This window comes from Ahaetulla prasina, chromosome 7 (assembly GCF_028640845.1).
Source record: "Ahaetulla prasina isolate Xishuangbanna chromosome 7, ASM2864084v1, whole genome shotgun sequence".
In the NCBI taxonomy this organism is placed as follows: domain Eukaryota; kingdom Metazoa; phylum Chordata; class Lepidosauria; order Squamata; family Colubridae; genus Ahaetulla; species Ahaetulla prasina.
The window spans coordinates 48,495,519-48,567,607 of NC_080545.1; the positions used below are offsets into that span (position 1 = coordinate 48,495,519).

At 42.8% G+C, this 72,089-nt stretch overlaps 1 protein-coding gene across 1 annotated transcript; it reads left to right on the forward strand.

The window, feature by feature from the left end:
* Positions 1 to 18,413: 18,413 nt before the first annotated feature.
* On the forward strand, positions 18,414 to 51,702 carry LOC131201661 (dual specificity tyrosine-phosphorylation-regulated kinase 2). The gene is made up of 3 exons (XM_058189708.1): positions 18,414 to 18,896; positions 19,653 to 19,801; positions 49,905 to 51,702. The coding sequence occupies exons 1-3, from the start codon at positions 18,815 to 18,817 to the stop codon at positions 51,498 to 51,500; spliced, it is 1,827 nt and encodes a 608-aa protein (XP_058045691.1). The 5' UTR covers positions 18,414 to 18,814; the 3' UTR covers positions 51,501 to 51,702.
* The last annotated feature ends 20,387 nt before the right edge of the window (positions 51,703 to 72,089 follow it).

A 72,089-nucleotide genomic window follows, 5' to 3' on the forward strand; every position in this document is an offset into this window, starting at 1 on the left:
AACTTGTTAATTATTCTCATTAGGTCATTTCCTAGATAACTAGGTGGATTCTGTGTCAATCTTCTGGTAGAGAAACATCCTAAAATACACAAAAGGTTGCTAATAAATGGCAAATAAATTTTGGATTGATTTGGAATTATAGTTTATAGAGTTGAGTGTTCCATCATTTTTATCTGATTTCCCTGCATCTTTGTTTATTCTTCCTGCTTACTTTTTTATCTCATTTTACCATATTCTATTTTGCTTTTATTTTGATATGGTTTCTGGGTTTATAACCTTGAATACACCATTTTGATTTGATATTAGGGAATGACATTTTCTAGCACTTCCTAAAATTATTTTCCTAACTGCTGCTCATAGATAAGCAATGATCCAAGTCATTGAATATATTTCCATATGAAAAAATAATTTCTATTTCATGATAGAATGAAGCTGCCATTACAACTTTTTAATTCCTAGCTTTATTAAAATGTCACCTGCTATGGTCATATTTTTTTTCTAAGCATATTATAGTAATAACATTACTTCTGCCAATTTTCTTGGTTCATAACTCAAGTTAATACTCATTTAAAGGGGGCAGTGCATAAAAAGTTCCTAGATCATGCGTTCAAATATTCAAAGGCAAACTTCATAGTATCATTCATTTGAAAATACTTTATTGTAGCAAATGAAAGATTTTAAGTGGCAGAGGCCAGCAGTTTATCACTTAGATCAATGTTTCTCAACCTCAGCAACTTTAAGGTGTATGGACTTCAATTTCCAGAATTCCTCAGTCTGTATAATAAAACTGTATAGTTTATAATAATATAAATACAATACTATAAAATCAACATAGCTAAAAAGAATTGAAGTCCACAAATCTTAACATTTCGGAGGTTAAGACTTAAGATGTATTAGATTGATGTGGAGATTCAAACACATACTAAGGAAAACATATGAGGCTTTATAGGTCTCCAAGTTCTCAGTTCATAGCCCTGGTAAATCCTATCGGTCTTTTCTCTTTGGAAAGGATGAACAAGACTAAGGAATGTTAGAATGGGAATGTGAGAGAAAGAGGGACAGCAAACAACCTGAAAAGAGTTATCCCATCCAACACGTATTGTATGATGTGCTGTAAAATGCTCAGAGTCATATGAATGAAGTAGGATAGAAACATTTGTAATAAATGAACAGAGGTTCCAGATGCATTCACTATTGAAATGCAAAAACTGCCTATCATTGAATGAAGAGTGGGGAAGGAGATTTCTACTCTTACATACTCTCCAGAGGCTAAAATGCTCTCACATTACAATCGATCTATTTTATAATGTAACTATCCAAATATTGCAGCATGCATCATCTCTTAGACATTTTCATTCAAGTAGAAATAATTAAAACTAATAAAAATGAAATTATCAGTCTATAATACAATAATGCTAACTAAAATAAAGCGAATTAACAAAGACTTCAATCGTTCATGGTCATACTTAGCCAGACATTTATGGAACTATTTTGTGTAAATATCACTTGGATCGTGACATGAATATGACAAAAAAAACCCTGTCTTTTTTAATGAACGCTATAGACTAATTTTTTTACTTGATATTTTTAACTAGACAATATATCCTCTCTGCAGCAACTAACGTAGCTTCAGCTGCACAAATCAAAACACTCAAAATGAAGCTCCTGAGCACTGAAACATTTTTGCAAAAGTTGTTGAGGCATACCAACTATATCAGCCAGTCTAGCTGTTCAGAACCTGGTGAATAAAAATGAAAAAAGGATCCTGGTTTGGATTTGGTTTTTATTCAATGACATATAAGAATGACCAAAGAAGTGTAATTTTGAAGTTCAATCCCTCAGCTTCAATTCAGTGTAAGATCCCGATTATTCTGGCATCTCCCTTTCAAGGACAGAGGCATTATGAGAACCAGTTACAGATCTCTCAAAACTACATCGGAAATAGGAGTCAATAAAGGAAAAATACCCTGCAAGTAAGAAAAGCCAAATCCTTCTGTACTGTTTCCGAGTCAATTGCATGGATGTGCCCATGCAAATACTACATCAAGAAACAGGGTCCACCGAGGGCTGTTTTTACCTTTCATATATGAAATGGGGGAATCCCCAAAGAGAGGGTATTTCTTAATGAGCCCCATAGCTACCATGAATAGCAAATGCTGCACCCAATTTCTCTTTGACTGAGTTTTCAGCCATTCTCATTTGATGAAAAGGGAGCTGCTTTCTGAGAAGAACCCTTTGGTGGGTGAGGGGTTCTTGTACTTATATTTGTGATGAGATGGCTGAGGGGTATGGAGGAACATCTTTTCTTTGACTACCTAATCATGTATTCAACAAATTGCAGCCTCCCTTGCTATTCACCCTTAATTAAGTCCCAAGAGGAGACATCATAAGGAGATCCTCAGGGATGCTGTAAGGGGACAGAGAGATATGTGACAGAAAATAACAATAGCCTCTGCCCCCTCATAGCAACAAATAAGCCTTAAAAAAATCCACTGAAAGAAATTCAAAGCTCAGTAAGAATAAGGAAGAAAAACAGAGGAAATTGATTTTTAAGGAATTAGAGGATATATTTCAGAAGAGTATAAGGAAAACCCTCTACACTTCTGAACATCATTAGTGGAACCGGAGCATTATAAAGCATTTTGATTGTAAAGCAAGATATATTACTGCTGTCAAAGACACAGCCTTTCTTTAGTGTTATACCTTACTGCTTTCTGACCTGAGCCGATGAACTGTGAAATAAGAAACAGAGTAATCACAAATATTTTCTTAATCCAACACAAATCCATTCTGTATAAATGATTCGTACAAAAACAAGAAGGAAATAATTTCTGGAAAGCAGGCAGACTTACACAGATTGCTAAAATATAGTGTGACAGTAGCTGAAGAAAAGGAAATGAAGCAGTGTTCAAAGGCTTTTAAAAACAGAGAGAGAGAGAGAGAGAGAGAGAGAGAGAGAGAGAGAGAGAAAGCTGCAAGCGAAACTTAAACTTTCATCCCTTGTGTCAATTTCTTACTCTCCTTCCTAGCTGAACTTGATAAGTGTTTGGCTTTTTATTGCACCTGCCCTTCCTTAGCTTTATCTGTAAACAAGAATTGTGGAATTACTTTGCACAGGCTTTGTGCCAATTCCAATTGGCACAAGGCCATTTTGATCTAATAGGCAGGGCACTGGACCAGAAACCAGGAAACTCTGAACAGTCCCACCTTAGGCATCAAAGCCAGCTGAGTGACTTTGGGCCAGTCTGTCTCTTTCAGCCCAACTCACCTCACAGGATTGTTGTTGTAGGGAAAACAGAAGAAGGAAGGAGTATCAGATATATTTGCCACCTTGAATTATTTATAAAACTGTAAAGTTAGGATCAAAAATCTAAAAAAATAATCTTCCTTTAAAATTGGAATTTTGGGGGAACGTTAGATGCCCAAATTCCCCTTTCTAAAATCCCAAAGGCTGAGGAACAGCAGTTGGCAGATGTGCATAGAAAGACTTTTCATCTCTCTCCAATATCTCTTACAAGAGGAAGAAAAAAACTCTAGAGCCAAGATGCTCAGAATGATTAATTGCTCTAGCATGACTTTGGGGATGAATATGAGTGTAAAGATCTTTGTTGCTAGCCTGCATTCTGACATCTATTTGTTCAAAGAACAATGACAACCATCCAACAACCTGGATTCACAGATTAATTCACAAGTTTGAAAATGAATTCTTAGTTATGGTTTAAAAAAAGCTTAAGATCTATGCAGCTCCATTAGTTTATATGAAGAAATGAAACCAATTGGGAAAAAAATGTAGATTTTCATCTTTTCTCCAGAAGCAAGTACTTCCTGATTAGATACAAGGAGTAATAAAGGTTACAGGAGTTACAATTAGAGGGGATCAACTTCACTAGATTGAACAGGTGGCATTGAAACAACCTAATAAATATAAAGACACAGCTGTTCCAGACCAGAGGAGTTTAGAAAGGATAGAGAACCATGATTTAGAAGTGCATATCTACACGTATGTTTAAAATGTGTATGATTGCAATTGGATGCAACTGAGAATAAAAAAAGTGAAAATGGATAAACCTTCCCCAAAGAGTGTTTTTAAATAATATTCCAGGGGATACATCAGATAAAATGGTTTTTTCAGGTTGATGCTCTCCAGATAAGTCAGAAATACAATTCACAGAGTTACAATATTTCTTCTTGAGTAACTTATACCTTACCCAATACACTATAACTTTTTGGGATAAGTAACATTATGCAGAACACAAAAAAGAACAGAAAAGCATGGGGATGGATATAATAGTATTAATATAAACTAGATTTATTTGCTTTCTTTTTCTCAAGCCTTACTAGCTCTTATTCCCATTCTTCACTTTCTGTGCATTCTTTACCCCAAAATTAATGGCACGTTTTTATATAATATACAGTAGTGACAATAATAATACATGATTAGATACTTGGATAAGGCTGACCAACCCTGGCAACTACTGGAATTGGAATAAAAATAATATAATTCCCCCGGGTTCTTTATATGTTGCTTGTATAAGTAAATTAATTACTGAGGCTGTTTATCATCCATTACTATCCTTTCAGCCTAATCTTTTCTAAACTCCTATAAAATATCATGGGAGCCTGACTCCTACAATTCTCAGCCACTAGTTGTTCTCCAAGATGGGAATTCTGAGAAGTATATCTCTAACTTATCTGAAAGGTATCAAACTAGGGGAAACTATTTTACTGGTATATTTTTCTGAATATTCTATAAAAACACTCTTTGGGGAAGGTTTATCTATTTCTTATGTGTATTCCTAAATGGATGTTCTATGAGGAGAGTTTCTCAATTCCTAGTTCTTTAGATCTTGAATGCATATTTATTTTGGAAATAAGCAAAAACCAATACTGCTGGCTGGAGAATGCTGGGAATTGAAGTCCACATATCTTAAAAGTACCAAAATTGACAAACACTGATACAGAGGTAAAGTTATGTAACATAATTATCTGAAGTTAAATACAATAATCCTTTGCTATTAGACAGCATGTATTGTTGAACTCAGGCAATTTTTAGTTTGTTTACACTTGGGTTAGAACAATGACATTGAGATGGGAATTATGAAGTACTATTATGAGAATAATATTAAATACTTTTTCCAACTGCTCACTTTAAAGATTACCCAAAAAAAGTATTCTTGCATTAAAATACAGGGCTGAAATAAATATGAACCTATAAAAGTGAATATTTTAAAGTAATTCAAAAGCTTAGGTACTTAGAACAAGCATTATCATAGACAGGGGAATATTTTCATACAGTTGTGTCCTCACAGGTTGGTAAAGTAATTATTAGGACGAGAAGGGATGGCAAGTGTTAAGTTCGGGCAATGAAGAGGCAGGAGACCAGTGAGTGACAACAGCTCTTTAGTTTATTGTGACCCCAGCAAAAACAACCGGCAAAAACCCCTCTTTAAATACTCTTTTGGTTGAGGCTTCAACCAATCAGCAACGTGCAATTTTCCCGCCCAAAATTCCCTCTCAAAGTTCAAAATACATTACACTCCTTCCCTCCCAGAATGCTTTGTACCTCTATTTACATAATATTTGCATGCTATTTCTCTACGTAGTCACGCAGGTAGACAGGGCGTCTCCTAACTCTTTCTGACCTGCGCAGTTCATTCTCTGGGAGAGAGTCGAGCTGGTCGGAGGGACTGTTTGTTCCTCCCAGCTCCTCCTCTGGGCTGTCCGGCCCTGGATTATTGGCTGAGTCATTCCTGTTGCCTTCAGGAGGAAGCGGTTGGCGTCGCTGGACTTCATCGGAATCAGATAAGTCCTCCGCTCGCCTCGGGTTTGAGTCAGCTGCAGATTCAAACAATTGGTAGTCAGGGCCTGGTTGTTTGGTTTCTAGTTTGTTTGGTATACGTTTTCTTAACTGGTCTATGTGGCTTTTCCATACCCGGCCGTCCTCCATGTCTACTACGTATGATTTGGGTCCGGTTATGCCCAGAATTTCCCCCTTTAACCATGTTGGGCCCTCGCTATAGTTGTGTGCCCATACTGGGTCACCCACTGTCATTTCCCTGGTTTTCCCTTGAATACCCTTGTACCCGTCTGGGGTATAAGTTGGGTTTAGTCGGTCTAGTGGGCACCTGAGTTTCCTGCCCATTAAGAGTTCTGCTGGGCTGCGGCCAGTTATTACACAAGGGGTCCTATGTTGGACGGCCAGGAAAGTGTCTATTTTCGTTTGCCAGTCGCCTGGACTTATCCTAGATAGCGCTTCCTTGGTGCTCCGAACGAAACGTTCTGCAAGTCCGTTCATCGCCGGGTGGAAAGGCGCCGAGAGGACATGTCTGATGCCCTCTCCCGCTAAATACCCCTCAAACTGGTTTGCCGTGAATTGCGGGCCGTTGTCAGAGACTAGGGTGTCGGGCAGGCCGTGTGTTACGAATAGATGCCTTAGGACTGTGATTACTGCTTCGGCCGTTGTGCTTTTCATGAGGATGATTTCTAACCATTTTGAGTAGGCATCTACTACAATTAAAAAGGTCTGCCCATGGAACGGCCCCGCAAAATCTATGTGAATCCTGGACCATGGCCCCTGGGGTTTCTCCCACTCTCTAACTGGGGCTGTAGGGGGTAGCGACCTCGACTCTTGGCAGGATTGGCATTTCCCTACCCTGTCGCTGATGTCCTTATCCATTAAGGGCCACCATACATAACTCCTCGCTAAACTCTTCATCCTCACAATCCCTGGGTGGCCCACATGCAACAGTTCCAACACATTTTCGCGTAATTTTTCTGGGATAACTACCCTATCCCCCCATAACAGACACCCCCCTTGAACCGACAGTTCTGATCGTTTTTTCGCAAAGTCTTTGAAACGCTCGCCCGGCGCAGCGGGCCAACCCCTTTGCACCCAACCGATTACAGTCCATATTGTAATGTCCCTGTAAGATGCCCTAGCCACCTGCTTGGATGTGACTGGGCCAGAGTCCAAAGAGTCAATTAGCAAGACGGGTGTCCCCGGGGTGGGGTCTTCAATTGTCTCTGGTAAAGGGCATCTGCTCAGAGCGTCCGCATGCCCTAAGTCTTTTCCTGGGCGGTGGAGCAATTTGTAGGAGTATGCCGCTAGGAAAATAGTCCATCGGGTCAGCCTGGGAGAAAGTGCCACGGGTGTTGGGCGGTCACCCGCTAAGAGTCCTAGAAGGGGTCTGTGGTCCGTGACTATCTCGAAATCTCGCCCGAACAAGTATTCGTGGAATTTCTTAACCCCGGAGACTATGGCCAACGCTTCCCTATCTAGCTGGCTGTAGTTCCTTTCCGCAGAGGACATCGTCCGGGAATAATACGCTATAGGGGCTTCTGTTCCATTCGTTAACCTATGGCTGAGCACCGCCCCCACCCCATATGGTGAAGCATCGCAAACTAGCACTAGTGGCAACGTGCCATTGTACTGGATGAGGAGGCTATCACTGGACAAAAGGTTTTTTATCCCCTCAAATGCCCTAGCCTCTTCTCTGCCCCAGGACCACACAGCTTTCTTTGCTAGCAACTTATGTAGCGGTTCGGCTACTGTTGCTTTATTCTTCAAGAATACCGCATAGAAATTAACAAGCCCCAAGAATGCCTGTAATTCTGTTTTATTTTTGGGGGCTGGGGCCTATCTAATGGCCCGTACCGTGGGGTGGATCCCTTCCCTGTCTATTCGGTATCCTAGGAATTCTACAGATTTCACCTCAATGTGGCATTTGTTGAGCTTAACTTTAAGCCCAGCAGACCTAAAAATGCCCAACACCTTCCTTAGTTTTACCCCGAGTTCCTCTAAGTTTTCAGCTGATACCAATACATCGTCAAAGTATGGTACCACTCCTGGTAGGCCCTGTAATAATCGCTCCATTAGATTCTGGAAGAGCCCTGGGGCCACGCTAACTCCGAACTGGAGTCGTGTACATTTGAAAGCCCCGCGGTGCATGACAATTGTCTGCGCCTCAGCTGTGCTGCTATCTACAGGTAGCTGCTGGTAGGCTTGGGCCAAATCGAGTTTGGCGAAGACCTGCCCTTGCCCTAATGAGTGCAGCAAATGTTGCACCACTGGAACGGGGTATGCACTTTTCTGCAATGCTTTGTTAAGCGTTGCTTTGTAGTCAGCGCAAATCCGGACCGATCTGTCCGGTTTGACTGGGGTTACTATGGGTGTCTCCCATTTTGCATGATCGACGGGGACTAGTATTCCCTGGCTTACTAGCTTGTCTAATTCTCGGTCAATTTTGGGCTTTAGGGCGAATGGAACCCTCCTAGCCTTTAACCGGATGGGGGTGACTTGGGGGTCAAGGTTGAAAGAAATAGGGGTCCCCACGTACCTGCCCAGGCAATCCTTGAAAACGTCCTCGAACTCCTTCAGTAGTTCGTCTCTGACGATGACGTTGCTCCTGTGGACCCCGGTCATTCCCATGCCCAAAGCTCGGAACCAGTCCAGCCCTAGCAAGCTCGGTAGAGTTCCGTTTACTATGGTGATTGGCAGGGTCTTTTTGAATTGTCCATATTTGACTTGGACGGATGTGACTCCTCGAACAGGGATCCGATTCCCTTGGTAGTCCTGCACTCTCAGCTTCTAGGTTTGTAGCTGACGTTTTGCGATGGCTGGCAAGTCTCTCACGATGGTGTCCCAGGACATAATTGTGATTGACAACCCAGTGTCTACTTCCATTGGGCACTGCACCCCTTCAATGTAGACTTGGGTAAATATTTTCTTCTCTAGTCGTGTCGATGCGTGGCCCACTCTCACAGTGGTCTGGTTTAACTTCGCGCCCTTTTTAAATGGACCAATCCGGGCCGCTTGATGCTCCAGCTCTGATTGGTCGGTTTGAATTTTTGGCGGGAAGGTTGGGGGGCTCGGCAGGCCCGAGCTATGTGTCCTTTTTTTTCACACCGCCGACAAACCGCGTCCTTGAATCTGCAGTTTTGCCGTTGGTGTTGCCCCCCACAACTCACACATTCGTCCCGGTCACCTCTCTCCAGCCTCCCAGTGTGGAACACCTCTTCCTCTTCCTCACCTTCCGATTCGGCCTGGACTTCCTCGCTGTGGACCGGTGTAGTCTTTGTCCCAGCACCCTGCGCGTTTGGCTTTTGCAAGGTCTCCGCCACCTTGGTGGACATCTCGTGAGCTCTGGCTTCGTCCAGGGCTATCACTAAAGTCAGGTTGCTTTTAGACAGCAGCCGCCTTTGTAGTCGGATGTCCCTGACCCCACAAATGAGTTGTTCGAGTAAGGAATCCTCCAAATCTCTGTACTCACAGTGGTTTGCAGCTTTCCTCAATGCGGCCATGTACACGCTTATTGATTCGCCCTCTCGCTGTACCCGTTGCCTCAACTCGAACCGTTGGACGAACTTTGAGGGTACCGGTGCGTAGTGCGCTCGAAGTGTTGTTTGTAGTGTCTGCCACGGTACCGATTGTACCGACGTTGGCTCTGAGAGTGACTCCGCCGTATTGAAGACCTCTGGACCGCAGTGGCTCAGGAAGTATGCTCGCTTCCGATTATCCGAGACTCCCTGTAGTTCGTTTGCTTCGAGGAAACACTCGAAACGAGCCATGTACGACCCCCATTTCTCCTTTGCTGGGTCAAATGGCGCTGGCGGCGTGTAGCTGGACATCGCTATTTTCCGCCTTCGATAACTGGCTGGGTTCGCGAATTCCTGGTTCCTTTAGCTCTTCCATGATCTCACTGCCTCAACATCCCATCCTCGTCACCAATGTTAAGTTCGGGCAATGAAGAGGCAGGAGACCAGTGAGTGACAACAGCTCTTTAGTTTATTGTGACCCCAGCAAACACAACCGGCAAAAACCCCTCTTTAAATACTCTTTTGGTTGAGGCTTCAACCAATCAGCAACGTGCAATTTTCCCGCCCAAAATTCCCTCTCAAAGTTCAAAATACATTACAGCAAGAGTCCTACCAAACTAGTTACAGTAATACCAAAGTGTGCCTTTCTGATCAGGCAATTGCTTCTTCATGTCTGAGCACCACCTCAGAAACTGCCTGGAAGGGTCAATAGCGAGCCTTAGATTCATACATAATGGTTTCTAGAAAGTGTCCTCATGGACTAGTTAAATACCTATTTAGCTCAACTGTGCTATAAAAATGACAGCTTCTCTAAAATGTCGAGACAGTCAGTTTTCAAATAAGCTTGAAATGTGAGAAAATGCACTTTGGGTCTCAACCGCTCTGCCACTAAAACAGTGAATGATTGCCCTGCAGAAAGTTATATTTCGCTCCTATTTGGTGTATTTCATCCCTTCAGGATTAGTAAAGTTTTCAATGTTTAGGAGCAATGCCTCATAAGATTCCTGATACAATAACAGATTATAGGTTTTTGCTCTTCAACCAGTATAGAGTAAACTATTTCAGATTTGTTTTTATGTGTTTTGTGAAAAGGGGGAAATGGGACAGAAGCAAGATTAAATGCAACAATATCTCAAACATCATTTGGTATTGATCTGTAGATTTGGTATTTGGTATTTTCTGTAGGTTTAAGCAGAATCAGTAATTCTGCTTAATTATTGAAGCAAGCTATGCATAGAGTTTAACTTCCACCTCAGTAGTAACTTGGAGTCTATAAACTCAGTTGCATAATGGGGCTCCTTCTCCAGCTAACACAGGGATGGGCTGCTGGGGGTTCGCAAGGGTTCGGGAGAACCTCTAGCTAAGATTCTTTGCAGTTCAGACAATCTTCAAATCCCACTCCTGGCTAGCCCTACCCACCCCACCCCATCCCTCCCAGGAGTTCCCACATAGCCTGTTTGGATGCAGGTAAGTGCAGGGCACACGTGGAGACTCAGGGAGGGCAAAAAACGGGCATACCAGAAGTTTGTGAAACAGAAACGGAAACAGGCCTGTTTCCAGCCTCCAGAGGGTTTTTGCCCTCACCAAGGCTCAATGAAAGCCTCCAGAGCCCAGGAAGGGCAAAAATGCACACACACCCCCGCTGAGGTGCAGGAGGCCGACTAGGCCATGCCCATCGTGGGCATGCCCACCCAGCAACCAGGCAGAGAACATCTTGCTAAAAATTTTGAAGCCCACCCCTGAGCTAACAAACGTATTTCGTTCCATTTTCTTTTAAACAAAGGTGCAGAAGCCTTGCATGGGATCTCTACAAGTCCTTCAAAAGATACTAAATTATAATTTTTGCTATGACGGAAGGGGAACATTTTTAACATTTTAAATAATGGGAGAATATTAACAGTTGAATAATTAAAGATTATTAATAATTAATATTCTCCCTGCCTATTTCATTATCCTAACCATGCCAATATTTTGGAATGTGGCTATTAGTATGATGGTCAGTTGTTATATGCAACTATTAGTCCAAAGTTTCACATTCTTGGTTTATAATATGCTAGCCTGGCATATTGGCTTCTTTCTGAGTGAGGCTTTGGACATCTGTCTCCAGATCCTAACTTGATGGCATAGCAATTCATCCATTAGTATTTATATTTCAGTTCTCAGAAAAAGATGCCTAGAATTAAAACATGCCAGCAAAATACTTTTTTTTTTTTTTGCAAAAATTCGTTGTCCTCAATTTGGTGTCTTCCAGATCTGTTGAATTGTTGTCATCTCCAACTCATTTAACCATTCTCGTGAGAGCCCAGGGCACTTGCAGAGCACTAACTTGTACAGGATTGAATTAGAGTGTAGTTTCTAAAATGAAATTAATGAAGAACACAGAGTTTATACTGATGAAAATAACAATGTGTTTTTCAGCACATAAAATATTGTACAAGCACATTTATTTTGACATTGTAATTCCCTTTTGGTAAAACTGCTGAGTGTTTGTGTGTGAAAGAACTTAGTCTATTTCTGTTATATAAACACACCCCATTTATTTCATTTATTTATCAGCGGCAGGTTGGGTGTGCACTTCCGCAGCTGGCGCATGGAACAAAGTGGCAATGGTGGTGGCATATTCAAGAAGGAGAGCGGCTTTGGTAATTTTCGGACACTTGCCTTTCCTGGCAGCCAGCTGCTAGAGGAAGGGAAGTATACGCCACATGGCGAAGGAAGAGCAGGTGGCAGCTCCGGAGCAAGGCTGAGGCAGGCGGTGAGCAGGTGGTGTCTCCACGGCCTCAGGAAATGGGACGTCCCTGGTCCCCGGCCCCTGACCGAAGGTGAAGGGCAAGCGGGCGGCGAGCGGGCAGAGAGTGGGCAGCAGCTCTGGGGAAAGGCCGGAGTCGGGGAATGGTGCATTCCCCGACCCGGTTGAGGCAGGCAGTGGCTCCGGGGCCTCGAGGAATGGCGCATCCCTGGGCCCCGACCCAAGACGAAGGGGGAACAGGTGGCAAGCGGGTGGCAAGCGGGCAGAGAGGCTACAGGTGCAGGCATCTCGCAAAAAGAGAAAAGGCAGAATAGAAATTTTAAAAATTTCCTACTGGGTTCTTTGGGCGTGGCTTGGTGGGGGGGTTGTGACTGAGTGGGCATGGCTGTGAGTGTCATTGAGTTGGCCATGCCCACTCAGTCACAGGACACACCCACCCACCAAGCCACACCCTCAAAACCAGTAGGGAAATTTTTTAGATTTCACCCCTGACCAATGGGTTATCCTGTCAACAAGCTGCAAGAGATACAAGTGCCCTGTGACAAAGTCTCATGAGAAGCATGAAATGTTTCATTCAAAGTATATTATTTGCTGTTTTATTTTTATTAAAATATTTGCTATTTTATTTTTTTGCTGGAGTTGCACTAATTATTCACCCATTACAGTTGTACTTTGTAAACAATGAGTTCCTGGTTTAGGAATTTATGGGATAATACTTATAACTTTAATAACCAATTATTGCAATCTATTACATCATGCCTTGATCATTTTAAAAACTAATGCATCAAGTAGTTTTAATTTCCAACCTGTTCCTTATCTCTGTAATAACTTTATAGTTTGATTTTAGTTTCAATTGACATTATGCTTCATTCTTGGTCAAATTCCATCCATTATTGTTTGGTGAAACATTTGTTGACAGATAAGATTACTGGGTGTTACCACACAACTTGTGTGATTTCCTCTTTTTTTTTCTCTCTGAAGACCAAATCACTATGGATAGTTGTTGTAGTTTGAATTTGCTAGCACTCCAGTGCTTTAAATTAATTGATGTACATCAGCTTGAAAGCATCATCACGAAGCAATGATGAATATATTAAAAATATATTCTGTGAAATTACTACTATTCAAAAGATTCAGACTGAATTTATTTCAAGTTCAGATCCTGATTCAAGCAAATGGAGCAAGATTATTTAAATGATTAATGTATTATGCAATTATCCTTTCCAAATCACAGAATGTTTATATGGCTGGTGGTTCCAAATGACACCTTCTGTGTTTTTACACATTTTATTTTTCCTTCCAGCAAAAAATCATTAAAGATTAAAAGATGAAATATCTGCACAATGATGTTTTTTTTAATTTGTTCATTATTATATTTATCTACCCACTAAGGCAGATTCTTTTCCTCAGACCTCTTTTGAGTGGGGACTGCTGGGGGGAAAAAAACCTTCAACAACTGGTTATATCTCAGGAATATAACATTTTCCTAGTGGGGATTGTTAGGATGGTGCAGTTCTTGCCCATCTATCAAAGTTATTGCTATGCGCTTCCTGGAATATCACATTCTGTACTGCAAATGCCACAAAATGTCATTTGGTAGATACTGCATGTGATATCCTCAATAAGAACATTTACAGTTCTAGCTATCCACTCTTTTTGTGCTTTTTGCTTTTTAGGGGCTCATAGTAGGGGCCGTGATAGCTCAGGCTGGTAAGAAGCCTGTTATTAGAACACAGTAGCCTGCAATTACTGCAGGTTCAAGCCCGGCCCAAGGTTGACTCAGCCTTCCATCCTTTATAAGGTAGGTAAAATGAGGACCCAGATTGTTGGGGGGGCAATAAGTTGACTTTGTAAAAATATACAAATAGAATGAGACTGTTGCCTTATACACTGTAAGCCGCCCTGAGTCTTCGGAGAAGGGCGGGATATAAATGTAAATAAAAAAAAAATTCCGTATATCAGTGGAAGCTTAAAGCCTCACATAATCCTTTATGAAGGAAACGAGTCACAAACAAGTTTCCTCTTGATAAGATGGGAAGCACATATCAGATAGATAGACAGACAGACAGACAGACAGTCAATATCATATGCACATGTGTCTCAATATTTTTATCTTTCATTTCTTACTTTATTTGTCTTTTTCTGTCGACTGCACATTGTCCATGAATCTTTTTTTGAAATCTGCCTATAGGCAAAAGCTATTTAAGAAAGCCTCTCACTTTTCATGTGGATATGATTTTGCAGAGTGTAAGATTTATATAAGATTTATATAGAGAGCAAACCCCCAAAATGTAGTTCTTTTTTTAAAAGCAGCATATTCTGAGACAGCATAGCTGGTTTAATGGTTATCAGAAAGCAGTTCCTGCTGGTCTACCATTAAAGTTGTTAGTCACTTGTGAATGTCTCCCAGGACTGCATATCTGGCACACTGAGAAGTATCTCAGCAAAGCTGAGAAGTATTAAATAGGGATAGCTGGGACCTAGTAGAGGAGAGGGGTTAGAGAAGGGGTTTCTGATAGTGCACCACAAAGGCAGTTGGAGATCACTGCTGGGAAAAAGGAAAAAGAGATTAGAAGTCATAAAGCCCATAGAAAGTAATCACTTCAAGACTCAGAAGACATTTCAGATGAATGAAGATGAACTGCTGAGCTGTAGGACAGTGTTGTTGGAGGTGTGTGCATCTGCAGATGAAAATAGGAGCAGAGAAGTTGTAACCAGTAACCCAGCAGATCAAAAGTGTCAGGAGTCCCAGGCAAAAGATGACTTGAAGAATAGAGATTCAAAGGAAAGGATGGTGACAATGGGATAAACAAAAAAGGGCCATTAAATAGCTGTGCAAAATCTTATAATGGGCTAGAACTACAGCAAGGGTGAAAGTTCCCACAGATGCCTTTAAGACAGGGGTGTCCAAACTTGGCAACTTTAAGACTTGTGGATTTCAACTCCCAGAATTCCTCAGCCAGTTTGTTGAAGTCCACAAGTCTTAAAGTTGCCAAGTTTGGACACCCCTGCTTTAAGAGAATGATGAAGGCTGAGGAACAGCAGAATACAGAAATCATTCCTCTTGTAAGAACTAAACCCAAACCCAGAAGCTTGAAGGAAGAAGTAGAGCAAGTAACTTTGGGAAGAGAAAGATATACAAGATATAACAAAAGTAATAAAAATCCAAGGTATCTGTGAAAGTGTTAAGAAAATGGTAATAGAGGTCAAAAACAATCAAAGAGTAAGGAACAAGAAGGATGAAGTGAAGAAATGTTCCAGCAGCGTAAACTTGTTATGTAGAAAAAGTTTCAAGGTTAAAAACTAAAAGGAACTAAAAGGAATTGAGTTAAAATAAGATTGAAAAACAGGAAATCCTTAGAAATAAATAGGTAAGGTTTTAAAGGTTGCAAAAATTAGAAATTTCAGTATTCAACATTAGTGCATCTGAAGTATTTTGCATACATTTGCACAATAAAGCCTTTTTGTGGAAAACCTGATGCTTGCTTGATTGGCATCATTCCTTATATAAAGAAAGAAACTACAGCAGGTCTCCTCATGTCAAATTTTACACTCTAAAATTTAAACCATCAGCATTAACAACTATTTGTTGTTTGTAAAATTTATTGGCTGCCCTTCTTACCCTGGGTTAACTCTGATACTATTAACTATTAATGAGTGTCCAATTATTATTAAACTTACATATTTCAGAAGACATTAAAAGCATGGTGGGTTCTAACCAGTGTTACCACCGGTTAACCACCGGTTCGCTTTGCGCACTTGCTTCGCTCACTCGCACCACTTGCGCTTTGCGCAAGCGCATAGACTAGCTAACCAGCTGAGGCATTGCAATCCGCTCTGTCGTGCCTTTCAGCTGGGCTAAAACGGAGACATAAAGGTAGGTATAGCACAGGGGTGGGTGGGAGGGCCCAGAGTGAACCCGTTCACTGTCACTTCAACATCTCCGCTACCAGCTCTCCTGAACCGGGGAGAACCAGTAGCAACCAACCACTGATTAAAAACTATCTTAGACTTTGAAATGTTTTGTTCCAGGTTTCTCGATTTTTTTGACCAATAGCTGTGTAAATTGGAAGGGGGGAAAACCTTTGGAACAGTTTCAGTTAATGCTGTGCCAAAATTGATCTCAAAATCTACTTTCATTTCCCAAAAGTCTTCTTTGGCGAGAGTTTTCGTCTTCTTTTCTTACAACTTTGTCTTCGTTGTATTTTTAATTTAGGTCATCACTGAAAGTTCATGTTTTTATTTCCTATTATGTTTTAGATTTGTTAAAGTATAAATGTTTTAAATAAAAATAAAATCATATTAAAACCTTCCTGGCTGCCCCCATTTCTCAGGCTGAGAATGCCCGTTGGAGAACTTTCCTCACAATGCCTTCCTGAGCTTGGTATTCAGCTGCACTGTGGGAAGCCAGGGAAGCTGCAGGCCACTGTACTGACAATTGTATAATGAAATTGTGTATGAAAATATTCATAGACATTTTTTGTCCAACTGAGTAAATACAAGAATCACAAGACTATCTTTTGTTTTGAAAGATATTCTGAAAGCATATTGTCTAATAAACATATTCAGTAAGAACTGTTTTTATGCATGATATGCATTTTTTGACAAATTATATAGTGGTAAAAAGATAAAGTTGGATTTTTTTATTTCTTCGAGAATCCTATTCATGTATTGGCCTCACACCCTACATATCTGGGTAAGACAGCTGTTTCTCTCATTTGAAAAGTTAATTCAGCACATATTTGTTACCCTCTGATACTGGAATCCTGGCCCTACATTGACTACTACTCCCACAGCTGTTATCTATTGGCTTAACACACACACACACACACACACACACACACACACACACACACACTCCCTCCTTATTTGGTAGCATAGATCACTGCCTGCACATTTATTTTTGTACTGTAGAAATTGGATTTTGCTATAGAAACAAAACTTCTATGTTGACACTCTCGTTTTCTTCTTCAAGAGAAAACCTCTCATTAAAAACTGTACTATAACTAAATTCTAATGTACTCTTCCTTCCCCTGCCAGCTGTTTACCAGCTTCATCTGATCTTTTTCTGCTCTGAACTCTGCTCTGCACAGAAATGTGTTTCCATATACACAAATATCTGCAGTCAGCAAAGCACAGAAGCCACAAGTCAAAAGGAGTGTTTTGCTTCTTGCTTTCTAAGGAGGAGGAGGAGTTTGTTTTAACCATAGAGATATAAATTCATAAGCGCCAAAAGATGTTTGCTTTCATCACTGTTACGTTTTCTTTCTTCTTCTTTTTTTTTTAAGAAACATTAAGGACATACAATAGTGAGATTAGTGATTTTGGAAGAGAAGTTCCATTCTTTTCTAAGAATTTATTACTGAAAAACTGCAGTACAAAGCATTGTCTTTCAAATACGTTCTCCTCTTCAGTGTTTCTTAACCTTTACTTAAAAGCACTTGCAGTTGTTTCTCCTTAAATGGGGGTTGTTGGTTTAATGTTTTCCGTATGTCTTCAGCTATAACTCCCATATTTCTTAAGTACAATGGCACAATAGGGTTTATGGCTATAACCTGAGAGCATTCCATTTATTTCTTCCCTTCCTCCCGGTCTTTACTGTCATCTGTATTATCTTTCAATACTTTCCTATTCTCTTCTTTTCCTGGGTTTTCTCTTCTCTCTCTAAAAGGAAGGTTTACCTTTGCAAGAATGCCAAGGTGGAGGGAATTTCTGAGAGAAGCTGGATGGGGTGGAAATTTTTATGTCCCACCAATAGAGAATATAGCAGGTGACAATGATCTATTTGCACTAAAGGCCATGAAACAAGAGTAGAGACAGAAAAGGCTGAGATTTCCGACATATTGGCTCTAGGCGAGAGTAGCCTCTACTTGTGCATTAAACATGAGGAGGGAGCTGGCCATCTGAACTCCTCTGTCCGGGAGGGCTGGTGGTAGAAGGACCACCAAACACCGCCATTGCAGTGCCTGCGCTCCTTCTCTCTTCCTCGCTCCCCTCCCGCTTTTCAGAGGATGAGGAGGGCACGGTCACTTCTGCTCCTCATCCAGGCGGAAGACAGCTGCAGTCCTCGGTGGGAAGGAGGAGGGCCCAGACAGGCTCCCGGGAGACAGCGCTGTGGGGTGGAGACTAGAGGAGCCTCGATCCCGTTTTTTGTTTTTTATTTTTTGAAAGCGAAAGTGTCGTGGGCGCGCAGAGGCGTCTGAAAGGGCTTGCGCGACTGCGTGGGAGGAGAGGGCAAAAGGAGACCGAGGAGGGGGAGGGGAGAGGCCGGCGGTCTCTGTAGCCGCCTCTCCGAACGGAGGGGAGGAAGAGGGGCGGGTAGGTGGGTGGGTGCGTGAGCGCGGGGTGGGTGGGGGTGTTTTCCGTTCCTCCACCGCTGTTGTTTAACGTGAGGGACCGGGGATCCTGGAAACTGGCGAGGTGATGTGTTTCGGGCGGGGGACGGCGGCGGCGTTCCTGCTGCTGCCGCCGTTTCTGGAACCGCTGGAGAAGGAAGACGAGGAAGAGGCGGCGGCGGCGGGGGCTGGGATCAAGGATAGCTGCTGCCCGGCGGGCCCGGGCTCGGCGGCGACGGATGCCGCCGAGGGACGTGCGGCTGCCCGGTGTAGCTGCTCTTTTCTGGAAGACGGCTGCCTTGGGAAAGACGGTGGGGACCGGCGATCACGGAGGCCGAACCACAGAGGCGGCGACGATCCGGAGAAGCCACGGCAGCCCTGAAATGTATTCCCCTTTTCCTCCCCGTCAGCGGCCATGTTAACCACCAGGAAACCGTCTGCCAGTGTCGCTGGTGCTAGTGCCGGTGGGGCTGCCTCGGCCGCCGCTTGCCCAGCCGGTAAGTAGGGAAACAGCTAGCCGCAGCCGAAGCGGATTCGCCTCCTTGCTGCCCGGGATCCCCGGTCGCCTCCTCCCATCCCAAGGCCGGAGAGGGAGAGGCAGAGTCCGAGGGGGTGTGAGAGCGCGCGGGCGTTTGGGTGAAAGATAAACCGGCCCCCTCCCCGCCTGAAGCCCCTCTTGCCAAAGCGGGCAGCCTCGAACGGCCTCGCTTTTAACCCCCCTTCTAAAATCTCCCGGAGGGTTCCTTGAGCTTCTAGTGATTGACAAGCTTTTCGGCGTGAGAACAGGCAAGTTTAGGCAAGCGAGAGAAGCGCTTCTTGCACTGGTTTTGTTTAGAAATGGTCTAGCAGGGGGGTCGTGGCTGGGGGAGCGGAGCCGACTTTTCGCGCTCCTTCGCAAGAGGCAGAGGCCAGGCTAGATTGGATGAGTACTGCAAAACTCTTACATTTATGGCCAGACTGGATTCCCCTTTAAGCTCTTAAATGCTGGGGGTTAAGCATGGATGGAGGGTTTAGTTGGATTAACGGGCGAACGTGTTCCCCCTTTATGGACACCCTTGATGTGTTCCCCCCCCCGCCACGCTTCGACGCCTCGTTTGGGACCAACTCCTGCTATTGCGATGGCAGCCGGAGAAACAAGAGGAGGGGCGCTTGGGAACTTCGTCGCCCCTTTTCATTCCCTCTCCATGTCTTCGATCCGGACCCTGCTTGGTCCCCTGTCGTTTTCAGCTGGTTTCTTTTGCCTCCCTCCGCAGGGAGCAGGGGAGGAGGAGGAGAAAGTAGCCGCCAGTTCCAGTCTTCCCCGGGGATCGGGGCTGGACGGATTTCCCGGACGGCCGCTGGGACCGGACTGCCGTCCCCGATCGCTTTGCCGCCGCTGAAGTCCGGCAGCGCAGCCCACACGGTGAGACTGTAGGTCGAGGGAGGGGGCTGGAGAAACGTGGTTTGCGAGGAGACGTGGATTATCTCTTAACCTCTCCATTTCTGCCGCTCCGCCCTCCTTCTCGGCTCAAAATCCTGTGCTGGCCCCTTAAGCCCCCTTCCGTCCCCCTGCCTTTGCCATCGCACCCCAATTGCTCCTCCTCTCCCAGGTATTAATAGCAATAAATGTGCTAGGTACAGTCAGGCTGCCAGCCAGCCTGTCTGAGTAGGATCTGTGAATGAGTGAGCAAAGGCCAAACCAGCTGGTTATGGAGGAGCCCTCTTAATTATCCCTGGCATGTCTCAACAGGTCCTGGTCCTGTTCCCCGTCTGGTTTCAGCAGGTATTTGGGCTAAGGAGAAGGAAAGGCAACTTTCAGAGCCACTTAGGAATTTTCTGCCATGAAAGTAATGTGCAAATTAGGTGAGGGAAGTCAATGAAATGCAATTATGGTAGTTCCATGTTGTATGAGGATGTAAATATGGGATTCCCTGCCTTCCTCCCTGGGAAAAACAGGGAGGGTCATATGTAGGAACTGCTGTTCATGCTTCTCAAATGAGAAATAAGTCTTTGGGCTATTGATATTGGAAGGCTAATGCAACTTGAGCCCTGTGGAAATGAAATGAAACAAAACAAAACGTAAGCTGCCGTGCCTGGACAACAGGGCTTTGTAACCAACAAAAACATATATAGCTTATATTTTATGTTTATAGTATGGGTTATGGGATATATACAAATATCCCATATATGGATATACATAAAACACACACACACACACACTCTTTTTTCTTAATAAGAAGCTTCTTAGCATTTCTGTTCAGTCTGTTGGGTGGTTAGTTCTTATTTTTAAAAAAAGACTTTAAAAAGCACTTCATTTTGTGATTAAGAGTGCTTTTTCCTCAAAGTGAAAAATTAAAAGCGTTCCCTTAATTATCAGAGTAACTCAGAAGGATGGCCTGTTTCCTAGGGTACAAGTGCAGAGGCATTTAATGGGGAGCTGAGTGACCCTTACAATCTAACCAGATAACAGGTGTCTCTTGGTGGTATTATTTAAAGAGTTCTAGTTTCTTTCATTCATTGCCATTGTACTACTAGAGATGGACCTACCCAGGTATAATGCTTATTTAGGATTACTAAAGAAAAATATACTTGAATATATAGCTAGCTTGGTGGACATTATTTAATATCAGCTTTGAACTTGAAAAAGAACATAATTTGCACTTTATATGAAAGAATCTTATATATTTAATTCAAGTAAATTTCTTTTTTGGGAATACTTATAGATCCAATGGAACCTTATAGATGCTTTTACCATAGATCTAACTGGACAGAATTGGAAGGCAGTTACACATTCTTAATTGTCACTAAAATCATTACTTCTAAAATACCATAAGATTTTAGGAATCACACACTTATTTACAATGGCATTTCCCTTTACCTTGAAAGGCTCCTTTTCTCCAATATGCATGGAAAACTGGTTGTTGCTGTGGGAAGAAGACAAACAATCTGCCTCATTTGGAACTCTCTTTATTAGCTTATATAATTTGTATTGAACACTTGTCCTAAAAAACAGTAGCAGAATTAATCTAGTAAAACTTTCATGTATGAAGAGGTGGTTACAACAAAAGAGAAAAGCTACGTGAATTCCTATATTTATTGCTGCCCTGATTTCATATGCTCCCATGGTGTTATCAGCTTTAGAATCTAATAATATTACTATGCACATATTCAGCAGGAATTGCACTTATGTCATAAGGTGGCTAGAGGTAATTAAGAAACGCTGCCTCATCAGAAGTGCTACTATGTATGTGTGCATAAGTAGATGTAAATGTATAAGTGTATGACAGGCAATGGGGGAGACTTTGATTAAAAACCACCCTCAATTGGTTCAAAACACACGTTATGTGGGGTTGGGGGTGGGGAGGAATAGAAGACAGGAAAGCTAATATGTTACCATAAGTTCCTGGATAAAGAACAGGATATCTAACAAAAATATTTTAAAATGTGCATGAACAAGTTATATACTAATTGCATAAATCCATATGCATATAACCATTGTATAGCTAAGTTCTAAGCCAAATCAGGTAGGCATTGATAATCAATTCAAAAAGAATAAATAACATGTAAACATGAACTTGTTATTGATTTTCCCAAGTTTTCTTAACTGTCTCAGAATCCTATTATTATCAAAGTTTTCTGTGAGAATATTTCTGAGCTATTCTTACCTCTTTTCAATATGTTTAGCTCATCTTACATAATAATCTGACCATGTTGATATATGTTTGCCCTAGATAAGCACATTTGGAAAGGCTGATATATCACAAGGAAATACACTATGAAACACAGACTTCCCCTTATATAAAAGTAACTTAGTAAATTTTGCCTCTTTAGTGAGATAGGTACTTCCTTGATTTGTCTCCTAAATAAGACTCTCTGAGAGTTTGAAGACATAATAGAAGATTTTTTAGATGCTCAAGTGAGCGTGTGTGTGGAAGTGTATAGTAAGGGCTGGCTTGTGTTTTCTATTTATGGCAGTTTGTGCTACTAAGCAGATGTATTGATGGCCATTACAAGTGGAGTGAACTCAGGCTACATAGCTTCTTTCCAGACCTTACCATCTCCATTACAATGTAACTTCAACTTACTTTACTGAGAAGCTCATCAAGTTTCAAACTCTTCTATTTCTTTGTTGCTATATTTCATGACATTCATTTCTAATTTAGCTTTTTTTTTTCTACTTACCTTGATCCAGTGGGCAGAATCCTGTGTTTAGTCTCTGTTAATCAGGGTTCAGTTAAAATGGATCATTAAAATCAAATCAAATCTTTATTAATATCATAAACCAGTAGGATGGGTCATTATCTCTTTCTTCTCCACTGCTTTTGGTACAATCACACAAAAGATGTCATTCTGCCTCTTATTTGTTTACATAGGGTGTTGTCTGAAACTGAGTCTGGACACTGATTCATCTAACCCTGTGAACATTTATTTATGTGCTTCAGGATTTCAGTACCTGTCCCAACACAAAATCCTTGGGTTCTCCTGGATTTAAAGCACTTACTGTACTCAAGTAATGACTTCCCCTATATTCTCTATTCTGCTTATGAATACTACAATACCTATTTTCCCTTTGGACAAATGTATTGTTTTATTCTCATTGTTCTCACTGATATTTATGAGAAAATTTCTGTGAAGGCATTCTTTTTGAATGCCATTGTTGAAACCTATCCTTCAGTCCTGAGGATTTTTTTTCTTTTATCTCTTTGTCAGTGTACTAAATTGAAAAACACTTGAGCCATTTCAGAAAACATTACACACATGGACTTACTCTAGTATCGCACCATAAGGCCTAACCATTTTTAAAAAGACACAACTATCTGATGGTGATTAACATGGAATATGTGACCTATTGGCTGGTGTGAGGACACTTTGTGCTGACTGTATCTGTTGAGGCAGATGTTCAAGTTGAAGGTGAGGCATGGAACAGAAAGAAGCTGCCAAATCCATAATCAGCAAACTCTACTCAGCTCTCAGTAACAAAAATTACCAGCACCTCTGATCATTGTACTGTGTGGCTGATAGGAGTTTGATACCCAAGATTATAATGAGGTGTTCCTAAATCTCATTAATGCTTGGTCACTTGTAGCTTTAAGTCATAGATTCTGTTGTTGCTGTTATCGTGACCTGAAGGTAAAAAGAAATAGATCCTGTTTTACAAACTATAGAGAATGGATTTTTACATCAGCCCAACCCCACCCAATCACAATAAGACTTAACATTATTCAGTCTAAGCACATAATAGTCTCCTCATCATCTTTAAATCATTTACAATATGCTTGTACTGAGAAGTTTTTGGTGTTGCCGGATTATGTTTTAATTTTATTTAAAACATGATTCAAAACAACAAAGATTAATTTATTTTAACATATATGCAGGTAGCAACAGTTTTATATAAAAATGTTTATGAAATAGAATATATAATTATGTTACTATAACATAAATACATCAGATTGCAATTAAATCACACTTCTATACAACCTAAAACACAATCTAAAACTTCTAGATTTAGATTATTTACATTTATTATAATATCATTGAAGAGTTATGCCTTCTTGGAAACACAGAACAGAGTTTGATACTGGATAGCAATTGTAACAAACTTTTTTTCCCCTACAAATGCAAGCATAGTAAGTAGCACTGTTTAGGATTAAAACTGCAATCCCATGCTCATTTATTCAGAATATCCATGTGTTCAATGTGGGAGTTATTTCCAAGTGAATATGCACATAATTAAGCTATAACAATTATAGAACTTTTTAGAGGCAGGGAGTAGTGGAAATAAGCCACATAATATTTTTCCATGGGAAAAAGTGTAAATGCTTTTCATTTGACTAGCAGTTACAGTCACAATCTGAGATTAAAAATTCTATGGAACTCATTAGAAGGCATAAAGTGGAAGTGCACAAGAATATCTAAGATAATAGATTATCCTAATATTTATTGTCATTGGTTGAATAGGAGATCATGATCTATATATCAGATAGAATTTTGACATAATTTGATTCCTATTTAGTTTTCCCCTTTGGCAATGTTCTCTTCGGGGATTCCCCATTCCCTTTTCTTCCCATTTTCCCCCCTATCTCATTCAAAATTTTGTGACATTCTGTTTCCAGTAGGCCTTATAGGACTGTATCCAGTTACCCATCTGAAGGGAGAATAAGACGTGATGATAATGCAAACCAGTGCATTCCAGGGGTTCTGACAAATTGCTTGACAGGCCACCCCTGGTTCCCCAAGTGTTGAAAGCTCTGGTTGTTCTGAGTTAGGCAGGCAAATAGGATTGGTAATATCCCAGTCCAATACATCCCTCTGGCCCCACTCCCAGTCTTCCCAGTACTTGTTTCTTCCTTCCAAAGCCATTCCTATTGTGGGCATTTTCCTTAAGCAAAACAGTTCCATTGGGGTCTGTCCCTGGAAATACACACTTTCAATTCTTGACCAAACCACCCTAAAACAGCTGTTCTGACATGGACTCCTTCATACACAAAATGTTTTGCTTACCCTGGTAGACAAAAGAAATGTGTTTAGTATTTTTCTTTGTGTAATATAAAATTAAATTATATTAATTTTGTTGCTCATATTACAGAGTTTATTGCCCTATTATAATGAATTCCATTTTTAATTTTATTTTAAAAGGAATCTGATTAATTTTTAAAATCCAATTATTACTGATTACTTATTTTTTAAAAAAGAAAATCTTTTATATATGGTAAAAAAAAGTCCAACTATGAGTAATCAAGTATGACAATAAAAAGAACCTTCCTTGCACTATTTATGTACAAACACTACCTTATACCATTGTTTCTTTTACCCTTGTTAACTGAATAAAACATAGCTGCCTGAGTTCACACAAATCACTGAACCATGTACACACAGTCCCTGACTTACAACAGTTCGCTTAGCGATGGTTTGAAATTACAGTAGCACTGAAAAAATGACTTATGACCAATTTTCACATTTATGACTGTTGAGCATCCACATGGTCATGTGATTTATGTTCAGATGCTTGACAACTGGCTCATGTTTGTGATGGTTGCAGTGTCCTGGGGTCATGTGATCAACTTTTGCAAACTTCTGACAATCAAAGTCAATGAGGAAACCCGATTCACTTAACAACAATCCTGTTACTAATTTAACAACTGCAGTGATTCACTTAACAAATCGGGTAAAAAAAGGTCATAAAATGGGGCAAAACTCACAATTTCTCACTTAGCAACTTAAAAGTTTGGCTCAATTGTGGTCGTAAATTGAGGACTACCTGTATTATGATTTACAAATCATAATGAATGATTTGCTTATGCCAGGGGTCTGCAAACTTGACTCTTTTAAGACTTGTGGACTTCAACTCCCAGAGTTTCTCAGCCACCAAAGCAAAGCTGGCTGAGGAATTCTGGGAGTTGAAGTCCACAAGTCTTAAAAGAGCCAAGTTTGCAGACCCCTGGCTTATGCCAACCCACAGTCATTTGAAAAACTGTTACAACGTATGTCAGGTCACAATTGCTATGTTTACAATTATGCTAAACCACAATTTATTTCAATCTTAGCACATCAAGTAAATGCACATAATTCTGAGTCATAGTTATGGTTTACTAAATCCAAGATAATAAGGACAAAAGGACAATAAATATGGGCTACATAATATGGGAATTAAGTTACTTAACATCACTTAGTGTATATTCATTTAAACCACTTACTGGTGGTGATAATTATTACAGATCTTATTGAATTCAAACTTAGCTGTATAGTGAAAAGATTGGTAGAAAGGAACTACTTGCCTTCTCCTTCCCATGCCCCCGCTTCCATCCCTGAAAATGGTTCATAGGGTTTGGGGAACAGTGATGATTTGGGAAGGCAGTAGAGTGATGTAGGGGATTCTCCAAAATTGACCCAAGCACAATTTTTGATAGACTGCCTCAGGCATTGCTATTGCAAGGAAGGGACAAGGAAGTTCATCTTTATTGCCTCATTGCAACTGCCTAAATTTGCATCCAATCCATATTAATTATGATCCACATCATCATTTATATTGTATGTTTCCTCCAAGGTGGCATACATTGTTATCATCACAATAGCTCTATACGGTTGTTTAGGATGAGAACTATTAACTGCCCCAAGGGCCGCTCAGTGTGTTTTGTAGCTGAGTGGGAATTTAAACACAAATTTCCTTAGTCTTAATCTAATATGTTTATGTGATGTTATTCGTTGTAGGAGGCAACATACTCATATTGGGTTAATGTTTTTCTGGTAGCTTTGTTTTTTGTGGCCCATTGTGGACATTAAAGAAAGGACACATTTAGGCCAAAAAAACAAAATGCACCAGTACCGTATATGTGGTACCTTGCTCAATAGTAGTACCTGTGAGAGGGATCTTGGAGTCCTAATGGATAACCATTTAGATATGAGCCAGCAGTGTGCAGCAGCTGTTAAAAAAGCCAACACAGTTCTGGGCTGCATAAACAGAGGGATAGAATCAAGATCACGTGAAGTGTTAGTGCCACTTTATAATGCCTTGGTAAGGCCACACTTGGAATATTGCATCCAGTTTTGGTCGCCACGATGTAAAAAAGATGTTGAGACTCTAGAAAGAGTGCAGAGAAGAGCAACAAAGATGATTAGGGGACTGGACGATAAAACATATGAAGAACGGTTGCAGGAACTAGGTATGTCTAGTTTAACAAAAAGAAGGACTAGGGGAGACATGATAGCTGTGTTCCAATATCTCAGGGGCTGCCACAAAGAAGAGGGAGTTGGGCTGTTCACCAAAGCACCTGAGGGTAGAACAAGAAGCAATGGGTGGAAACTGATCAAAGAAAGAAGCAACTTAGAACTAAGGAGAAATTTCCTGACAGTTAGAACAATTAATAAGTGGAACGACTTGCCTCCAGAAGTTGTGAATGCTCCAACACTGGAAATTTTTAAGAAAATGTTGGATAACCATCTGACTGAGATGGTGTAGGGTTTCCTGCCTGGGCAGGGGGTTGGACTAGAAGGCCTCCAAGGTCCCTTCCAACTCTGATGTTATGTTATGTTATGTTATGTTATGTTATGTTATGTTATGTTATGTTATGTTATGTTATGTTATGTTATGTTATGTTATGTTAAGTCATATTTTGGTCATTCTGAAATCAGTGAGGTATGTTTGTCATTTCAGTGGGACCAACATGTGATATAGGCTGTACAAACCAGCACCTTTCAACATAAATACATTTGAAGAGAAAATTATTGCCTCTGCAAATCTAAAATTGACAGAATGAAGTTGTTGGTTCTTTTATATCCGTGATGAGAAACCTATGGTACGTGTGCCGGAAGTGGTACACAGAGCCATCTCTCCGGGCATGCAAGCCATCGCCCATTGCTCTTTCAGGTTCTGGTGCATCAGCCAGCTGGTTTTCACGTGTGTGGAAGCACCGGAAACGGTAAGAGCAGCTGCCTGGTGCGCATATACATTCCAGGAAGATGATCTTCCAGTTTCCAGCACGTGCATGCGCATCATCCACCTGGTCTTCTGGTTTCTGGTGCGCATACACACACAAAGATAGCTGGCCAGTGTGCATGTGTGCACCATAAACATGAAGATCATCTTCCCGGCATGCGCATGCGCATTGGGTGGCTGCTCTTCTGGTTTTCAGCATGCACACCAGCCAGCTGGCCTTTGTGCACTCATGCTCACCAGAAAACGGAAGACCAGGTAGCTGGCACGCATGGGTGCACCGGGTGGCTTGTGCACATGTGCTCCCGTTTCAGCACTCGGTGCCAAAAAAGATTTGCAAACACTATTCTATATAATTGGTTGTAATTTCTAGATCGTTGTGTCATTTAGGGTAGAGATGGGTGGTTTGCATTTTTGCATGTAACTGGCTAACAAAAAGATCTGTGCGGTGCTTTTGAGTTGAATGGAAAAAGAAGCTTCCAAGGTTGCAAATGTAACTCATTAAAGCAACTGCACTTTTCCCTTTGCTTATGAGGCTACTCTTTGCAGCTACAATGAGATCCCAGGAAAAGACTTGAGTTTTCTATAGGTGCTATGCACACTTGGAACCATCTATCTCCTTCATATGAAAAACATTCATAGCCTGAGTAGTAAAATATTTGAGATTAATAAGTCTGAATTGAAGCACATTTGTTTTAGTGGTATTTGGAAAGAGCATCAACAGCAAATTAGCAATACGAATGGCAGGGTCCTGTCTACATTTTCCTTCTTTGCACTCAGATTTATCAGAAAATAAATTTAAAAAACTTTACAATTAATTATAGTACTTATTTTTTAAAAAAGAAAAGGCATGGAACAAAATATCAGTGTTGAATACCCCGACCTGGACCATTTTAAGCATACTGGAATATAATTCAGATCACCTCCATCTAAGATTGTGTTAGCTAGACATAATGAAGGTTGTAGTCAAACACATCTAGATACCACTGAGCTTTGAGAAGACTCGAATGCTCTTATTTAGAAGATCAGTAAAACAATTCATTCACGATCTCATAAATACTGCTACATCAGACGCAGCGTAGCTGCAAGTATAGGTAGTGCTCGACTTACAACAGTTCATTTAGTAACAGTTCAAAGTTACAACAGCATTAAAAAAAAATGACATGACCATTTTTCACAGTTATGACTATTGCAGCATCCCCATGGTCATGTGATCTAATTTTAATGCTTGGCAATTAATTCATATTCCGGCTAACAAGTCAATGGGGGAGCCAGATTTATTTAACTTAACTTAACAACTTAAGTTGTAAGTTGAGGACTACCTGTAGCTACTTTGAACAACCTTGGAAAGAAAGAGAGAAATACTTGTAGAGAAATATTTGTTCAAGAATTTTGCTATTGTTTTTCTCCAGATTATTTGATAACTACAAAAGCATGAGCCCAATTATCTAATGAGAGATTCTTTTCCATGCAAATTTTTTAAAAAATTGTTGTGTACAGTAATTTGGCGGTTGGGAGCAAAAAAATAATAATAACCAGAAAACTAGACAGTTGTTCTACACCAGCCATACAGGATTAACTTATTATCATATCTGAATGAAACTCTTTTAATAACTATGCATTTAAGGAAATACAATAGTAGTATGATAGTATGAAGTAATATAGATTTATAATGTCATATGATTTCTTATGACTGCATGCATTTTCATTGGGAAAACCTATATGGTAAAGTCATCTGTACTTCGGATGCTTACTTAAGTAAGGTACAAGCTGCTAGACATTTTAATTTACTATCCATTAATAGTTTTCTTTTGATAATTAAATTTGGAGGAAAACATTGTAAAAAGAATTATGGTGGGCTTTTATACATCAGTCCTTAGCTCAACTAAAAAAAAGGCAACAGTAATTTACTATTTCCTGGCAAACTCTAGAGGGAAGAGAGAGTGAAAGAGAGGACAGGATACTAAAAACAGTTATAAAAGGGAGAGAAAGTAAGAAAACGGAAATTGGATTGAGGTTTTAGATACTGACCTCATTCAAAATTAGTTCTCCCCTGCTCCTCCAGCAGTACCTTCTTGTTCTTACTGTTGAAGGATATACCTGCAACCATTGTAAATATGAACTGCGTGCCAAGTGCCCAAATTGTGACATGTGACCACCAGGATGGTGCAACTGTCATAACTTTGAGGTCAGGTCAAATAAGTACTATGTTTTCCTGAAAATAAGACCCTGTCTTATATTTTTTTGAACCCTGAAATAAGCCCATGGCCTTATTGCCAAAAGCCCGATTGGGTTTATTTTCGGGAAAACACAGTAAGGACATTGCATGAGCCAACCTTAATGATTCTACTGGGCTTTTCTGTGTACAAAGATTATTCATTTAGCCATTCTGTCATTCAACATGTAAACTTTTATAGCCAATGCTCTCAGAATGATGAACATAATTTTGAGAATACATTTGAAGAATATTTAACTGAGAACAATTATGTACTGGTTAATTTGGAAATAATTGCAGTGATTGCTGTGTGTTTGCTCTGATCCAGCTCTTTCTTTGTCTGGCATGATAAATAAGGATTCAGCAATGAATGAATTAGTTTCCTACAGGCCATAAACTAACTAGTCTGGAATAGAATAGAATAGAATAGAATAGAATAGAATAGAATAGAATAGAATAGAATAGAATAGAATAGAATAGAATAGAATTTTTATTGACCAAGTGTGACTGAACACACAAGGAATTTGTCTTGGTGCATATGCTCTCAGTGTACATAAAAGAAAAGATACCTTCATCAAGATACAACACTTACAACACTTAATGATAGTCATAGGGTACAAATAAGCAATCAGGAAACAAATCAATATCAATATAAATCATAAGGATACTGGCAACAAAGTTACAGTCATATAGTCATAAGTGGAAAGAGATGGGTGATGAGAACGATCAGAAGATTAATAGTGCAGATTTAGTAAATAGTTTGACAGTGTTGAGGGAATTATTTGTTTAGCAGAGTAATGGCGTTTGGGAAAAAACTGTTCTTGTGTCTAGTTGTTCTGGTGTGCAGTGCTCTATAGTGTCATTTTGAGGGTAGGAGTTGAAACAGTTTGTGTCCAGGATGCGAGGGATCTGTAAATATTTTCACAGCCCTCTTCTTGATTCGTGCAGTATACTGGTCCTCAATGGAAGGCAGGTTGGTAGCAATTTTTTTTTCTGCAGTTCTAATTATTCTCTGAAGTCTGTGTCTGTCTTGTTGAGTTGCAGAACCAAACCAGACAGTTATAGAGGTGCAAATGACAGACTCAATAATGCCTCTGTAGAACTGGATGAGCAGCTCCTTGGGCAGTTTGAGCTTTCTGAGTTGGCGCAGAAAAAACATTCTTTGTTGTCCTTTTTTGAAGATGTTTTTGATGTTAGCTGTCCATTTTAGATCTTGCGATATGGTAGAACCTAGAAATTTGAAGGTTTCTACTGTTGATACCGTGTTGTCTAGTATTGTGAGAGGTGGAAGTATGGAAGGGTTTCTCCTAAAGTCTACCACCATTTCTACGGTTTTGAGTGTGTTCAGTTCCAGATTGTTCCGGTCACACCACGAGGCTAGTCATTCAACTCCCATCTGTATGTGGATTCATCATTATCTCGAATGAGACCGATCACTGTTGTATCATCTGCAGACTTCAGTAGTTTAACAAATGGATCGTTGGAGATGCAGTCATTGGTATACAGAGAGAAGTGGGGAGAGCACATAGCCTTGGGGGGCCGCTGTGCTAATTGTACAGGGATCTGATGTGATCCTGCTTAGCTTCAGCTGCTGCTTCCTATTTGTTAGGAAGCTTGTGATCCACTTACAAGTCTGTTCCGGTACCTGTAGCTGGTTTAGCTTAGTTAGAAGAGTGTCTGGAATGATGGTATTGAATGCTGAACTAAAGTCTACAAAAAGGACCCTTGCATAGGTCTTTGGAAATTCAAGATGTTGTAGGATGTAGTGCCATATTAACAGCATCATCTGTTGATCTATTTGCTCAGTATGCAAATTGCAAGGGGTCTAACAATGGATCCATGATGGTTTTCAAGTGGGACAGCACTAGCCTTTCAAAGGTTTTCATCATCATCATCATCATAATAATAATAATAATAATAATAATAATAATAATTATTATTATTATTATTATTATTATTATTATTATTATTATTATTATTATTATTATTATTATTATTATTATTATTATTTAATTTTTATACCACCCTTCTCCCGAAGGACTCAGGGCGGTGTACAGCCAGATAAAATCAACAATCCATGGATATAGTACAAATAAAAACAATGCTAAAAAACTTATTAAATTTGGCCCCTAAATTAAAATACATAAACCATAAAACCCCATTTAAAATTTCAAATACAAATAATAATTCTATGCCAGTCCTGCACGGAAGAATAAATACGTCTTCAGCTCGCGGCGAAAGGTCCGGAGATCAGGAAGTTGACGAAGTCCTGGGGGAAGCTCGTTCCAGAGGGTAGGGGCTCCCACAGAGAAGGCCCTCCCCCGGGGGTCGCCAGCTGACATTGTCTGGCTGACAGCACCCTGAGGAGGCCCTCCCTATGGGAGCACATGGGTCGGTGGGAGGCAAATGGTGGCAGAAGGCGATCCCGTAGATAACCCGGTCCTAAGCCATGGAGCGCTTTAAAAGTGGTAACCAGCACCTTGAAGTGCACCTGGAAGACCACAAGCAGCCAGTGCAGCTTGTGCAGGATAGGTGTTATATGGGAGCCACGAGTGGCTCCCTTAATCACCCGCGCAGCTGCATTCTGGACCAACTGAAGCCTCCGGGTGCTCTTCAAGGGGAACCCCATGTATAGAGCATTGCAGTAGTCCAGGCGAGAAGTGACAAGAGCATGAGTGACTGTGCATAGGGAATCCCAGTCTAGAAAGGGGCGCAACTGGCGAATCAGGCGTACCTGATGAAAAGCTCTCCTGGAGACGGTTGTCAGATGTTCTTCAAAGGACAACCGCCCATCCAGGAGAACGCCCAAGTTGCGCACCCTCTCCATCGGGGCCAATGATTTGCCCCCGACAGTCAGCCGCGGCTGCAGCTGGCTATACCAGGATGCTGGCATCCACAGCCACTCCGTCTTGGAGGGGTTGAGCTTGAGCCCGTTTCTCCCCATCCAGACCCGCACGGCCTCCAAACACCGGGACAGCACTTCGACAGCTTCGTTGGGGTGGCCTGGGGTGGAGTGTCATCAGTGTATAGTTGGTAACTCATCCCAAAACCACTGATGATCTCACCCAGCGGCTTCATATAGATGTTGAACAGGAGGGGTGAGAGAACCAACCCCTGCGGCACCCCACACGTGAGGCGCCTCGTGGTCGATCTCTTCCCCCCTGCCAACACCATCTGCGACCGGTCGGAGAGATAGGAGGAGAACCACCGAAAAACGGTGCCTTCCACTCCCAAACTCCCCAACCGGCGCAGCAGGATACCATGGTTGATGGTATCAAAAGCCGCTGAGAGATCTAAAAGGGCCAGGGCAGAGGAATAACCTCTGTCCCGAGCCCTCCAGAGATCATCAACCAACGCAACCAAAGCCATCTCTGTGCTGTACCCAGGTCGAAAGCCAGACTGGAACGGGTCCAGATAGACCGTTTCATCCAGGTACTGGGGTAACTGACGTGCCACCACACTCTCAACAACCTTCGCCACAAAGCGAAGGTTGGAGACAGGACGGTAATTTCCCAAAACAGCTGGGTCCAGGGAAGGCTTCTTGAGGAGGGGCCTCACTCATGACTACAGAGGTTATTTATTTATTTATTTATTTATTTATTTATTATTTAGATTTTTATACCGCCCTTCTCCCGAAGGACTCAGGGCGGTGTACAGCCAAATTAAAACAGTACAATATACAAATTAAAACCACAGTTAAAATAACCTATTCTATAAATGGCCGAAAATTAAAACCGTCAAACTTGACCCATAAATAAAATACCCCAATTAAAATTATTAAAATTTTAAAAATTTTAAAAATTAAGCCAGTCCCACTTGGATAAACAAGTACGTTTTCAATTCACGGCGAAAGGTCCGAAGGTCAGGTAATTGACGCAAACCAGGGGGAAGTTCGTTCCAGAGGATAGGTGCTCCAACAGAGAAGGCCCTTCCCCTGGGGGCCGCCAGCCGACATTGCTTGGCGGATGGCACCCTAAGAAGACCCTCTCTGTGTGAGCGTACGGGTCGGTGGGAGGCGTAAGGTAACAGCAGGCGGTCCCGTAAGTACCCGGGCCCTAAGCCATGGAGCGCTTTAAAGGTGGTAACCAGCACCTTGAAGCGCACCCGAAAGACCACAGGTAGCCAGTGCAGACTGCACAGGAGCGGTGTTACCCGGGAGCAACGTGTGGCTCCCTCAATCACCCGCGCAGCTGCATTCTGGACTAACTGAAGCCTCCGAGTGCACTTCAGGGGTAGCCCTATGTAGAGAGCATTGCAATAATCCAGACGAGAAGTGACAAGAGCGTGAGTGACCGTGCATAAGGCATCCCGGTCAAGGAAGGGGCGCAACTGGTGAACCAGGCGCACCTGGTAAAAAGGTCTCCTGGAGACGGCCACCAACTGGTCTTCAAACGACAGCCGTCCATCCAGGAGAACGCCCAAGTTGCGCACCCTTTCTGTGGAGGCCAATGACTCGCCCACAACAGTCAGCCGCGGTTGCAGCTGATTGTACCAGGGTGCCGGCATCCACAGCCACTCCGTCTTGGATGGATTGAGCCTGAGTCTGTTTCTCCCCATCCAGACCCGTACGGTTAAAGCAACTGGTCTGTAGTCATTCAGTTCCTTGATGGTGGGCTTCTTCGGCACTGGGATGATGGTAGAGTGTTTGAAGCAAGAAGGAACATAGCACATCTCTAGTGATTTATTGAAGATATGGGTGAAGATGGGAGCCAATTGGTCAGCACAGACTTTTAAGCAAAAAGGAGTTATCTTGTCTGGGCCTGGAGCTTTTCCTGGCTTTTGTCTGTGAAATAGGTCCTGCACTTCCTTTTCTGTGATCACTAGGGGTTGTGAACCCAATGGGATGGGGTCAGTTGTAGGAGGCTTGGCTGTTTTTGGTGTGTCTGAGATGGGGGTTATGGAGAGAGGTGGCTGTAGTTTCCTTTCAAACCTGCAGCAAACCTGCAGTAAAACTCGTTCAGGTCATCTGCCAGTTGTTGATTTCCTTCAGCCTGGGAAGGAGGTTTGCCATAGCCGGTGATGTTTTTAAGAGTTTTCCACATGTTTGCTGGTTCATTTGTTGAGAGCTAGTTCATTTGTTGAGAACTGATTCTTTAGCTTTTCAGAGCAGCTTCTTTTTGCTGCTCTGATCTCCCTTGTTAGTACATTTCTGGCCTGATTGTACAGCATTTTATCACCTTTTCATAGGCTTCCTCTTTGGAATGACGTAGCTGCTTAAGTTTAGCTGTGAACCAAGATTGTTGTTACTGTATAATCACAAGTTCCTTGTCGGTACACATAGGTCTTCACAGAGGCTGACATATGATGTTACTGTATCTGTGTGTTCTTTCAATAGTGCAAGTAGTTGCTGTGCTACACAATCCTTGTGGTCACATGCAACTGTGAAAATTTAATCAGGAACAAATTGAAAATGAGATAGTGCCATCATGTATAAGATCACTTTTATACCTGAGATTGTAAAACATCGTTTTCCTAGATAGTTTATGCATTTTCATTAAAAAAAGACAAGATGCTGATACAACTCCACAAAGTCCTCTGTCCTGAAAGGTTTGGGTTAGAATGTAATGGGAAGCTTATTGTTTTCTCAGTCTGTTGACAAACATTTGAATGAGCATATTTTTAAAATCTTTCTAACTGAGAGTTGTTAATCCTTGGTAAATACAGAAATTATTGTGTCAGTATTGAAAATCATAAAGGGAAGTTTACTTTATTGAAATTAATCTGCTTGCTGACTAATATGATACATTTTTCTCTACTCCCAATCCCTGATTATTTCAACACTACATATAGGACATTGAACTTTGCCTATGAGTGAGAGCTGCACCAGCTCTCTCCTCCTGCAGCTTCTAGTAGAACTTATGTTCATGCTAGCGGGTGAAACATAAATAGCAGTTGGTAGTTAATGTTTGTAATAACAGAGGTGCAGTTTGGCATAGAAGAGAGGCCTGGTATAATAAACCAGGGGATTACAGGTAATTTATAAACTCAGCTGTGTATAATTCACAAGATATATCTATATTAGTTATCAGGCAAGGCTCATGGGTATGGTGGGATATTCATCACATAATATATGTGCTTTGTTCCTAACAATCAAGAAGTCAACGAGGCAACTTCGCGCAGTAAGGATTCCTGTCAGAACTATTGCCGTCTGCCAGCTCCTTAAATAGCGAGCTGTCAGATGGAGTAAACCAATGGGAGACTGCAGTTTCTCCCGCTTGTTTGGCTATGTGCCTCTTAGCCAATCCAGGAGAAGCTGCAGTCTGCCTAGAGCCCCGCAGTCTTAAGTGCGAGGACTCAACACCCCTTCCCACCCGAATCGCACATGCGTAGTCATCTAATTATGCCGGTCTGCGCCAACTCCGCCCCGAGCGTCTCAGTTCAGGGCTAATCGCCGGCGGAGGAGACAGGTCCGGAAGGGCGGATTTTTCCAATGGCATATCTATGGAATTGGTAGGGCGCCCCTCGGAGATGGGAAGACTTGGTTCCACAGGTAAGTCAGGCATTGTGAGTGTTCGGGCGGAGACACGTGCTGAGCCTCGGGCCAGATTGGAGGTTCCCCAGGGTGTGGAATTTCCTGGTAGCGAGGCCGGGCCTGCTCGGAAGTCGCGTGGTCTTCTGCATTCCTCCGGAGTTGATTTACATGCCGGTGCCAGGTTCGCCCATCATCAAGCTGGACCCTATAAGAATAGGGCCCAGTTAGGTGTATTACACGCCCCGGTAGCCATCAGTGACCTGACCCATAGTTTTGCGCGTATACCCAGTCTCCCAGGCAAAACACTCAGCAAGGGACCTTGTGGCGAGCTTCAGGGGCATAAGTCGGGTGCAGTTGGTCAAGCGTTGTCCTGAGCTTGCGTCCCATGAGTAACTCCGCCGGACTTTGCTTGGTTACAGGGCTTGGGGTCGTAGGCTGTGCCAGGAGGTACTGGCAGATGCTATGGTGCCAATTTGAGGGGCCCACACGCCCTAAAGCGTCCTTGGCCGATCGAACAACCCGTTCTGCCAGACCATTGGTAGCTGGGTGACTCGGCATGGCGGATGCCCAACCTGGCCAGAAACATCTCGAATGGTGCCGCTGTAAACTGGGGCCCGTTATCACTGACAAGGGTATCGGGCAGACCATGGGTAGCGAGTATTTTCTCTAGTGTCTTAATCAGGGCATCTACAGTAGTGGATGACATTAGTGATAATTCGACCCACTTTGAGTAGGCATCCACGAAGACAAGGAAGGACTGACCCCTGAAGGGTCCCGCAAAATCCACATGTATTCGGGTCCAAGGTGCCCGAGGCCTGTCCCACTCTTGGACAGGGGCGGCTGGAGGGGCGGATCTGGATTGTTGACAGGGCTGACAGTGAGCCACCCATTCCTCTATGTCCCTATCCAAGCATGGCCACCATACATAACTGTGGGCCAACGGTTTCATGCACACGATGCCGGGGTGGGCTTCATGGAGAGTGGACAGCACCTGGGATCTGAGTGCGGGGGGAACTACTACTCGCTGTCCCCATAGCAGACAACCCCGCGGCACAGAAAGCTCGTGCTGTCGGCGATGGTATGGAAGAAACTCCAGTGCAACCGGCTCTGACGGCCAGCCTCGGCGCACCCAATCTAGGACCTGAGACAGGACAGGGTCGCAGGCTGAAAGAGAGCTCACGTCCCGAGCAGATATAGGCAAGGAGGACTCCTCTACCATAAAAACGGTGGGTGCAGGGGCAGGGGCAATGACCGGATTGGGCAAGGGCCAACGGCTGAGGGCATCAGCATGCCCCAATAACTGACCAGGCCTACAAACAAGGCGATAGGAGTAGGCGGTAAGAAACTCCACCCAATGGGACACACGGGGTGAGTCTCTGGGGGATCTGCCTATCCCCTGCTAGTAATCCCAGTAACGGCTTATGGTCTGTGACCAGTGTAAAAAACGACCATGGAGGTAGTCGTGAAACCGCTTAATGCCGGCTACTGCAGTCAGACCCTCTCGTTCAAGCTGGCTATAGTTCCTTTCGGAAGCCGAAAGGGTGGGGGAATAAAACGCCAGAGGGGCCTCGTTCCCATTAGGCAAAATATGATTAAGGACTGCCCCCACGCCGTAAGGTGAGGGATCACAGGTAAGGGAGAGAGGCAGGCTGTCATCGTACTGAACGAGGATGGCATCAGAAACCAGTAGGTCTTTGACAGCAGAAAAGGCAGCTGCCTCATGGCGGCCCCATACCCAAGGAGCCTTAGAATCCAGCAACCTATGGAGCGGCTCCGCAACAGATGCCTTATGGCACAAAAAAATAGCATAAAAATTTAGCAAGCCCAGGAATGTCTGCAATTGCGACTTATTCCACGAGGTTGGTGCGTTCTTGATGGCAGCAATCTTAGAGGGCGTGGGGTGGATTCCAGTCTCGTCAACCAGGAATCCAAGGAACTCAACTTTGGAAACCCCTATCTGGCATTTATCTCTCCTAAGCTTGAGCCCTGCGTGACGAAACCTAGTGAGTACCGTCCTCAGTTTACCAATGAGTCCTGATAGGTTGATGGCAGCTATCAGGACGTCATCAAAATAAGGTAGAACCCCTGGCAGCCCCTGAAGCAAGCACTCCATGTGGCTCTGGAAGATGCCAGGGGCGACACTAACTCCGAATTGGAGTCAGTTACACTTGAACACACCCCTGTGTGTAGCAATCGTCTGGGCCATGGCAGTGTGCTCATCAACAGGGAGCTGCTGGTATGCCTGCTCCAGGTCCAGCTTGGCAAAAATGCGACCCAGCCCCAGGGAATGGAGCAAATGCTGAACCACTGGCACAGGGTAGGGGTTTGCCTGCAGCGCCCTGTTAATGGTACACTTGTAATCGGCGCATATTCTTCATAGAACTGTCCTGTTTAAGGGGTATGACTATCGGGGTCTCCCAATTTGAGTGATCTACTGGCTCAAGTACGCCCTGAGCGATGAGCTTATCTATCTCCCAGTCAACCTTGGGCCGAAGCGCCAACGGCACCCTTCGAGGTTTCAGCCGGATGGGCACCACCTGGGGATCCAGATTAAAAGAAATGGGGCGCCCCATATATTTACCAAGGGTGCCATCGAAGACATCGGCAAATTCACTAGCCAGCAAGGTCGGGGTGTCCAGTACTATGGCGTGGATTCCAGAAACATTAAGTTGAAGGGCAACGAACCAATCTAGCCCCAAAAGAGTACGCAGGTCATCCCTGACGACGATGAGAGGAAGGTGGCCAGAAAAGGATTGGTAAGCCACCTGGAATGAGCCGCCACCCATGGTTAGAATAGGCTTTCCCTAGTAATCTTTCAGCATGACCTCACAAACCTGGAGAAATTGGGCATGATTTTCAGCAGGTTGACCAGGAGATGAGGGACCTTGAGGACCCCATGTCGATTTCCATGCGACAGGGAACCCCCTCCAACAAGACCGTAAGGAAGAGCTTGGTCATGGGGGGTGCAGTAGAGGCATGGCTCACCCCAATCTCAGCAGTCTCAATGCAGCGGGAGACAGCAAAGCATTCATCGCGGCACCCGGCTGTTTTTTTAGACCCTGCAGGTTCAGGCAGAGTGATGGCGAGGGGGTTGCTTGCCCTGCAGACCCTAGACAGGTGGCCCTGCTTCCTGCATCGCTGGCAGACGGCGGATCTGAACCGACAGTCCGCCCTGCTGTGGTTTCCGCCACAACCCCAGCACCCCGACTAAGGCGATTTAGCTCTAGGCGGTTTCCATCTCCCTTGCGTAGCTTTAAGGTGGCTGACGTCCTCTTCGTCCCCTTCCAAGGAATCCCCAAGGTCGGAATCACCGTAATGGATAGAAAGGGACCGTCCAACCAGAGCGGAAACTGGGAGTGCTGAATCTCAGCTGCGGACTTATCGGACATCTCCGCAGCCGTGGCCTCATCCAAAGCGATCTGCAGGGTCAGATCCTGGCGGGCCAGCAGACCTCATTGGAGCCGTAGGTCCCTGACCCCGCAAATAAGCTTATCCAGGAGCATGTTGTCCAGACCGGGAAACTCACAGTGGAGAGCCGCGGAGCACAGGGAGGCCATAAACTCATTGACAGACTCTCCCTCCTTCTGAAACTGGTGCCGGAAGGCATGTCGCCGAGCGAAACATGAGGGAACCGGGGAATAGTGGTTCCTTAACTTTTCAAGTAAAGTCTCCCAAGGCACGGCAAAAACATGGAGAGGAGCAGTGAGGGTACGAGCGGTATTGAAGACCTCACTTCCGCAGGAGCTAAGAAAATAGCCACGCTTCCTAGAGCTAGAAAGATCTGTCAAATCATTGGCTTGCAGGAAGCACTCAAAACACTCCAAGTACGCATCCCAAGTCTCAGATGCTGGCACGAACGGAGAGAAACGAGGGAGCAGAGTTGCCATAGTTCCCAAATCCTCATCCCCAGTGCTTTGTTCGAATAGCATGGAGGAACCAGGCAGAGGCTTGATTTCAATAACAACGGTTTATTCATTAACAATCAACAAGTCAATGAGGCAACTTTGCGCAGTAAGGATTCCTGTCAGAACTATTGCCGTCTGACAGCTCCTTAAATAGCGAGCTGTCAGATGGAGTAAACCAATGGGAGACTGCAGTTTCTCCCGCTCGTTTGGCCACGTGCCTCTTAGCCAATCCAGGAGAAGCTGCAGTCTGCCTAGAGCCGCGCGGTCGTAAGTGAGAGGACTCAACAATATGATTCTATGTTTCATATGGCAGTCTGGGCACATTGGAAGCTAGTTTCGATTTTTCCCTTATGAAATGATGTCAGTATAATACTGTCTTTTAATTTTTAAGATTTCAGGTGTTGTGCTGCTTTTGGAAAACCTTAGTGGGAAGAAATAGAGAGTTATTTGAAACATTTACAAACTGATATTTACTGGATGCTGTTTTTCACATGTTCCTTTCATAGGCTTCTTGCCTATGTGTTGCATATATTAGGATATTATGCAGGTTGTTTAGGATGTGTGTGAGAGAGGGAGGGAGGGAGGAGAGACGGGGGGGGAATGAGAATAAAATATCAATGGCTGGGTACCACCTTGATTTTTTTAAAAAAATATATAGGCCATCTAATTTTTATAGATTAGGATTTTAGTCCATCTTCAGAACAGGCAGTTTGACAAAATAAATTTGCAGTTCCATCTGGAAGAGTTAAACTGAGGAAAATAAGATTAATAGTTCAGAAATGGCAAGAAACATTGAATTGTCAAAAATGGACATCTATAATATAAAGAAGTAAACATTTTTTTAAAAAAGGAAGGTTAAGGAATTAGATTACTGTTATTTCTTTTATCCGTGTAATTTTTATTCTATTAAAAATATACAACTCCAAAAGAGAGAGAGAAAAGAGATATTAAACAAAAAAGATGCATTGTAAAAAAAAATTATCCTCCCTAGTTGAATACTGATAAGTATATTGCAAAAAATATGAGTTTCCCACCACTTGCTAAGCAGCCCCTCCCCAAAAAAATTTAAACTTCTATTTGCAAATTGTTAACCTGTCATCACCATACAGTAGTAATGAAAAAATAGTTTAACGGATAAAGCAACAAAAGGCAAGAGTAAAATATCTAAACCCTCTATTAATAAACTATTATTGTATTCAACTCATAGAAAATTTACCATGGTTTCTTATCTATCCCAAATCAATCCAACAGTTACCACTAATTCATCCTGGATCAAATATCTATGTTTGTTTCTTAATGCCATCTCTTATTTATTGCTGTTTGATTAAAAAATAAATCCATTCTCCAGAGTTGATCTATCTTCTTAAATGAGTCTGGATAAAATTGTTTTCCAAGTTAATATGATAAATCCATTCCCCAATCTCTTTCAATCTTCTTACGGGAAACTAATTTATCACTTATCCATCCAGTCAGTTTTCTGCTGTTGTAAAAGATCGCAGGCCTGAACTTTGGGAAGTCATGTGCAATCCACTCGTTCTAAGTCAGTAAAATCCATGTTTCTTTCAGTCTTTGCTGAATCTACCACTTTCAAGTCAGATTCCTTTTGTGAATCTGCTTCATCTACACTTACTTGCAACTAGATATTTTTTTGCAACTATTATTATATTGTCAAACTTTTAAAAGAATTTTTCAATTTGGATTTGTATGCTACCTGTCTTTTTTCAAATGTCAATTTTCCTTGTCTGTAATCTGATATGTTGTTACTTTCATGGAATTTAGCAGAGAAAGAGCTTCAGAGATAGAGAATAATAGAAAATTGGAGTAATATTCCTCAGAATGAAAATATAACTAGAAAAACAGGGAGGATGTTTTTGGATATTTCCAAATAATAAATAATCTCAAAAATTTTTACAAGTTAATACAATGCAAAATCCCTATAAAGTCTAATATAAATGTAAATCAAGTCCAAGCACCTTCACTATCCAGAAACACCTTGTGATTTCCTTGAATCATTCAGTGCAGCCAAGTAGATCAAAGGAAAAAGACAAAAAACCTCCAAATAAAATCCAGCAAAGGGGGAGGGGGTTTAAAATAAATCAGTATGCAACCAATTAACTTTTAGAGATAAAAAGCATAACAAAACAAACACTTCAAAAATGTACTTAACCCAGGTTTGTTTAAGAGAAAGATCTGCCCAGAGGAAAAGATGGATAGGTGACTGGAGACTTTGTGGCCGCACCCAGAGGGAGGAACTACAGTCTTTAAGAGCCTTCTTCCTGGGAAGAGGGGTCCACGGCCATCCAAAAATCATCTTGGGTCATTCCTAAGTCTTCCCATTCATATCCACGGAACAATGCTGCCAAAGGAGCAGCTTTGGCAGCAAAATCAGGAGATTGTCAGCATGAGAGAAAAATTCTCTTACCATTCAGCAGCCATCTTGGGGGGAAGAATGTGCCAGAATGCTGTTATTTTGATGTAAACTAACCTGATTTGAAACTTCTGGACTAAAATGTGTGCAGTGTTTCTCCTCTGCGCTGCTTGGAGAGTCCAAGCATGGGTTTCAATTCGTCTGATTGGCTAGAGACTGAGTTGGAAATCTTTGGCCACGCCGCCTCCTCCCGGCCGAGCCTCAGTTTTTTCAATTCAGTCGAATAGAGAGACTTGTTTGAGTTGGCTCTTCAAATCGTTGTTTAAATTAGATTGAATTGGTCATACATACATACATACATACATACATACATACATACATACATATAATAAAATAAAATAAAATAAAATAAAATAAAATAAAATAAAATAAAATAAAATAAAACAAAACACTGCCTCTTTAAATCTTGCTGGCAGGGACTGCTCCAGGAGGAGAATCAAGGCTGTGTTAGAGTAGTGATCGGATTGCTACTAAGGCAGCATTGCCATGTGGCTACACCTTTAAACTGCCAGGGCTGGGAGAACTCTTTCGGTTCTTTTTTTCTTTATTTTGGCACGGAAGAGTCACGGCTCAGCAGGAAGGTGCTAATTGTCTGGTGAGGAGGCAGATGATCCCCACAGCCACAGCTGGTGCTGGGAGTGCAATTTCAGTGCGGAGGAGTCCCGGCTCAGCAGGAAGGCACGCTGATCAGAAGGCTGAGGGCTGCCATTTTGTGGGCGGTGGCCATTTTGTCTGCAGCTTTTGGAGCAGTGAGGAGAGGTTCAGACCGCCAGGCAGCAACATTGCAGAGGGGAATCACCTTCCTAGAGCCTGGACATCGCTGAGGAGTCGTCTGAAGTGCAAGTAAACCGTGTTGCCGGTTTCTAGGTGCTATTTCTGGCGTTTGTGACCGTGTTGCCGGTCTCGCGCCTTGCTAGCACGTGTGGTGCTTTGCTGCTGCTGCTGCTGTGTGCAATATTACATGCAATATAAGCTGTGTTGCCGGCTTGGCATGAATTCTGGGGACCTGATCTGCACAGTGAGTAAAAAGTCTAGGATTTCCTAGCATATGTACCCCCAAAAGTTTTCTGAGTAATCTAGCCTAGTATTTTACTTCAGTAATGACTAATATTAGTGATTCAGAGGGGTCTTCTTCCAGTCACCATCAGGCAGGGTGTTCTGCCCCCAAGAAGCCTAGATTACGTTCCACCAAGGTTGCTGTCAGTACCCGGGCCAAGCAGGCAAAATCCTCATCTGCAGCAGCTGAAAAAGATGCTCAAAGAAGGCATAAGGCCTTGGAGAATAATTTTGAAAAAGCCCAGAAACTGGCTGGGACTCCTTCATGGGAGCCAGAGTGAGCCTGCCCTTAGGGAGTTAAATCCAAGTATGCCAGCAGAAATGGCTCAGCCTAACTGGTCTCCTAATATGCCTCAGGAGTCACAGGAATTTCATGCTGTTCCCTTCCAGGAAAAGGCTGATCAAACTTCTTTGGTGTCTGCTTCAGGTTCAGTATCTGTACCTGATAACAGGTGTTCTGTTCCATCTGCCACGTTTACGCCCACAGCAGCTGGGCTACGCCCCCAAGAGTCTACAGGGCAGAGGTTATCTGCAGAATTGCGTTTGGCTATAGTGCAGACTATTACTCAAGGTATTGATGAGGCACTTGCTCAAAAAGGGCTGTTGGCTCCTTTGCAGCCAGGACCTTCAAGGTCTGAATCTCTGCATCATCATCATTCTCATAGAGACAGGGGTCATGTTGAGGAATCCCATTACAATCCCCATTCAGATTACAGCAAGGCCTCGCTGGAAGGAGAAGAGGAATTGGGAGATTTTGAATTTTCAGATGAGGAAAGGATTTTCCCAGATAGACCCACTTATTCGGGTCTATTCAGGCCCAATCTCTTTAAAACCTTGTTGCTTAAGGCCAAAGCGACAGCTAATATGGGTAGGATGGAGAGTTCTGCCACAGATCCTATGGAATCTCAGGATCTTTGTGCTAGCCTTTTTACAGAGCAGGTCACAACTCTTGAAGTTATTCCTTCCCCAAAATTTTTTGTTCAAAGGCAATGGGAGTAGCCTGCTTCTGTCCCTGCACCCAGTGGCATGGATAAAAAGATGTATACAGCTGAAAAGGAGCTTGAGGAGCTTCTTCAAGTTCCAGCTGTAGATGCCCCTTTGGCAAATTTAGCTTCAGCTGCTCTTCTTCCTTCTGATACAGCTGAAGGGTTGAGAGCTGAGGATAAGAAAGCGGAGTTAGCTACACGCAAAACTCACCAAGCAGCGGCTTGGGCAATTAGATCTGCCACAGCAGCTTCATTTTTTTCTAGAACAATACTTCTATGGTTAAAGCAGATGCAGGCCAGGGCATCTCCTGAGGATACCCACCTCCAACAAGACATCAGTAAATTGATTGCTGCAACAGAGTATACAACGGATGCGACTCTTAATGCAGCCAAATTTGCTTCTAGAGCTCTAGCATCTAATATCACCTCTGACGTTTATTATGGTTACGCCAATGGCAGGTGGACATGAGGTCCAAATGGCGGTTGGCTGCAGCCCCCTTTAAGGGACAGCAGTTGTTTGGGAAGGTATTAGATCCCATCCTGGTAGACGGGAAGGATAAGCACAAGGTGCTGCCTCAGGCTTCTTAGAGAACAGGCAGAAGATCTACTCCCTTTTACTGCAGGCAGCCCTTTCGGACTGCTGAGGCGGGATTCTCCGCCTCCCAATTCCATAGACAGTATTCCTGCAGCATGGACAGATCACAGGACAAGTCAGCCTTTCGAGACGGAGCTCGGCAACCGCAATCTAGACATCCCTATAGGGCACAGGTGGACGGCCTTACCACCATTCAAAGTGACTCACGGGCTCAGGCTCCCATTGGTGGCAGGTTACGGGTGTTTGCTGACCAGTGGCAGGCTACCACCACAGAAGCTTGGGCCTTACAGACTGTAAATCTTGGACTGACCCTGGAGTTTTGTTCCAGCCCCCCATGAAGATTCATTCAGTGTTCTGTTTCCAGAGATGTCACCAAAAAGGCCATGATGGAGGCCGAGATACAGCATTTTCTGGATATCAAGGCCATAGAACCGGTGCCGTGAGGCAGAGAGGGTTGGGGTTTTACTCCATCTTCTTTCTAGTTCCCAAGAGTTCGGGCGGCCAAAGAGCTATTGTTCTGTCCTCCTCCACCTCCGTCCAAATGATGGCTTAATTAGCCGGCACTATCAGCTCTGGCGGAAAAGAGCCAGCGTCTGCCAAGAGCCCTCGTTACTTTCCATGACACTGGTGAGTCACAAACTTCAGCTCTAGTCAATCAGTGGATTTGCCTGTTACAAAGAGACACATCAGCTCTCGCTGCCTTTTATATCCTGTGGGGTGTGGCTCCATGACTCAGCACTTCCTAGGCCTCATTATTTCTTTTACCTGGCCTGCTTCTGGTTCCTGGAGCTGAGCCAGGGAAGCTGGTGCTCCCAAGGTTAGTCCTGACGGCCCTTCCCCCTCACTGTCCAAGTCACTTTCTGCCAGCAGGCCCGGCTCCAAGTCACTTCCAGCATGGGGCCAGGTTCGGGGGCTGGAGTCACAACAGCTATATTGAACCTAAAGGAACTAAACGTTCATATAAAGTACAAAAGGTTCAAGATGCAATCCCTTCAGTGAATCCTGGGTTGCATCAGACAGGGAGATCTCTTAACATCAATAGATCTCAAGGAGGCATACTTCCATGTTCCCATCAGGCTGTCCCACAGGAGGTTCCTGAGGTTTGCATATGCAGGCCACCACTGGCAATACCGAGCTCTACCCTTCAGCCTCTCGTCAGCCCCGCAAACCTTTACCAAGTTGCTGGACGTAGTAGCGGCACGAACTATTCGCCTGCAGTGTTATCTCAACAATGTACTAATTCAGTCATCGTCCCTCAGGCAGGCAGAACTGGACCTTCAAGTCATGTTGCAAATGCTCCAGGAACACGGTTTTTCCATGAACTGGGACAAAAGCCAGTTAACACCATCCACCAGGCTTACCCATTTGGGGGCGGTGATCGACACTCAGTTATCCCAGGTCTTCCTATCCCAGGAACGCAGAGTCAGCTTGAGGGTGATGGTAGTTCAGGTCCAGTCCTTACAGCTAGTTCCCTACTTGATTCTTTCCCAGTTATTAGGGGAAATGATTTCTTGCCTAGTGATAGTCCCGTGGGCTCGTTTACATACAAGGGCCTTACAATGGCTCCTCCTGCCCAGTCAGAGGTCACGGCACAGCAACTCACTAGGCAAGATCAGGTTCCTCTACAGGTCCTTCGCTCCCTGGATTGGTGGAAGTCAGCAGCTGTAGAGAAAGGATGCCTATTCCGAGAGCCTCCCAGACTGGTGCTGACTTCAGATGCAACCCTATTCGGCTGGGGTGCCCATCTGAATTCCAACGTGGTGCAAGGGAGGTGGTCCCAGAAGGATCTACTCAACGACATCAATTGGTTGGAGCTGAGAACGGCTCATCTGGCGCTGCGCCACTTTCAACCCGAGTTGTCGAATTATCACGTGCTGTTGCTGACCAACAACATCACCGCCAAGGCACACGTCAACAGGCAGGGAGGCACCTGATCCAAAGTTCTCATGTGCGAAGCGAGGACTTTGTATCTCTGGGCAGAGAAACATCTGCTGTCATTGCGAGCGGAGCACATTGCCGGGACATCCAATTCCACGGCGGACTGGTTGAGCAGAACAACCATCGATCAGTCCGAATGGCGGCTCGACTCGGACCTCTTCCATCTCATGTCACCTCAATTCAGGACACCGGTTCTAGACCTGTTTGCCAGTCCGCAGAACACTCAACTGCCCTGGTTTTTCTCCCGGTTCTGGACACTGGCGGCCGAAGGGGTCAACGCCCTTCGATGCCCATGGCCAGCTGGTCTACTATATGCATTCCCTCCCATTCCTCTGATCCAGAGAGTCATATGGAAGATCTTGGAGGAAGAAGCAGAGGTGCTGTTGGTAGCACCTCACTGGCCGCAGCATCCGTGGTTTGCGGATCTGATGTCACTGTCTGTTTCCCGTCCCTGGACAATACCACCACACAGGATCTCCCTCAGCCAAGGGCCCTCCAACACCCGGACCCTCAGTGGCTCAAGCTAGCCGTTTGGCACTTGAACGGGAGGTCCTCCGAAAAGGACAATTTTCACCAACAGTAATTTCTACCACGCTTGCTTCTAGGAAAGCTTCAATGATTCAGATTTATGATGCTACCTAGGCGTCTTTCTGTCGTTGGCATACCAAAAAGAGCTTGGTTCCTACATCTGCAACAGTTCCACGAGTTTTAGATTTTCTTCCACAGGGTCTCGAGAAAGGATTGTCCACCAATACATTGCACCGTCAGGTTGTGGCCTTAGTCACAACACATCCTATCTGGCGAGGGAGTGATTCCACTTTCTCAGCATCCAAAGATCCTCAGCTATTTGAAAGGGGCTGCCAACCTGTTGCCACCAACGATCCACAGATATCCGACTTGGAATCTGTCTGTGGTTTTGCAGTTGCTCACCTTATCTCCGTTTGAGCCCTTAAGGACTGCCACTCTCAGACTGTTCACGCTCAAAGTTGCCTTTTTAGTTGCGATTACATCTGCATGCAGAATATCAGAGCTGGCTGCCCTTTTGGTGCGTCAAGATTTGTGCATCTTTTACCCAGACAGAGTAATTCTTTGTTTGGACCCGACATTTGTGCCAAAGATAAATTCCTGGTTCCACAGGGCTCAGGAAGTTATTCTACCTGACTTCTGTCCAACGCCGAGACATCCACGTGAAAAATGTTGGCATACTTTGGATGTACGCAGAGCTCTGAAGAGATACATTAAGCCTACAGCATCCTTTCAGCGTACGGAATCTTTGTTTGTGTCATTTCAGCCCAGGTCTATGGGGAAGAAGGTGTCACCATCTACCATTGGACGTTGGCTCAAGGCTTGTATTGCTTTAGCCTATGAACATCAGGGCCGTCCTGTACCGCGATGCATCACGATGCATTCAACTTGGAGTGCGGCCACCTCGCGGCCTGGGCTACGCAAGCTTCGATTCTGGAAATATGCAGAGCAGCCACTTGGGCTTCCTCTTCTCCATTTGTGAGGAACTACAAGTTGGACCAGTTTTCTTCTGCAGAGGCAGCATTTTGGAGATGTGTGTTACAGCAAGTCCTGCCGGCCGAGGGGACCCTGGACCAATCTGTCTTCCACCCAATGACAACTGAGCTTGGGTATATCCCATGCTTGGACTCTCCAAGCAGCGCACAGGAGAAGGAATGTTGGACTTACCTTGAACGTTCTTTCTAGATGCGCTGCAGGAGAGTCCATGTTGTGGTCCGGGGTCCAGGAGTGGTCGATTCTTCAGATGGACTGCGTCTTCTCCAGTTCCTGGTCTTCGTTGAAAAAACTGAGGCTCGGCCGGGAGGAGGAGGCGTGGCAAAAGATTTCCAACTCAGTCTCTAGCCAGTCAGACGAATTAAAGCCCATGCTTGGACTCTCCTGCAGTGCACATAGAAAGAACGTTCAAGGTAAGTCCAACGTTCCTTTTCTTTCAAAAAGAAATTTGAGTTCATTATTCATTATTAAAACTATATATTTAGTAGTTTTGTAGAATTTATAATGAGAGTTAATTTGAAGCAATAAATGTTAATGTGAAATGTTTCCAATGAGTTACTAATAATGTCATATTACATAGCGAAGTATGAGGAAAAGACCATGGGAGGTCAAGACAGTGCATGATATTTGAAGTATAATGGATTGGATCTAGATTTATAATTTATTATTATGGAAAAAATTGGGAACTATTTGACGTTCCCATGAAAATTTCTGTATAGCAGACAGTTCTCCCAAAAGTAATATCAATTACTATTTTGGAGTGTTCTGTGATCCTAGAGAAGCTTTTGACTGGTCACACAGAGTTCTCTTCCTCTAGCAGAATTCCACCGGTGATCTGGTTCATTAGTGGTCTCAATGTACAGTTTAGTAAAGAGAAGGGCATATAAGCCCGGAATTAATTTAGTCTTATTTTTTCATAGAATTTTGGAAACTTTTATCAGCCTGCAGTTTTTTTAACTAGAAAATCATGTTTTGTGTTTTAGGTTGGTGGAAGTAAGCAAACCATGAATGAGCACCTACATGTTACCAGTCATGGGCAGATCCAACAGCTCTTTGAAGATAATAGTAACAAAAGGACAGTTCTATCTACACAACCAAATGGGCTTGCAACAGTAGCAAAATCAGGACTGCCAGTGGTACAAGATAGACAGCTTGAGAGCTGTCATAGGCGTCAGGGGAGCTCCAACTCCTTGAAATCTACCGAAGGGCTAGGAAAGATAAAAGCTACTCCCATGACTCCTGAGCAAGCAATGAAGCAATACCTGCAAAAGCTAACAGCCTTTGAGCATCATGAGATCTTCAGCTACCCTGAAATATATTTCTTGGGTCCAAATGCAAAGAAAAGGCAAGGTGTAATTAGTGGTCCAAACAATTGTGGATATGATGATGACCAGGGATCTTATGTGCAAATACCCCATGATCATATATCATACAGATATGAAGTTCTTAAAGTTATAGGGAAAGGAAGTTTTGGACAAGTGGTAAAGGCATATGATCACAAGATGCATCAACATGTTGCTCTGAAGATGGTGAGAAATGAGAAGCGTTTTCACCGCCAAGCTGCAGAAGAGATTAAAATTCTGGAGCATCTTAAAAAGCAGGATAAAGATAATAACATGAATGTTATACACATGCTGGAGAACTTCACATTCCGCAACCATATATGTATGACATTTGAGCTGCTGAGCATGAACCTTTATGAGCTCATTAAGAAAAATAAATTTCAGGGCTTTAGCCTGCCTTTGGTTCGTAAATTTGCCCACTCCATTTTGCAGTGCTTGGATGCTTTGCACAAAAACAGAATAATTCACTGTGACCTTAAACCAGAAAACATTCTGTTAAAACAACAGGGTAGGAGTGGTATTAAAGTGATTGATTTTGGCTCTAGCTGTTATGAGCACCAGCGCGTCTATACGTATATCCAATCACGTTTTTACCGTGCTCCTGAAGTCATCCTTGGTGCTCGATATGGGATGCCAATAGACATGTGGAGCCTGGGCTGCATTCTTGCTGAACTCTTAACAGGATATCCTCTCTTACCAGGAGAAGATGAAGCAGATCAGCTGGCTTGTATGATAGAACTCTTGGGCATGCCTTCCCAGAAACTACTGGATTCATCAAAAAGAGCAAAAAATTTTGTGAGCTCCAAGGGTTATCCCCGATATTGTTCCATTACTACCTTGTCGGATGGTTCTGTTGTGCTTAATGGTGGACGTTCCAGGCGGGGCAAAGTGCGTGGCCCCCCAGAGAGCAGAGAATGGGGGAGTGCATTGAAAGGATGTGATGATCCGCTCTTCCTTGACTTCTTGAAACAGTGTTTAGAGTGGGATCCAATGCTGCGTATGACACCCAGTCAGGCTTTACGGCATCCCTGGCTCAGGAGACGTTTGCCAAAGCCGCCAACTGGGGAGAAGACTTCAGCAAAAAGAATAACAGAAAGCACTGGTGCTATCACATCCATTTCCAAGTTACCTCCAACTTCAAACTCAGCTTCAAAACTGAGAACTAATCTGGCACAGATGACCGATGCCAATGGAAATATTCAGCAGAGAACAGTGTTGCCAAAGCTTGTGAGCTGAGGTTTGAATAATCTAATGCTGAGTACAAGAAAGAGAGAGAGAACGCGCGCAATTATGTCACTGAGCCTTATTCACATGAAAAAGAAGCTCAGATCTCTATTTTTATTTGATCAATACCTTTAAACATTTGTATTTTTTCATTGATTACTTTAAATGTGTTAAGCACGGTTTTGATTTTATAAAAAACAACATGGGGACAATGCTTTAAGTTTTTACACTTTTTTAAATGAAATGTTTCTCTTGTAAACAACAATTAGCCTTATCATGGAATTAGTATGGCACAACGATGTGTCAGTGGCAGGCCACTGGTTACTATCTAAGCTTGATATTTTTAGCTAGGTGAGGAAAAGAAGAGTAAATTCCTTTTTCTCAACATGGCTTTTCTTAGGAGTGAATTTTAATACTTTCTTATCATTGCTTTTGTTACAGCAGTAGGTTCCATTCCTATAAACATTTATTCATATTTTCATGCAATGATCTAGAAAATATTCAGGGCTATAAGTGAGGTTTTGCATGGCTGTTTGTGCTTCTGCCAATAGTATGGATTATTTACAGAATGCCATATAAAAATGGTTAAAATATTCTGATAGAGCATCCACAAAGGGCTTACTTAATGCTCATAACACTCCTTTAACAATTCTCTATCAAATATCCAGGAAGAAATACTGAAATTTGATGCAAAGTTTCTGAAGATGCAATATTTATATTAAAAAAACCCTGAACATATTCCACTATTTGGCCAATGTAAAAGTAAACATTTATAGCATGAAATGGTGCAATTTGGCATATTTATGAACCTCAGAAAACAGTTCTGAATCTGTTCATTTGGAAGTAATTACCACTCCTTTAATGGAATTTGTAAAAATAATAAAGGTGGGATAAAAATAAATTTTAAAAAATAGAGCTCAAGACTTAAATACTTTAGACTGCAACTCACTCAGCTGTTCCCCTGAATTAAATTAGGCTTATTCCTGAATAGGCAAGCACAAAAACCCTGGCGGAGTGTTTGAGTCACAATTGGCACCATAGATGAAAGACAGCAGCCACATGGGAGGGGACAAATAAGAAGAATAGGAGGACATTTCTTGCATTTCTCTGTTTCCAAGAAGGCTAATAAGTTGTTCTGAAGAAAACAGTAACATATTCTTAAGTATTGCCAGTAGGAACATTTGGATGGTTCAGAATAAATTGTGTCAGAACATAACAGCCAAGGTGATTCTGGGTAGCCACAAAGCATCAATGAATATGAAGTCAAATTTAGGAGGAGATCTGTTTATCTATCCCCCAGTCCCTCAAAAATTTTGTCTTGCCTTCTCCTTCCCCTGCATGGATGACCCGATCACAAGCTAAGCACGCTATTTCAATTCCCTGTACATTTTTGTTTTACAAAAAATAAAAAAAACTATGGGACTATAAAAACTGAGGCATTCTGTAAAACTCCACTTTGCAGCATGCTAGTTTCATTCATATATAAATCTACATATGTGTTTGTGTGTGTATATGAACACACACACACACACACACATCTACACACATGCACAAATTTTAGAAAATATAATTAGGGAGACACAGAACTTCTGGGCACCAAAGAAGGAATCTGGGCTTGTTGATGACTTATAGGCACCACCCAGCTTGCTGTTGCTCTAGCTCAGTGTTTCTCAATTGTGACAACTTGAAGAGGTATGGACTTCAATTCCCAGAATTCCCCAGCCAGCACAGCTGGCTGGGGAATTCTGGGAGTTGAAGTCCACACCTCTTCAAGTTGTCACAATTGAGAAACTCTGCTCTAGCTGTAGGAATGATACATATATCTGCAGGAGCCTTGTGATTCTCAAGCTATTCCCTTTGGATGCATCAGTGGTCATGCAGGCTAAGAACTATAGGAGCTGTAGGTCAGGGCATCCCGAGGGCTTAGCCTGGGCATAAGTGATCTTTTAGCCAAAATTACTATCAATTCACTTACACATACGGATTAATATTATATGAATGCATAAAACCTGGTCTTAATTTCACTCATTCCAACACTGAAAATATATCATAGGAACAATTTCAATGTTCCTCAAACTTCCCAAAGTCAACAATAGGAAAACCAAAAGCAAAACATTGTGAGCTTGCCTCCTACATTGCTGAGAAGTAGACTGTATTGGGGAAATTAAGTCAGACAGTTTTTTGAACGTGATTCCAAGCCAACTGTCAAGTTAACCAGCTTGATAGCTAAGTAGCATTTCTGCTCTTCTGCTTTTTTCCAGCTTTTTGATCAGCTGATACAAGCAACAAAGCTGCTTTGACAAAAGCTTTCCTTCTCTTCCCACTATATAACTGCAAGCCTCAAAATAAAATGAAGCAGTTCTTTTCTTAAGGCTATGACTACTGAGCTGCATCAAATAAAGAACAAGGTTGATTAGTCACTGTAAACTAAAGTCTTATGCTTACCTATATCCAGTGGTGGGATTCAAATAATTTTAACAGCCGGTTCTGTGGGTGTGGCTAGGTGGCCATGTGACTGGGTGGGTGTGGTCAACTTGACATCACTCAGGGCAAGGTGGGCGGCACCTTGCTGTGAGTGACACCATTGGCCATGCCCACTCAGTCACATGACCACCTAGCCACACTCACAGAACCGGTTGTTAAATTATTTGAATATGTTCCTGGCCAGGGGGGGAGAGAGTGCTCTCCCAGCTAACACAGCCTCACTGGTAGGACATTTGCCCCACTGGTCAGGAGGCTGCTCACCTGCCTGGCCAGTGTCAGAAGCGAGGGAGGAAGAAAAATTCTGCCAAGTCTTCTCCTTCTCAGCCTCAAGCAAACAGGCACACACACCTCATGGCACCAGGATCTTCTGCAAGGAGACGGTGTGTACCCACTCACCATCTCCTTGCAGAAGATCCCGGTGCTGTGAGATGTATACATGTTCTCTGTATGTTTCAGGCTGAGAAGGAGACAACTTACCTGAACTTTTCCTGCCTTGGAAGCTGCTCTTAAGTAGCAAGGACAGGCTGTGGCAGCTGCCTTCCGAGCAGCTTCGACCGGCCCAAAAACAGGGCAGTGACTCTTTTTTGGGGGGAGGAGGCCGCCCTACTGCCCTAGGGACTGTCGCCTGATTGGAGCACTAGGAAGATCAGAACACTGATGGCTGGCTGAAGACCATGCCAAATAAAAGGCAAAGCCCGTTTTAGTGAGTGCTCAAGCTCTTAATCCATCCCTCTAGCAGTTCAGTCGTAAGTTCTTGTCCCCAGCCGTAGCGAGGAAGAGTGCCCCATAAGGAGCAACCGCCTCTCGTGTTCCCCTGGTACAAAGACCACCTACCTTGATATCACTGGGCAGACTAGCTGACAAATCACAGCCACGAAGTGGCTAAAAAAGGCACCAATATTTCCGCCGTTTATAGTTTTAATTTTTGATAGGCTAACTCGACCTGAGCTCCCGATTAAAAGGGACATGGTTCATCCGCCACTTAACCCATTCAAAAAAACAGGAAGACTGGCTCAAAGGGAGCTTTCCTGCCACGGCTGTAAGAGAAGCAGCACAGTGTCGTCTTGCGCTGAGGTATAAAGCTCCTCCACCATGTTACCTAATAGTTGGGGCAGACCAGCTCTCCAGAGCTCTCGTGCTGCTCTCATTGAGGTGTGAGGCAGACTGGCTCAACTGAGCGCTTCTGCCGCGGCTATTATGGCACTGATCGCTCTCGTAATTGAGGAGCTGGAAGGGAGGCTTTTGACGTGGCTGTAAGATAGCCAAGTGCTAAGCCACGTCTCCTGAGGATCTGGGCAGACTGGTTTACCAGAAGATCTCCTGTCATGGCTGTAATGATGCCGAGACTCAGCAGCCGCTTTCCATTGTGTAAATTTGGCTGCGGCTCTTCTGGCGCGAACGCGCTTGCTGCTATCAGTGTGCCTGGACAAACCAGGGAGTGACTGAGCCCCTCTCTGCTATAGCAGACAAATGCCAGGGACTGCCCGATGACAGGCAGTGATCCCTCCGCTAAGCGCAGGAACGGCAGGGGCCTCGGCTGATCCTCAAGCCAGCAGGGAAGATTACCGGTGGACTATTAACTCCCTGAATCGCTCTCCAGCGATCACCGCCTCAGGAATATTTTCCATGGTGGCAGGAAGGCTGGGGGAGCTGGCCTTGGAATCGACTTGATTGGGGCTTGCACCGCGGGGCAGGGCAGGGTGAGGGGCGGGGCGAGGCAGCAATTTAACAAATGGTTCAGTTCGGTGTCCTCTGAGGCCAGTAAGTAGTGGTGGGGAGGGGAGGGGTAAGGGACAGGGCGAGCCAGCAATTTAACAAATGGTTCGGCCGAACCGTCTAGAACCAGCAGAATCCCACCACTGCCTATATCTATGTTTAATTTTATCCTGTTCCATACTTAAAATGGAATTTCAGATATAAAAGGGGTTGGAGAGGCAACATTGATTTTGCTTCAAAAGCAATGTAAACCAACTGGATTATTTTTTGCCAACACTGAATTAACATACCATGTTTTGGCCTTATATTATTCACCTACAACAATAATCCTGGACTTGGCTTACAACTAATGCAGTCCAAATAAAGCGTTCTGTCTTTGTGTGTTCCCAGAATTCATACATTTTCACTGTGAAAACAAAAACCATTTTCCCACAAACTTATTTCAAATGGAAAGTGAGGAAAGGACAGAGAGAACGCTGGTCAAGAATTTTAAATGATTTCCATATCCAAAATCAAGCAGTTGGTGCTGGAGGACTTTAAAAATGCAAAAGGATGACATTCATATTTTGTTCTTTCTTCCTTTCTTTCTACCACTTGCAACTGAAACTATTCTGTTGCCTTTATTTTTGGTATATTATCAGGAGCAGAGCTGTCTCCTTTGTGCAAAATTCCATACTCTGGGAAAATGGGAGAACTTCCAATGTGTACAATGCTGTTTAAATCTCCATGTATATAGTATCATTATTACTTCAACACTTAGTGTTATATTACTGGAAACACCCATTCCATCTCATTGTTTCCTGTAAAATTGTATTATGTAGCTATGTCATCAGAATCTGTACTAATTGCTTAATGAACATGATACATGAGAGATTCATTAATGAAAATGCCTCTGTTTTCTTAAAATTATTCCTTCAATCTTTTCAAAGTTTCTAACTCCTGAGAGGTAAAAGAAGATTTTATGTCTTTATCTTTCTAGAGTAAATGAAGAAGTGAAAGAACCTTAAAAATGAAATGAAAGTAATATCTGGGTTACATATTTACACTATTTAAAAGTTCTGCATGGAGAGAAAATCAAAATACAATTTGCAATGCCAAGATGTTCTTTATATTCTATTAATATTAGTATAGATTAGGTACTAATATTAGATTTTATATAGAGTAAGATACAGGCTTTCATGGGCAACCTTAGGTTATAAGTAGAACATCAAAGGCCACATTCCAAAAAATGTTTCAGACAAGAAAAATAAATGAATATACCGGATGTAGTATAAAATTACTTATATCAACTAGATCTACTCCCTCTGTGTTTTTATTATTTATTTAATTAGTATAAAATGCCCAATTTAACAAAGTATGTACCGTATATACTCGAGTATAAGCCGAGTTTTTCAGCACGTTTTTTGTGCTGAAAAACGTCCCCTCGGCTTATACTCGAGTATATACGGCTTATACTCGAGTTTTTTTTTTTTTCTTTTTTTCACATTATACCGGCCGGCGCGAACTTGGCGGGCTTTTGCTTTAGCGCGGGGAAGCCCTGCCGGTGCAGTGAGAGGGCGGGGCAGGGGAACCGCCAGCCTTCTCGGCCGAGGGAGGAGGTTTCACGACCGGTAGGTGCCTCATTTCCCACCCTCGGCTTATACTCGAGTCCCCAGTTTACCCCAGTTTTTTGGGGTAAAATTGGGGACCTCGGCTTATACTCGGATCGGCTTATATTCGAGTATATACGGTATATTGATTCAAAAGTATGGAAATAAATTCTTGTTGAATGCATTATTTTCATATAATCAGTGATGCACATCTTCATACGTACAACTACGTATTTTCTCAGGCCGCCTAGCAAACTGCTTATAGATTTCTACTTTCTCATAGTGGAGCATTGGAGACTTTCAACTGGATCATCTTAATGATTCTATTAAATTTCTTAATAGAAAATTACAAGGGGAATGGGAATCTTAACCCAATCTGTTGCCCAATAATCCAGGAGTTTTATGGGATATGAATTTTACAAGTGGCAGATAGAGCTGAAATTGTCCTTTGTTGGGCTGAAGTAGATTTAGAATCCTTTATACTGGTGGATGCTCTGTTTCCAAAATCAAGCCATTAAGAAAGAAAAAAAGAAATGAGATGAAGATAGGTATGAATGACTAAAAGAAACCCATAGCCTTCTCACTTACCCTGTCTTCTTCTTTTTTTTAGCCATTACCTATTTACTAATTAAAAAATTAAAAACAGGAAAACACATCCAATGGTAACATTGAATAAATAACAGGGATGGGAGATGAGAAGGAGGGTGGTATGTCAGTGACAGTTTGCAGAGTCACTGAGAGTACACCAATAGTCTTTAGAATGTGAAATCTCACCATTTCTGCTGTCCAAGAGCTAGGATGATTTATTACTTAGCTTTGCTGTGGTTTATGATTAATCACAAAAAAGCTGGTCTTTTCACTTGAAGCACAGCAACACTGCAGAATTTGTGAGTGGTCCATTCCAGCAGTGGGAACTCTTCCCTCACTCCTGACTATTCTTCTCCTTCCCCAGGTTTTGACCAACGTAACATTTTTCGCAACAATTCAGTATGGGGGAAATGAGTACCAAATTGAGATTTCCAGGTTGGGAGGAATAGAATATGGTTCAGAAAATATGTCCTTTTCAATATAGTTTTTCAAAAGAAACAAATGCTTGCTAAAATGGGGATGTTACATTTAGATTGATAATATTTGAAGAGGGTTGAAAGGATTGTCGATGCTAGCATAATAACAACTTTCATCAGAGTGCTGAAAACTTCAGTAAAACTTATAATTTGTTATTATGCACAAATCTTATTATAATACTGGTAATTGTAAAAATGTTTAAGTACTTAAAGCATGTTCCCCAGGGAGTCAAAAAGTTTCCGGTCACTTTATTTTCTTTTTATGCAGATTTTTCATTCAAAACAAAGAAACAGAAGCAACATATTTTACTGAGCTTTTACGTTTTGAAAATTGGCATAAATGAAAAATGAAGAATTCTCAGGAAATAAACAAAAACCTGTTTGCCAAAAATATACCCTATTGGGGGAAGGAGAAACTAAAGAGGCCCTTTTCTCACTATTAGTAATTTTGGCTGGAAAAGTCTATTTAGTCATTCTTAACAACTTCAATAATCACCTAACATTTTGTCTCTCTTTTGTATAAATGCAGCTCTATAGTGTGTGGCTATTAATATGTGTATATTAATAAAAGTGAAATAAGATCATTTATGATCTATCATAGAATTCATTGCAATCTCTGTAATCTTAACTAACCCATAAACGCTGAGATTGAGTTCTTGCATTTGTACTTTCCCATTTACTTAAAAGCCAAGGCAGTTCTCAGATGAAAATGTTATACATAGAAAACTGCATACTGAAATTAATGAAGATATTTCTACTCTGATGAGGGTTTCATCAGCATAGGAATACATCTCTGTGTAAGATGGTAAAGCTCTATTTTTCTCCCAATAATCAGAAAAAAAATCTCAAACTGGGTTAAATAAATGGTTGTATCTATTACATTTTTACTTGAATTTGAAGATGTTAACACATTTCATAGAAATTGTTCAAAATTTTCATGAGTCACTCATGAGTTGAATCCACCACTTTTATCTCTTACAAATAAATTGAGATTTAGAATATTGCATTTATGATTGACCATGTTCACAGTTCTACCGGAAACTTTTTGGCCACAATACCATGTGCAGAATCAATCATTTAGGGGGGGGGGGAGTTAACAAGAGGCTGCCATTTTCAATGACTTACATGATTCTTTTGTACCATTATTTTTAACTGGGGAAAGGAAATGAAGTAGGAAGAAGTAAAAAGTTGCCTCTTGCTTTGACATGATTTTGTTTCTAAGGGATTTAATTTGGGTGCATTGTTGGAAATTTTGTTCAATGTAAAATGTTACAATTGTCTGGAAATTCAGAGCATCTTTGCCAATTTAGTAATGATACAGACATGTCATGGTTGCAGTCTCATTTTACTCAGTTCTTGCACCATGAGAGGGTTGAATAATTTGCATTGTCAATGTGTTGGAATAATCAGGGGCAACAGATGTGCAAAAGAACCATGAAGGATAAAGTTGTGCCCTTGATATTAACAATGTGCCTTTTGTTATAAACAATGCCATGTGATGGAGCATGCAACTTTGTCTCTTTAACCCTCTGAATGCTGTACTATGTAGTATGATTGAAATCTATTTTTGAAGTACTACAGTTCTTTTTAATATGCCTCTATGAGCATAATTCACTAGAAACCTCCTCTGGGAACACCATTATAAATTAGTGATTGCTTTAGAAGAGCACTTGGGTTTTCTAACTAACCAGAATATGAACTGAACAGAAATTGGAGAGGTTTCTGATTCATTTTGCCTGCTGTTTTCAAGGCCTTAATGTATATCATAAGGCAATCATACTACTTAGTAGGGAACAGAATTCTCTGTTGCAAGGATTTTCATTTTTATTCAGGGGTTAAATAGGGTGTTACATATTACTTAGCTAAAATCATAAGATCTGATTAATTTTTTAAGAACAATATTGTGTTGGCTGTTATAACAGCACTAGACAGAGTCAACTGTATTTATATAAAGGGAAAATTACCTCAAACTGTTTAATTTTATAGTGAGAATTAATCCCAGGGCATTTGGTATGAACCAAAGTGCATTCCTTTTTCTATATGTCTGGCTTCAGTAAATGTGGCCAGGGATTTATACAACTTGGGTGCAAGGCATTTAATGCCACTTTTACCTTGTGGTTAGTCAGGGAGTCAGAAAAGACTCCTTAAGAATTTTTTTTAACTATTATTTTTTAAAAACACTTCATGGCTATTGCCATGTAGTGTCTGTTGATTAGAATGATTCTTGGGGGAAACCAGAAGCAGGTGCCATGAAAATCCATGGGGACTGGACAGTGACAGAGCTCAAGGAATTATGTCTATTCAAGTAGCAACAAACTGGATTATTAGACTCTTTAAATACATGTCAGAATTCTTTGAATCCATCTATTTTTCCTAAGACTTTTTTCCCCAGACAGAAGTAGCTGTTAAACATTGTCAGAAAAAAGGGTTTAAGATGATGAAAATTGAGCATTATCAACTAGATAAGCTATGAATAAGATTTTTAAAAATATTTGTGAATGGTATTGTTTCTAGGGATATTTACATCTGTGCTACAAAATATGAAAAAGATGTATTCTCAGCTCAATAGCTGCTTTTTTTCCACTTTCTTTAAAATGAGCAACAATTTAGACATGTGACTGGTATGCTGCAACTCTTGTGTACTGAAAACGTGAAAAATGATTGAATGTGTATTGTGTATATATGTATGTAAATTTTTTATGTGAAATGCTGTTGCTGTCACAGCCACTTCACATTAAATATGTTGTAGGAGTTTTTTAAATTCAAATTCTTGTGGCCAGTTTTATGATACTTCCGTATTGTATAGCTGATGACAGGAGTTAAGACTGTTTTAGTGAATATTTGTTACATTCATTGTTGTGGCCAGAGATCATTTCAGAATAAAATTTTTATGTCCTATGTAATTGTTTCTTCCCCTGCATTTCTGAGTTTTATCTTGGTGAAAGTAGCCCTTTCCTTTAAAAAAAAAGTTTTATTATATAAAATACAAATAAAAAACAAATAGAAATAGGAAATTAAGGAAGGAAAAGAAGCGAGAAAAGGGGGTGTGAGATCCAAGTGGGGAGGGGAAAAAGGCATTGAGTTCAACTCTACTTAGCACAGTACAAGATACAAACACTCCAACCCCAGCTTTTTGCTATTACACATTATAATTAGCCATTTCTATGATGGTCAATCTTTCCAAACAACAAAACGAAAGTTTTATTTTTTTTATCACAAGCACAAAATCCAGAAGTGATACCCAAATGAAAAAATATTTTCCACTTTGAATAAAATAATCAATTTAAACATTCTTGGTTTATCTTCCTTGCTATGGAAATCGTATGTATTTCTTAATGCACCTAATAATCTTTGTGAACTGTCACCATTTTTATGAACAAGATTCATTATATTCTTTCAAATTCTTTGATTTTACTGACAAATAATCCCACTCTTTTTTTCACCCTTTTTTAATACTAAACTTCTTTCCAACACTTTTTTCAAGTCAAAAATTTCTAATGCATCTTTTTTTCTGACTTTTTGACATACAAGCTTTAAACTTCAGTATTACAGTTAGATCCCTCCTTCCAAACTACCCTTACAGATTTTTTTTCTTTTATAAACATCCTTTTTAACATAGAATTTTTCTTTAAACTGGTACATCATTTTTTTTAAATTTCTCTTAATACAAATACTCTCAAATACATTTTCAATAACTTTTGCCTACTTTAAGAAATGTGTGTGTATATGTCTATATATAAATTACATTTTCAAATTTTGGATTAAGTCTTTCCTTCAGTTACACATACCAAACAGAAAGATCCATCCTAATTCCAGTTAACTCATTGGGTTTAAGTCACTTCTTCCAGCTTATCTTCATGGGTTAAAACGTTTTTCTTCTCTGGAAGTTTTATCATGCAGTTATAGATCTCTCTTTTTATCACAGAATCTTCAACCTTGTTAATATCCTTAAAGAAAATCTCCCAATTTGTTTTTTTCTCAACACACTTCTTTTAGTTGTGTTGAGAGGTTTATATTTAAACCATAATAGTGAAAGTTAATATCAGGTTCTTCCAAAACTGCAATGAACTCCTCTGCATTTTCAGCTACTTGTGAAGTTGCCTCGGTAGTTTGGTAACATTCTCCACATATTTGCATCTCAAAAGTTATTTGAGAGGATTTTTTATCATTCTTGGAGCACAGCTGGTCAACAAATTGGTGGATTTTATTTAGAGATCTTTCAAATATATCTCTAAGACTTTGCTCTACCACCTTGGCTTCCTCTTTTGATCAGGATGAGAAAATTTTAGCCACCCACAGCAAAGAAGACCAAACTATAAGTTACTACAATAATCAACTAAAATCACAGTCTTCAGTCTTTATATTTCTCCCTCAGGCTTTTTTTCCCTCCACACTTCCTTATTTGGCTTGCCTTAGCAATCTTCTTTGAAAGGTGAATTTCAAAATGGCAGCTTCTTCAACTTCAAACAGATTGCAGCCCCACCCAGCTTTTGGCATGCAGATAGCTTCAGAGTCAAACTTCAGAAGCCGTTTCAGCTGTATTTGGAGGGTTCCAATGGGAAGTTTTTTGACTCACTCTGACTGGGTGGGACAGAAAAACTGAAGGAATGCCAGTTCCTTTGGTTGAAAAGCTGGAGAGCTACAACCTAGGGAAAAACCCTTCAGAGATCTCTTCCCAGTTGTGTATTTCAGTTGGCCATCTTCCCAGAAGTGTCCAAAAATATCCCTTTCACCCATTAAAAAAATGGATATACCAGTGGAACTATTGCAATCTGATAATTCATGTTAATTCATTCAATAATTTTAAATTAAAAAATTGTGCATACAAACACTTTGACTTGTTAATATTTTAACAACAAATATTGAATTATCTGAGACACAACTTTCTCATCAAAACATTTTAAATACTGAATATTTTCACGCATTCAGCTATTTATAGATTCTGGAAAAAAAATTCTGGCAGTTTGGTCTGGTAAAACATTCTTTCCACAGCATTAGATCTCTATGTCAATGTTTTTCAACTTTGGCAACATGAAAATGTGTAGATGTCAACTCCCAGAACTCCATTCTAAGTAATTTGCAAGTTCCTCTCTGATCCCCTACATCAGCAGTTCCCAACCTTTGTGGTTTGGCAGTCTGACTGGGGTGGGGGGGATTGGGCCATGTGAGTGGTAGGCTGGCACACATGTGTGCACACACACAACCCTTGCATGAGTAGTGAGCTGCGCCATGGTCTGCAGGTTAGGAACCCTTCCCTACATATTCTTGTACTGTATATAGATTGCTGGTCCTTGGCTGAACCTCTGCTGAATTTCAATGCACATTATTACATGATTGTGGAATAATTTAAAATACCAGTCTACATGATTTACTGCTTAGATTATTTACATTGAGTTAGTTAAATCATACCTAAGAAAATGGTGTTTGGAGTGTCCACAGTATGGGAGAATCAAAAAAGTTTAGAACACAGTGGTGACCCTATGATTGAAGCTCTTTTTATACAAGTTGCGTGTAAAAAAAGGAGTAGGGATTTGATTGCACAATTGCAGCTACAATTTTCACTTTTCTAAAACTTTCCTTCCCAGACCCTCTTTGCCCAAGTCACTTTATAATGCAAGAATCTGTAGACCATCACACAATTTACTCAAAATAAGATGCCAAAAACTCAAATAATTATCAAGTTAAAACAGAATAACAGACATCCTTACTTTCAACAATAGCCATGGTTTTCAAATATTTGGCCAATAACTTAAAAACTGCCATATCCAGAAAACCTATGGTTTAAAAGTAAGGGACAACATGATTTTATGACAATAAAACTACCTTGTCCCTATCTGAACCTAGCTGTTTAAAGCACAATTTCTCTTCAAAATCTGAAGATTTTTTTTCTATGCACAAATTATAGCTGACAATGAAACAGATCTTAAGCCTGGGATTAGCCACATATTCTGCTACTTCACACCAGTAGCATTTAATGGTGTTTCCCATAGCGTGTACAACTGGAATTGATTGAAATCTTAGTGGTATGAAAGTCTGACATTTATTTAAAACAATGTTAATCAGGTAAATTTGATGCTGTGATTTGAATCATGGAAAAAATGGGGGGAGGGGGAATCCAATTTCTTTGCTTCCCAGGAACATATCATCAGCATGACCATGGACTGCAAATAATTGGAGTATATGATCCATGTGCCCTCTGGTCCCTGAAACATTTTGTTTGGATGAGATTGAGGAGATTTCCTTTGTATACATTCCTAGCCTTGGGTTAGGATGGTTTGGGCAGCTGTTGACTGAATTTGAGGTGTGGGAGCTGCACGTTGGGCTTGCCATTAGTTCCTGTTCTCTTTTTCCTTTCTTATTGTTCTGTTGTGTTGTGATGGGATGGGGTGGTGGTGGAGAGTGTGTTTGTGTGTTTGTGTTTGTGTGTGATGTGTGATGTATGTTGTATAGTGGGGAGGGTTGTATTTTGTTTGGATTTTTTATATACCACCTGTCAGGCTATAGAATTTGAGTAAAGGTTTTAGCCTTAATCAGCTTTAGGTGCTAAGAGCTATGTTGATGTCCAAGAATAGAGATCAAAGGTTTGCCATTTGTATAACAGCTTTAAACTCTCTTCAGTGCCAGGAAAAATATTGCATTGTTGGTTGTGTTTTAAGAATCCTATTTCTCATTTCTTTTCTTTTTTAACTCTGTATCTCATTTCAGCTTTTCTTTATGCAAACAGCACATTTGTTTCCCTCTTATATTACTCCTTCATTAGCACATTTCAAAAAGTGTTAAGTAGCGTTTTCAATACAAACAACAAAAAAGTGACAGAAAAAGGAGGGGAAAATACAATTAAATGCCAGCCTTCTTGCTATTTTTGTCTTAAGCAGTTACTTCTCTGAGATGGCTTTTAATTATTTCCCACATTTAGTCTTCATCTCTGTTGTACATAGTAGAGGCGTAACAAATGTGGATTATAATTCTTCTACTATTTTATTATGCTGTTCTAAAAACCTCCCTCAAGGGAAAAAAAGCACAAATGTTCAAGGCTTCAAAGATATCAGAAGAAAATTAAATTATCCTTGGATAGAGGAGACCAGTACCTTTCAAGCATTCATAACCTGTTGATTCTGGAGCTATGCATAGGGAGTTTGTTATTCTGGAACATGCATAAAGGAGGGATTGATCTTCAGTTAACTATCCACAGTGAACTGTTGAGAACTTTTAATCATCAGTGTTCTCTGAAACATGGGGAAAATCTAACCATGAAATGGATAAGTGTCTATTTCATTTTTCTTATTGAGAAGTGACTGCAGGATGCAAGCTTTGGTGAAAATGATAAAAGCAGCTTCTTGCCATTGTGATACAAACTCTGGTCCTTCTATGCATGCATGCAATATCACAATCATATATAAGGATGGAGCTGGTGTTGCAGTAGTGTGCTGCTGCTTGTGTCATTTTCTCACCATCAATCATCCCATACCATCCATGATTTTTGTTTGTAATTGCCAAGTCCTTTATAAACATTTCTGAAGATTTTAATGAATTTGGGGAAATTTTCCCAATTCAAACATATGGAATTAAATCTGCATGTTTGTATCTTCCTAGTTCTATAGGTATAAAGAAAAAAAATCTGCTGGTAGAAACAGAAGGTGGAAATAAGGGAAGTATATTTGACCACATAATTAGAACTGGGGCCCAATGTAAAAAATGAAGCTAAGATTGAAATGTTGAACAATTAAATTATTTCAAGTAGAGATTTTTTTTCTTTAGAGAAGAGAAAATTATTTTTTGTGTATTATTAAAACTTATGCGTCTGTTTATTACCTTCAATTGGGCAAAACTGGAAGGTATAAGGCAACAATGATTGAACCAGGGTAATGAATGGGCTAATTTAAAGAATGTCTGGAACCTGGGAATTAAATTTGGGGAAGTTATGACTGCTTTAGCACCACCGTGCCTTCCAATTATAGATCCCAGAAACCCGTAGGTTCCATGGTGCAATGGAAGATAAGAGGGTTGTATCCTTGCCCTTTTTTCCTGGCTGCCTCTTGCCGCTGTTCCCAATTTGCTGGTGGCATAGTCAAATGGCAATTGGCTGCTCTAGAACCAAGGCTGAAATCTGAAATCTCTTAATGGTGGCAGGCCATGAGGAAAGGACAAGAGAGTGGCTCGTATGCCTGCTGGTGAAGTAGGGCTGTCTGGGGAATGCTAGGAGTTAGTGGGTGAATCCTATTCCTCCCTGGAGACAGGCAAGCAGTGGTGGGATTCAGGTAATTTAACAACCAGTTCTGTGCCCTAATGATTACTTCCAACAACCAGTTTGCCAGACTGCTCAGAAAGCTAAAAACCGGTTCTCCCGAAGTGGTGCGAACTGGCTGAATCCCACCACTGCAGGCAAGCCTTGGGAACCTCCAGGATGGAGACTGAGGGGTGCAGTTTTCTTTGCTTTCCATGGCTTCCATTATTATTCCACCACTCAGCAAAGTGGCAGGCATTTCTGTGGTTCAGCCAAGGAGGAGGAGGAGGAGGAGTGATTTCCAAGCTCCCTGCTAGTTTTCCATGAGCAACGTCAAAGGGAGGGCCAGCTGGGAGTTGCTCATAGTTCCAATGCCTTTTTGCCTATATGTGGTTGTTCTGTTTCTTTGTTTAGGTAAGGCAGTATCTCTGAAATGTTTAGGTAAGGCAGTATCTCTGAAATGTTTAGGTAAGGCAGTATTGTCTTATTATGTAAATTTATCAGCCATCAAACTCCAATGGATTCTGGATCAGTGTATTTTGTTGAACTACTGAATCAATGATCGCCATCATTTTGCAATTTACATAGTGGATCTCCACCTTTTCTTCATCATGGACCCCCTTTAAATACCTTTTGTGGACCTTGGCCATGGAATCCCAAGACTTAACCCAAGATTTAAATCATAATTTAAGATTTAAGAGATTAGAGGCTCTGCGCATGCGCAAGATGGCGCTGCGGTAAAACTTGGGTCGGCGGATCTGAGATTGCCCGGCTGATGGCATCGTCGTGGCCGCCCGTTTAGCTGTTTTCGCCCCCCGGCCCAGTAGACGATCTTCCTCGCAGCCGCGGGAGAGGTCTGTGGACCTTTTAGGACCCGCGGCTGCTGAGAACGGGCCGGGAGGGCGATCAGCGTATGACGGCGGCCATTTTAGAGGCCCGGGAGGAGGCGGCGTGGTGGTCGGCGTTTCGGTTGGCGAGCCGGCCTCCCCCTCAGCTTTCCCTGGCTTGCTCCCCTTGTTTTCTACCTCAAGGATTCTTAAGGACTCTCTTATTATTAATAACGGCGGTCCCCTCGATATCGGAGGGAGGAGGCGATACCGGAGGTAAGGAGGGCAGTTTGGCCTATTTTGGGGCCTGGCTTTCCTGCCACAAGATCTCCCTTGTCGCAAGGGCAACGGCGCACCATTTGATATCGGAGAGGAGGAGGACGTTTCGGCCGCCTTTTTGGCCTGGTTTGGCCTGGCTCCCTAATAGCGGCAATGTCGGCCGCGCCCCCCCCTTCCCCCGTTTGCTGGGGGCTTTGGGACGTATAACATCTTTTGGGCACCTTGTGATCTTTTTGGGAGTTGTTGCTGGGCCATATTGGAGCCAGACTGGAGTTCTGGGAGCTGCTGGGAGCTGTTGGGGAGTTCCATCTGGAGACAACAATTGGACTTGGAAGGCAGCTATGGAGCGCCTTTTCCTCCCCCCCTCTTTCTGGGACCCGGATGTTTTTCTGGACAGATTGTGTTATCCAAGTCCTGGATTATTAGTTCTGGTTTATGGACTTACCAGGACCGTACCATGGGTCTGATGGTTAGAATATATTTTACATCTTATATTTTATATGTTACATCTTATATCCCATTTGTACCATGGAGATTGACTGTCCATTTTTACATCTTACGTCATCTTATATCTGGATCCTAATTAGAGAGCTACCTCAGGAGAACATCTCTGTTAACATCTCTGTTAGTCCGGGACAATCTATTTTCTGCTGACTTTTATTGTTTTATTGCATGGGCTATGCTAGATCCGAACTCTTGCGCCTGCGAGGTGCCCCCGCCTCGTGGGAACGGCCTGTTACCTTACCTAAGGCCGGCCTCAATGACGGGTCTTGGGACCCACAGAGGTGGCATGCGAAGAGGAAGAGCCTTTGGGGGTTTTTAGATAGGGCATTTTTAAGGGGTGGGAGGGGTAGGGCGGGTGTTGGGGGTAGCCCGTCGGGAGGGAAACCAGTCCCTGCGCGTGCTCGTGGCGATTATTTAGTGGGTTCGGAGGTTATGGGGGGGGAATGTGTTCCTTTTTGTGAGGGTGGTTCCATTTGCACGGTAAGTGGGAGGGGCAGATATGGCGGAAGGGGGGGATCGTATCGGTCTAGGGGGTCACGCGTTCGATGTCTGCAAGCGATCGCGTGCCCCGATCCCTCTGACTTTTCCCATTCCCCGGATGGTCAAGACCCTCAGAGCCTGGGCCTTCGTCTCATGTTATGCAACGCACGGTCCGTGGCCAATAAGGCCCCCCTAATATACGATCTTATTCAGGGGGGCGCCGCGGATCTTATAGGCATTACGGAGACCTGGTTGGGCACTGAAGGGGGCGTGCCCCTGGTCGAAATGTGCCCACCGGGTTTCCGTGCATTCCATCAGCCGAGGGCCCAGGGTAGGGGTGGGGGGGTGGCGGTTGCTATTAAAGAGAGTCTAGAGCCGAGGGAGACCACTGTACCTCAGATTGCCGGGTGTGAATCCCTCTTTGTGAGATGTGGTCATAGGTGTCAGATGGGCTTGCTGGTCACGTACCTGGCTCCTTGCTGCGTGACAGCTGCCCTGCCCGAGCTCCTGGAGGTGCTTGCCGGGGTGGCAGTGGAGACCCCCAGACTTTTAGTCATGGGGGACTTTAACTTGCCATCGGCCGGCTTGTCATCGACAGTGGCTCGGGAGTTCATGGCTTCCATGACGGCCTTGGACCTGACTCAAGTAGTGGATGGCCCCACTCACACTGGGGGTGGCACACTGGACCTGATTTTTATCTCTGGTCAGTGGTTGAAGGATCTGGATTTGAGAGATGTAGTCATAGAACCTTTGTCATGGTCAGATCACTCTCTCCTTCGCCTGGACTTTCTGACTGCCACTCAACCCCGCAGGGAGACGGAACCACAACGCTGGTTCCGTCCCAGGCGCCTGATGGACCCGGAGAGGTTCCGGACGGAGCTTGGGCCACTTCCTGAGGGTCTGGCTCACGGCACGGCAGAGGAACTAACCGCAGCCTGGCAACGGGCTGCGGCTGGGGCTTTAGACCGTGTCGTGCCTCTGCGGCCTCTGACCCGGCGCAGATCCCAACCGGCTTCTTGGTTCTCCGAGGAGCTGAGAGGGATGAAACGCCGGAGAAGACACCTAGAGAGCTCCTGGAGGTCTAGCCGTTTAGAGGCTGATCGGACACTAGTTAGGTCCTATACTAGGACCTACCTAGTGGCACTGAGGGAAGCGAGGCGTTGCTACGCCTCCTCCCTCATTGCGTCGGCAGATAACCGCCCAGCCGCCCTGTTTGGGTGACCCGCCCTCCTTCACCAGGGGAGCGGGATGACCCGCTGCAGGGACGTGCTGAGGAGTTTAACGGTTATCTATACGATAAAATCGTTCAGCTTCGAGACGGTCTAGACCAAAATTGCGGCGATTCAGATGAGGCATCTGAGGGTGGTCTTGGTGATACTTTCTGGGATGAGTTTGACCCTGTGGCTCCGAGGACATGGACAGGTTGCTGGGTAGGCTGAATGCCACCACGTGTTTACTGGACCCGTGCCTCCTGGCTGGTGCTGGCCACTCAGGAGGTGACACGAGGCTGGCTCCAGGCGACATGAGTGCCTCCTTGTTGGAGGGAGTCTTTCCGGCCGCCTTGAAAGAGGCGGTGGTGAGGCCCCTCCTCAAGAAGCCCTCCCTGGACCCGGCTGTTTTAGGTAATTATCGTCCGGTCTCCAACCTTCGCTTCGTGGCGAAGGTTGTTGAGAGTATGGTGGCATATCAGTTTCCCCTACACCTGGATGAAACTGTCTATCTAGACCCGTTCCAGTCCGGTTTCCGGCCCGGTTACAGCACGGAGACGGCTTTGGTCGCGTTGGTGGATGATTTCTGGAGAGCCAGGGATAGGGGTTGCTCCTCTGTCCTGGTCCTATTAGACCTCTCAGCGGCTTTCGATACCATCGACCATGGTATCTTGCTGCGCCGGTTGGAGGGATTGGGAGTGGGAGGCACCGTTTATCGGTGGTTCTCCTCCTATCTCTCCGACCGGTCGCAGACGGTGTTGACGGGGCAGAGGTCACCCGGCGCCTCACTTGTGGGTGCCGCAGGGGTCGATCCTCTCGCCCCTTCTGTTCAACATCTATATGAAGCCGCTGGGTGAGATCATCAGTGGCTTCGGTGTGAGGTACCAGCTGTACGCTGACGACACCCAGCTGTACTTTTCCACACCGGGCCACCCCAATGAAGCTATCGAAGTGCTGTCCCGGTGTTTGGAAGCCGTACGGGTCTGGATGGGGAGAAACAGGCTCAAGCTCAATCCCTCCAAGACAGAGTGGCTGTGGATGCCGGCATCCCGGTACAGTCAGCTGAGTCCTCAGCTGACTGTTGGGGGCGAGTCACTGGCCCCGATGGAGAGGGTGCGCAACTTGGGCGTTCTCCTGGATGAACGGCTGTCTTTTGAAGACCATTTGACGGCCGTCTCCAGGAGAGCTTTCCACCAGGTTCGCCTGGTGTGCCAGTTGCGCCCCTTTCTAGACCGGGATGCCTTATGCACGGTCACTCACGCCCTCGTGACGTCTCGCCTGGATTACTGCAATGCTCTCTACATGGGGCTCCCCTTGAGGGGCATCCGGAGGCTTCAGTTAGTCCAGAATGCGGCTGCGCGGGTGATAGAGGGAGCCCCTCGTGGCTCCCGTGTGACACCTATCCTGCGCAGACTGCACTGGCTACCTGTGGCCTTCCGGGTGCGCTTCAAGGTGCTGGTGACAATCTTTAAAGCGCTCCATGGCATAGGGCCGGGCTATTTACGGGACCGCCTACTGCTACCAAATACCTCTCACCGACCCGTGCACTCTCACAGGGAGGGACTCCTCAGGGTGCCGTCAGCTAGGCAGTGCCGTCTGGCGACACCCAGGGGAAGGGCCTTCTCTGTGGGGGCTCCCACCCTCTGGAACGAACTCCCTCCAGGACTTCGTCAACTTCCGGACCTCCGAACCTTTCGTCGCGAGCTTAAAACACACCTATTCATCTGCGCGGGACTGGATTAGATTTTTAAAAATTGATTTTAAGGGTTTTTTATTATTTATATTGTTTTAAAAATTAGGCTATAGAATAAGTTTTTTAATTGTTGTTTTTAATCTGTATTTATATGTGTTTTAACTGCCTGTGAACCGCCCTGAGTCCTTAGGGAGATAGGGCGGTATATAAATATAAATAAATAAATAAATAAATAAATAAATAAATAAATAAATAATCTTTCTTCAAGCCTTCGCAAACCACCTATGACAACATCATGCCTCCCCCAAGGTCCGTGGACCACAGGTTGAGAATCACTGATCTACACTAATAATTAATGGCTAGTTTTTAATCCATCCTTAGAACTGTCATAGTACCACCAGTTTCCTATTAGGTGTATTTACCTTTCAGATATCTATGCTGTTAGTATCCTCTTCGTTGTATTTTAAGAGAAGAGACTATTGATGGAATATTGCAGTCTAAAAATACTGTTTGACTCTTTCTCATTTATACAT

What these genes read in the sequence shown, in the direction of transcription:
- LOC131201661 (XM_058189708.1), top strand. Translation starts at nt 18,815, where the DNA reads ATGTTAACCACCAGGAAACCGTCTGCCAGTGTCGCTGGTGCTAGTGCC. An exon ending in GGCCGCCGCTTGCCCAGCCG is followed by an intron (nt 18,897 to 19,652) that starts GTAAGTAGGGAA and finishes CTCCCTCCGCAG; the next exon opens with GGAGCAGGGGAGGAGGAGGA. An exon ending in CCGGCAGCGCAGCCCACACG is followed by an intron (nt 19,802 to 49,904) that starts GTGAGACTGTAG and finishes TTTGTGTTTTAG; the next exon opens with GTTGGTGGAAGTAAGCAAAC.